This window comes from Saccoglossus kowalevskii, chromosome 7 (assembly GCF_978046115.1).
Source record: "Saccoglossus kowalevskii chromosome 7, keSacKowa6.1, whole genome shotgun sequence".
Lineage (NCBI taxonomy): Eukaryota > Metazoa > Hemichordata > Enteropneusta > Harrimaniidae > Saccoglossus > Saccoglossus kowalevskii.
In genome coordinates this window covers 8,426,567-8,498,655 of record NC_140647.1, presented here as the reverse complement: position 1 = coordinate 8,498,655, position 72,089 = coordinate 8,426,567, and the positions used below count along the sequence as shown (strand labels likewise).

General features: G+C 35.1%; 1 protein-coding gene across 1 annotated transcript; it reads right to left on the bottom strand.

The window, feature by feature from the left end:
- Positions 1 to 20,444: 20,444 nt before the first annotated feature.
- On the bottom strand, positions 20,445 to 47,869 carry LOC100366760 (G protein-coupled receptor 54-like). The gene is made up of 3 exons (XM_002735749.2): positions 47,468 to 47,869; positions 39,622 to 39,757; positions 20,445 to 21,211 (listed from the first exon to the last, which is right to left on the bottom strand). Exons 1-3 carry the CDS (start codon positions 47,867 to 47,869, stop codon positions 20,445 to 20,447), a joined length of 1,305 nt encoding a protein of 434 aa, XP_002735795.2.
- Between the last annotated feature and the right edge of the window lie 24,220 nt (positions 47,870 to 72,089).

Genomic DNA, 72,089 nt, shown 5'->3' with positions numbered 1-72,089 from the left:
GTTTCAGATAACTTTGTAATGGTTGTTACGAATAACTATCGTCATTTCAAAAGATTTCGACTGGAAAACTACTTATTTTTAACTTGCGCACCAATTACGGTGCGCTCCCGGACTTTGCCTATGGAGGTACGCAGGGCTGTGGTGGGGACATCTATCAACCGAACGCGTCCCCGTACACACAGCACTGTACGCAGGGCTACAGCTGCACCATTCTCTCTCTGACAGAACCGGATAAGCCACGGCCTTCATTCTCTGACTGAACAGCACCAGTTGTGGCATCCACTCTCTGACTGAACTGCGTCAGGCACGGCACTCACTCTCTAATTGAACAGCACCAACTGCGGCATTCACTCTATGACTTAACTGCGTCAGGCACGGCATTCACTATCTGACTGAACTGCACCAGCTGGATCATTCATTCTCTGACTGAATCACATCGACCTCCGCTCCTCATAATAATCTCATATACATACATGAACTTGTTGGAACATGGAGATAATGTTTAGAGCCTGTCGGCACATTTTGTGTTTAGCAACGTATACAGGTCAATATAAGAACCCGAACTGGCATAACATTTAACACACATTGCAAGCCTGCTTACTTTTACATACAATTGACCGTGCACAAAAAATCAGTTTAGAACGCCAATACACATACAACCTTTTTTACGAACGGTTGCCAGTGTTTTCCCTTTACGCCAGTGTAACGTGTTCTCATCTTTTTAACGCCAACGTAACTAGTGCTGATACCCCAACTAGTGCTGACACCTCATTCAAGGGACTTAAACTCCACAATTTTAAAACACCATTACGTCGACGTAACGTGATCACATCTGTTATTTTCTTACACCGACGTAAGTTACGTAATAGTTACGTAATGCAAAGAAAAATAAATCAAAAAAGCATCCTTGTGATGGAAGTATGCTCAGTATTTGTGCGTTAGCTAAAGACAAATTTGCAAGTAATTAACACAATTATGCTTACAAGTGTTCAGAGTCCATCTCGTGGAATAAAGTAATATACCCTTGGTTACAAGGTTATATTGGCTGTATATTGGTCTATATGTTATATACCAATTTACATCTCAAATGTATCCGCCCATTACCAGGGTGATTGCGGGCACGACTGCAGTGGTTGACTGCCATTGTACATACTGCCGCTGTCAGGCCGCCATTCAGGCTTGGGAATATGGAGCCAGTGACAGGCGACGTATTGCTGTCGGGTACCAGTGCTATTAGACCCAAAACACTCAGAATATAACGCTAACTATAGAGTGTTTAGAAAGACTCTGAGGCTTGAACCATATTTAGAGAAACATGACCTAAAAATACCTAAAGTGTTACTACAGCAACAGTAAAAATGAACCGTTTTTTAACTTAAAAAATATTTCTAAACTGTGTATTCAAGTGATGTCAAAGTTTTAATTTAAACAACTAACACCCTTTGATATGTATTATGTTTATTTAGTATTTACTGACTAATTATAGGTAAATACGTTTGTAAGGCTGCCAACAACCGATTAATGTTTTATGTTTAATATTAACCTGAAATGTAAATTGAGATCCGTTTAATTGAATAGAGATATAGAGATTAACATACTATCTTATATAGTACCCAATGTCATCAAGTTTTGAAAAAAATCCTTCGGCACCGCCATTCTTGTTCTAATTATATCACAAGGCAAAAAAACCTTAATTCGTGCTAAAACAGATTTAGTGTGATATTTTTGTTGGCGTTGGTTTAACCATAATTTTTATTATATAGTGTTTAATATATGTTACAACTTAATCTTTCCGCTATGAACTGGTAGATTAAGCATACTCCAACACGCGGTTTTTACAATTGCCGTTTCTAATTCTCCCAAACATATTTTAGCAGCGCACAAAATCAATTCTATCAAATGCTGCGAACTGTGTGTTACGTTACAAAATAAGAATATATCGAATTCATCATGCAGTATTCATAAATAGGGCAATCAATCTAATTTGTTTACCATTACTTCCCATGATTGATGAATAACCAAATCTAATATCTGGCTTGTACTAGCTGATATGTCAATATATGTGTGGGTCGTTGGCATAACGTAAACATAAACTATCACACAATCCTTAGTGGATTGTAGTCAAACAGGGCGTTTTTTGAGCATTATAGACTGGTTGATAAATCGCCCTAGATATTCACTTATATTAAAAAATCGAAAACGACTTGAAATCTTTAGTACCAAAGATATATATTTAAATAACATGTTACGACATTTGAAACGCATTGTAAATAGTGTCAGTAAGACTAAATCAATCACATGGCTACGTCATTCTTAAAATGAATTGCATCTATTTTACATGTTACTGATTAATTCGAAAACTGGAGTAAAGGTCTAAGGTAATTTTGGAAGAGGTCGTACCCAGTCTAAGTCATGAATTAGAAATCATCCCAGTATAACTGATCGCGTATGTAGACGAGAGGCGCCTTAATTCATTCATTTTGTTTATCGTTATTTTGTGTTTAACCATTTTATTAGGAATTCTATCGCTTTCAATGAAAAAATGATGTATGCTGCTTGTTGTGACACTTATTAGTGAGTATAACTTTCAATGGTGAGCAAATGTTTTTGTCCTTGTATGATAATTTATTTATTTATTTATTTATTTATTTATTTATTTATTTATTTATTTATTTATTTATTTATTTATTTATTTATTTATTTATTTATTTATTTATTTATTTATTTATTTATTTATTTAATTATTTATTTATTTATTTATTTATTTATTTATTTATTTATTTATTTATTTATTTATTTATTTATTTATTTATTTATTTATTTATTTATTTATTTATTTAATTATTTATTTATTTAATTATTTATTTAATTTATTTTCAGGTATAGCAAGCACATGGCATGAACGTGACTAAGATACGTGTGATATGTCTGCATAGCGCACTACTCAAAAGTTTAAATTAATCCGGTTTCCATCCCACCTGCCTAACATATGCTTTATATGACAGATCTTAAACTGACATACAACGTCAAGAGTCGACATACCATATTTGTTACCTTTATTTCAAATACAAACAGAATATTGACTTGTTAGGACCTGGCACAATGATGCAATCAGGTTATAAAACAGTGACTGAAATACGAAGATTGAAGCGGTAATCATCCACATGTCTTATGTTACCAAATTCAAAGATATCCATGAATACATACTAAATATGCACAACATTACATCAGATGTTGATCCATAATAAATGATAATAAAAACAAAAATTGTCCACTGTTATACATTTCTAATTCATTTTGGTGCAATATGAGTTTGAAGAATGAAATGTTATTAATGATGTACTCTGAGTCAGATTCAGAATAATTGACGATAATTGATTACATTTTTATTGTAATCACAGATACACAGTATAATGTCTGTTAACTACTTCCATTTGAAATACACTGATGATATATACGAATTGTGATTATAACATTTTGTCACCTGTCAAGTCTATTCACATAAGAAGAAATTCATCAATTGACAATTCAATCATTTTGACTTCTTGCTCAGATGATTAGTTCGTCTAAAGCTGCCTAATCATTTACTGTGTCGTGACTCAAAATGCGGCAACTGTTCTCATTCACACGTCTAATACCTAACACATATTGCCATTTAGTTAGTTAGTTAGTTAGATGTGTCTAGATTCTTTTATAATTTGAGAGATGCAAATACATCTGCACATTAAGCTTGACAAGATAACCGACAGTCTAATGGTATATAAACATTTCTAGAGATAGGATAACACATTGAAAGTATATTTACCAGAACTGATGTTTGTCTCAAAATCTTCAGTGAAATCTGCGCCGGAAGCATACGTTCGTGTGTTTATTTTAAGCGAGATTACAACATTGATTGGCATTGAGCTATATATTCTATATGTTAGAACACAAATATATTTAATCTATTTTAAAACGATGTATATATATATTCAGTTCTTTGTAAGTTGTCTGTGTAGTGAGCGTATGCAGAATAACGAATAATGACATCTACACTCACAACCTGTTCAGCAAAATTATATTTGATGGGAAATCGACTTTTCAAAGGTTGCCCTTGTCCTCATTCATCTGTATATCTTGCTCTACCGAGTCCTGAGCATGTATTGTTTTGACGTTTATGTTTGCGAAGGACGCATGAATCATCAAGCAAGCAAGCAAGATAAAGCATAATGTATAGATAGACAGATTTGTACATCCATCTTCATGTGATGTAAAAGGAGCCGTCACACAATTACGATGGATAAGAATACACATTTCCAGTCGGTGACAATAAGCCAGACACTGGGTCTCACCTCACATCCAAATGAAATGTTGCTATCAAGAGATTAAAGATTTGTAATGTAAAGACGATAACTAATATTAATGGAAGATTCAAACTTTGCAGCCATGGAAAAACAAATAAAATCTTATCAAGGAAGTTTCTTCGTTGGACATCATTGGAGAGACAACTATAAACATGCCCGCCGTTGTTGGCTTAAGTATTTGTTTAAAATGTACATTCGCAGTTAGTTAAACGGGAATTAATTTAAAATTGGTGTATCAGTTATTTATGAAGAAAATCTGTAATTTCTGTACTTTGTTAGTTATTAATTAATTATTTGTGCTTGTGTTTGTGATATGTTGCGTAATTCCAATATGCATACTTATTGTGTAATGAGAGTGAAGTGGTGTATAAAAAAAACGTCTAACAATATGATTCCTATTTCAGGGAAAATAAGCTGTTGTGTTCATTGATGGAAGTAGTGTAGAAATCACCGCGAGGAAGTTTATTAACAAACGATTGCCAGAAAAGGCTGCCCTTGAGTACTAAGCAATTACGTGTTCGTAGAGATGAGAACTTCCAGTGTACAGCAATTTGCGGAACAATGTGTCCTTCATATCTAAACGCTATGGATGCTGTCTCATGGAAGTCCGGTTGTCATATAAATAACAGTTGAACAAACAATTTTTCATTTATAACTTGTAAGCAAGAAATAACCGGTTTAAGAATGTTTGTTGGAATCTTGATCTCGCTGCAATGAATACTAGATTGTTTCAATAACTGTTCATAGCCAAATAGTCTAGTAAATAATGAGCAAGCGATTACACTTAGGAAAAGATATGTATCCAGTGAGTTGCTAATTTATGAAGGATTCTTCACCATCGTCAGTCAGTGTGTTTTCAAAAGAAATTAGAAGCTTGTGTCATTATGATAAATGTGTTCTGTCATAAAAAAAAACATATTAATGTAATAGGGTTGAGTGAGAACGAGTACTTTGCATCTGTAGCGGGAGGTTAAGCGATTTCTACTTACATTTGTAACTAAACTTGTCTAAAGTGTTTCATTTTGATGCAATTTTTTAGGTTTCCGTCTAGCTTTTCAATCACCTGGCGTTTCGCTACTTAAAATGGCGTCACCAAACTCAGATTGAATCTGAGTCATGTGATTCAGCTCTAGTTGGTATGGAGTTAACGTTTTAAGATTAGTATGAAGATTTGAACGAATATTCCGCTTCCCGTACAATCATATTTCACTGATTTGACTACATCAATATACATTTTCCGACATTTACATTGTAATTATCTTGGCAGCGTTGAATTTCATTAAGTAAAAATTGTGATTTGAATATTTATACATATGAAGCTCATATAAAACTATAGGCACATATGAAACAATAGACACATATGAAACAATAGACACATATGAAACAATAGACACATATGAAACAATAGACACATATGAAACAATAGACACATGTGAAACAATAGACACATATGAAACAATAGACACATATGAAACAATAGACACATATGAAACAATAGACACATATGAAACAATAGACACATATGAAACAATAGGCACATATCAAAAATATGATCTAACTGATAGTTTTAATTTACGTACCAAATTTGCCGACCAACATACATTCTCGTCGCGATGTTCTCTGTTTTCTCTGCTCACTACAGCCTCTGAAACTATACTCTTCAAATCAAAACTGCTGCTGAAAACTATCCATGTTCAAGGTCGCAGTATTTCTAAAATTATCCGGGTATATATAACTAAAAACAAATAGAAGCTGCATACAAAGGACTGCCTATTGGTATATGTTTAAATTGCACTTTTTGCTGGTTTATTCATCACATTCGCATATCAAAGGGTTTGGCAGTACATTTGAATCATAATAAAAACGGCTACCATCAGCTGCCTTCACATAAACATGAATCACTAAAACATTACTTTGAAAATTAATATTGGGCGTCATTTTGGCCATCGAGGGTTTTTCCAAAACCTTTTAACAACCTTATTGCCAATTTATCGCCGGATATACAGACAATGCATGTTCCTAAAAGAAAAAGCAATTGACTCGCCAAGCTAAATTCACATAGCGACACCCTTTAAAACGTGTCGACAATCTCATTCAAAATCAACTCAACCTCGATGGAAACAGTAACAAAACCAGCAATCTGCGTGTCAACTGCATGTGCTTCCCCAACTCAGTGTTTTATTCCAATAGGCTAGTGTAAAACCATCGATACCTACGTGTCATCTATCGAGTAGTACGTGTGTATGTGTATGAGTGTTGACCTCATGAATCATGCGCCGTGACCCAGGAACTCAAACAGCCAAATCGAGTGAGCGATTCCCTTTCATCCTCAAGCCCGGTGACTTCTGATTCTGTGGGCACTGATCGGAAAATATCTACTCTTTCCCCGTAAGAACTACAAATATAGTACTCTCTTGCAGCCAAGACGCATTCAGAACACTAAGATTGAGGTGGTCTGCTTCACACAAAAGATTTATGCGTAATTTACACAGCTGCTGTTAAAGGTTTAAAATTACATACATTCTAAATTCGAATAAAACGAGATAAAATTCTCGGCATCTTGTATAAAATCATGATTAAGAGGCATGATTAGTATAAAGTTGTAAGTTGTATATATGCAAGTGTGCAAATAGTCAGATGATTCACACAGCAGAGTACGAAAGTGTGTAAAGGTCGGTAAACAAAAAGTGCAATATCATGGGATGGGATAATATTGGAAGGTAAAACCTTTTGTAATCAGCTTTTTCATATTCAATTCCCATATTTAATTCAGTGTTGAGGTGTTTACTCAGGAATTTAAATACATTAAAAACTTTGACAATGAAATAAAAATATTTAAAAAAATATTGTAATATTAGTGTCGTATTTTTACTGTAATACTACGTCTTGCGTGTGCAGCACTGTGTACATTCGAAAACAGGTAAAGATGTGTGTTACCTTTATTCGTTATGTGAAAACTGTAACATAATTGTAATATGTTAGCTCGTCACCAATTACATATATCGCATTTACTATTCCTAAAATCATGGTTGATTTGAACGCTTTATGACGTCATAAGACGGTTATTTTAAGGATTATGCACACGAAAGATAACAAATTACTTTGGAATAGTTACTACAATTATGGTAGTTACAAATTAAAAGTTGGCAAAATAAAGTGCCAATTGTAGAATGAACAGTAACAAGTTGATAGCAGCGTTACACGCATAGTTGCTGTCGACATAGGAAGTAAAGTAAGCAAATAACACCGAATAAACGGCAAGGTAAAGACTATGTCTAATTATAGTAAACACGTACTGCGTGCGTGACTCGTGCGTCGACAGCAACTATGCGTTTAAAATTATTTCTCAGTACTTATTCACTGTTAAAATGCTGTACCATTACTTTCACCATCCTACTACAGCCAGATCTGAAGGCCTTTGCCGCATTCTGGCCACGCTGTGTGGCGCGGATCGCGTGGACGGGTTTCATGTTCTCTGCACGTAATAAGCTCGGTTATTAAGCATCCTTTATTGGGGATGCCCGGTGGCCGAGGGGAAGACGTGTAGTGGCGTGAAGCTAGGCGATTAGGTGTCGTAAGCGAGCGTCGGTTCGAGTCACGCACGCAGTATGTGTTTACTATAATTAGACGTAGTCTTTACCTTGCCGTTTATTCGGTGTTATTTGATAGCAGCGTTAGATTGGCGACGATTCAATGTCCTGATTTCAGTTAGAAATTGACGACGAGTAACTTGCAGCGAAGTACATTGCTGAATGTAAAAACGAAATATCTCTCACATAAAAGTCATGTACTAGCGTTTAACATTAGATAAACATATTGTCTAATTACAAACGCTTTCGTCTCAGTTTTTCGTCTCTTTCAAACTCGTTCGGTGATTCATGTTTGAGCGTGTTAGCAAAATTACCGACCATTCACATTCGTTGTTACAAATAATCAAATATGGCATCTTTGTGACTTGTCCCAGGTAAAATATTGGTTCTCTACACCGAGTGACCATAAGATCATGAATGAGTTACATGATAAAGTTATTAGCAGCATATAGCAATGTACAACACCCTCTATCGACCACTGTATTGCAATAATAATTATCAATAAAATAATGTTGATTTTTTTAAGCATAATGATAAAAAATAATATCAGTGACTGAAACACATGGCGTAAACGTTTAATCGGAAGTTTAATACATTCATACATCGACCAAGTGGTTTACAGCGTTTACAAAAGTGTATTTATATGTTACAAGAGTGTTTATGTGTTACAAGTGTGTATGTATGTGTCACAAGAGTGTATTTGTGTTACAAGAGTGTATGTATGTGTTACAAGAGTGTATTTATGTGTTACAAGAGTGTATTTATGTGTTACAAAAGTGTATTTATGTGTTACAAGAGTGTGTTTATGTGTTACAAGAGTGTATGTATGTGTTACAAGAGTGTATTTATGTGTTACAAGAGTGTATGTATGTGTTACAAGAGTGTGTTTATGTATCACAATATTGTATGTATGTGTTACAAGAGTGTATTTATGTGTTACAAGATTGTATTTATGTGTTACAATAGTGTATTTATGTGTCACAAGAGTGTACGTATATGTTACAAGAGTGTATTTGTGTTACAAGAGTGTATGTATGTGTCACAAGAGTGTATTTGTGTTACAAGAGTGTATGTATGTGTTACAAGAGTGTATTTATGTGTTACAAGAGTGTATGTATGTGTTACAAAAGTGTATTTATGTGTTACAAGAGTGTGTTTATGTGTTACAAGAGTGTATGTATGTGTTACAAGAGTGTATTTATGTGTTACAAGAGTGTATGTATGTATGTGTTACAAGAGTGTGTTTATGTATCACAATATTTATGTATGTGTTACAAGGGTGTATTTATGTGTTACAAGGGTGTATTTATGTGTTACAATAGTGTATTTGTGTTACAAGAGTGTATGTATGTGTCACAAGAGTGTATTTATGTGTTACAAGAGTGTATTTACGTGATACAAAAGTGTATTTATGTGTTACAAGAGTGTATGTATGTGTCACAAGAATGTATTTGTGTTACAAGAGTGTATGTAATTGTTACAAGAGTGTATTTATGTGTCACAAGTTTGTATTTATGTGTTACCAGAGTGTATGTATGTGTCATAATAGTGTATTTATGTTGTATTTTATATTGTATTTTATAAAATATGTATTTATGTGTTACAAGAGTGTATTTATGTATTAGAATAGTGTGTTTATGTGTTACAAGTGTATGTATGTGTTACAAGTGTATTTACGTGTTACAAGCGTGTATGTATGTGTTACAAGATTATATATATATGTGTGTTACATGAGGGTATTTATGTGTTACAAGAGTGTGATTATGTGTTACGAGAGTGTATGTATGTGTCATAAAAGTGTATTTATGTGTCACAAGAGTGTATGTATGTGTCACAAGAGTGTAATTATGTGTCACAAGAGTGTATTTATGTGTCACAAGAGTGTATTTATGTGTTACAAGAGTGTATGTATGTGTCACAAGAGTATATGTATGTGTCATAAGAGTGTATTTATGTGTCACAAAAGTGTATTTACGTGTTACAAGAGTGTATGTATGTGTCACAAGAGTGTATTTATGTGTTACAAGAGTGTGTTTATGTATCACAAGAGTGTATTTATGTGTCACAAAAGTGTATTTATGTGTTACAAGAGTGTATTTACATGTTACAAGAGTGTATGTATGTGTCACAAGAGTGTATGTATGTTTCATAAGAGTGTATTTATGTGTCACAAAAGTGTATTTACGTGTTACAAGAGTGTATGTATGTGTCACAAGAGTGTATGTATGTGTCATAAGAGTGTATTTATGTTACAAGAGTGTGTTTATGTATCACAAAATTGTATTTATATGTCACAAAAGAGTATTTATGTGTTACAAGAGTGTATTTATGTATTAGAAGAGTGTGTTTATGTGTTACCAGAGTGTATGTATGTGTCATAATAGTGTATTTATGTTGTATTTTATATTGTATTTTATAAAATATGTATTTATGTGTTACAAGAGTGTATTTATGTATTAGAATAGTGTGTTTATGTGTTATAAGTGTATTTACGTGTTACAAGAGTGTATGTATGTGTTACAAGATTATATGTATGTGTTACATGAGGGTATTTATGTGTTACAAAAGTGTGTTTATGTATCACAAGAGTGTATTTATGTGTTACCAGAGTGTATGTATGTGTCATAAGAGTGTATTTATGTATCACAGAGTATATGTATGTGTCACAAGAGTGTAATTATGTGTCACAAGAGTGTATTTATGTGTCACAAGAGTGTATTTATGTGTTACAAGAGTGTATTTACGTGTTACAAGAGTGTATGTATGTGTCACAAGAGTATATGTATGTGTCATAAGAGTGTATTTATGTGTCACAAGAGTGTATGTATGTGTCACAAGAGTGTATTTATGTGTCACAAAAGTGTATTTACGTGTTACAAGAGTGTACGTATGTGTCGCAAGAGTGTATTTGTGTTACAAGAGTGTATGTATGTGTTACAAGAGTGTATTTATGTGTTACATGAGTGTATGTATGTGTTACAAAAGTGTATTTATGTGTTACAAGAGTGTGTTTATGTGTTACAAGAGTGTATGTATGTGTTACAAGAGTGTATTTATGTGTTACAAGAGTGTATGTATGTATGTGTTACAAGAGTGTGTTTATGTATCACAATATTGTATGTATGTGTTACAAGGGTGTATTTATGTGTTACAAGGGTGTATTTATGTGTTACAATAGTGTATTTGTGTTACAAGAGTGTATGTATGTGTCACAAGAGTGTATTTATGTGTTACAAGAGTGTATTTACGTGATACAAAAGTGTATTTATGTGTTACAAGAGTGTATGTATGTGTCACAAGAATGTATTTGTGTTACAAGAGTGTATGTAATTGTTACAAGAGTGTATTTATGTGTCACAAGTTTGTATTTATGTGTTACCAGAGTGTATGTATGTGTCATAATAGTGTATTTATGTTGTATTTTATATTGTATTTTATAAAATATGTATTTATGTGTTACAAGAGTGTATTTATGTATTAGAATAGTGTGTTTATGTGTTACAAGTGTATGTATGTGTTACAAGTGTATTTACGTGTTACAAGAGTGTATGTATGTGTTACAAGATTATATATATATATGTGTTACATGAGGGTATTTATGTGTTACAAGAGTGTGATTATGTGTTACGAGAGTGTATGTATGTGTCATAAGAGTGTATTTATGTGTCACAAGAGTGTATGTATGTGTCACAAGAGTGTAATTATGTGTCACAAGAGTGTATTTATGTGTCACAAGAGTGTATTTATGTGTTACAAGAGTGTATGTATGTGTCACAAGAGTATATGTATGTGTCATAAGTGTATTTATGTGTCACAAAAGTGTATTTACGTGTTACAAGAGTGTATGTATGTGTCACAAGAGTGTATTTATGTGTTACAAGAGTGTGTTTATGTATCACAAGAGTGTATTTATGTGTCACAAAAGTGTATTTATGTGTTACAAGAGTGTATTTACATGTTACAAGAGTGCATGTATGTGTCACAATAGTGTATGTATGTTTCATAAGAGTGTATTTATGTGTCACAAAAGTGTATTTACGTGTTACAAGAGTGTATGTATGTGTCACAAGAGTGTATGTATGTGTCATAATAGTGTATTTATGTTACAAGAGTGTGTTTATGTATCACAATATTGTATTTATGTGTCACAAAAGAGTATTTATGTGTTACAAGAGTGTATTTATGTATTAGAAGAGTGTGTTTATGTGTTACCAGAGTGTATGTATGTGTCATAATAGTGTATTTATGTTGTATTTTATATTGTATTTTATAAAATATGTATTTATGTGTTACAAGAGTGTATTTATGTATTAGAATAGTGTGTTTATGTGTTACAAGTGTATGTATATGTTACAAGTGTATTTACGTGTTACAAGAGTGTATGTATGTGTTACAAGATTATATGTATGTGTTACATGAGGGTATTTATGTGTTACAAAAGTGTGTTTATGTATCACAAGAGTGTATTTATGTGTTACCAGAGTGTATGTATGTGTCATAAGAGTGTATTTATGTATCACAGAGTGTATGTATGTGTCACAAGAGTGTATTTATGTGTCACAAGAGTGTATTTATGTGTTACAAGAGTGTATTTACGTGTTACAAGAGTGTATGTATGTGTCACAAGAGTATATGTATGTGTCATAAGAGTGTATTTATGTGTCACAAGAGTGTATGTATGTGTCACAAGAGTGTATTTATGTGTCACAAAAGTGTATTTACGTGTTACAAGAGTGTATGTATGTGTCACAAGAGTGTATTTATGTGTTACAAGAGTGTGTTTATGTATCACAAGAGTATATTTATGTGTCACAAAAGTGTATTTATGTGTCACAAGAGTGTATTTACGTGTTACAAGAGTGTATGTATGTGTCATGAGAGTGTATTTACGTGTTACAAAAGTGTATGTATGTGTCACAAGAGTGTATTTCTGTGTCACAAGTGTGTATTTACGTGTTACAAGAGTGTATGTATGTGTCATAAGAGTGTATATATGTGTTACAAGAGTGTATTTATGTGTTACAAGAGTGTGTTCATGCATCACAAGAGTGTATTTATGTGTTACCAGAGTGTATGTATGTGTCACAAGAGTGTATTTCTGTGTCACAAGTGTGTATTTACGTGTTACAAGAGTGTATGTATGTGTCATAAGAGTGTATATATGTGTTACAAGAGTGTATTTATGTGTTACAAGAGTGTGTTCATGCATCACAAGAGTGTATTTATGTGTTACCAGAGTGTATTTATGTGTTACCAGAGTGTCATGGGAGTGTATTTTCCAAATTAATTAAACTGGAGGTTAATCTAACTGTTACTACATTATGTGTCACAAGACTGTATCTTCCAAATTAATTAAACTGGAGGTTAATCTTATTCTTACTACACTATGTGTCACATGATTATTTTACAAGTAATTAAACTGTGGAGGTTAATCGAGTTCTCACTACACTATGACTGTATTTTACAATTAATTAAACATGGGGCAATTTAATCTACACTACCTCGACTATGTGCCGTGCACCAGGATAATTGGGGTAACTGCACCAAATGTGGGTGGTATGGGGTTGTGTAATCACTGTGCTGAATATCCTATGTCGAGGTTTAATCATCTTCCACTTATGAATTACGTGTGTCTTTACAAATCACGCCAGCCAAAAGCTGGACTACGACACAGAATATACATCTTCAGGTGATTAGTTTCTACAGTAACAATATGTGCAATGAGCTGCGAGCCTAACGAGGCACGGAATGCATGTGTGCATTTATAATCTCTTGTAAACAATGTGTGATTTATTTCACGGAGTGAGTTGTATAGTCATAGTAACAACATCTGTAATACAGCGATCAGGGGCGAAATATATTAGTGAATAATTTATTACATACGCTTAGTAATTATATACTGCCACATAAACATTAAATACTCGCCACAAATGATACACATACATATCACGATAGTGTACAGTCTCACGCATATTACAATCTATATGGGGTCAATATAATCTTGTTCTGAGAGAAAGAACCATGTTCATCGCATTGACAATAACTCTTACGGTTTTCTACTGCTTTACTCGAACAAATACAGCAGCTCAGCTACATTGCATCATGAACATATACAATACGAATAAAATATAATAATCACATGTTTGGTCGTGTTATTTATATTGAAACTTATTTCTGAAACTAGGCAGAGACGGTAAAAAGGTCGTTTCCAGGTACCTGCATTTTGCAAAGCTGTGTGACCCTATTATGATGCACGAATCTCATTCATGGCACCATGTTGGTTACACAATATGTAATTTTTATATAACAATGAAGACAACCAATAGGTGATAATAAAATAATACCATTATACTGAATAATTCTAAAACACTTGAGATTGTATGTGCAAATATACAATATTGAGGAAGAGTAATTGGGCTTATTCATAATCAAATAATTTGAACTATATGTATAATATTGAATACTACGACATTACATGTAAATTGCACACTTTTCCTCTAAAACAATGTAAAATATCAGTCTGTATCATAAAAATACACAATACAATCAATAAATGTCGATCATTCTATTTTGACTTATTATGAAATGATTAAAATATATACGTAAATATATGGTTTAAAAGTTGATAAAAACTGCTATACTGGTAACAAGTACATTACATCAAATATAGAGAACAAATACGGAAAATTGCTGAACAGTACGACAATAAACTGAATGATAACTATTTTCGCACAGTACTAAATAAAAAATTAACATGCTTTGAATTAGATAATTGATTAGATCGAAAATTAAAACAAAATGACAGTATGTCATGTTCGTTACTGCAATACGTGTCATGGTGTTATAGATGATTGATAAAAACACAAACGAGACTTCACGGCCTACGAGACATACTGCGTGGTACATGACTACTCTTTTCTACCTGCCGCGTATTTTGAAAGTGAAATCAGACTCGAAGCTGATTAAAGTGGCTCTGAATGTTTCCACACAGCACGTCAATAATAACGAGGTGAAAAGAGCGTCGTGCATTACTACTTGTTTCAAAATAGCGGGTGGTTGAAAGAAGTCTGGAATCAGTCAGTCGCCAGAAGATTGATCGCTTCTAGAATATTATCCGCCTAATGAACATTCATCGATTCATAATAAGCAGAACATGCAAGATACATTTTATTCAAGTTCAAAGAGTTGTATCTCAATGAATGTTTGCATTATAGCGTGTAAAATCCCATCGTCACACTTTAAACTATCTGTACCTTAGTGAAGTGTTGGGCGCCATGTGTTCTTGTTGAGTAGACGATACGATTGATGGACATGGTGGAATTGATTTGCGCTGGTAATAGCTATTCCAATTACTGGCTAGAGACTCGGAAGTCCTCTGAGTAAATCAAGCTGCAATATGTTGCCAACATGAATTGAAGATCTGAAGTGTGACTGAAATTAAGTGAACTAGTGTGGGAGAGTGACAGTGAGAGTCGAGGTGAGTGGGGACTAACAACGGAGTGACAGTGAGGGTAGAGGTGAATGGTGTAGTGCGAGCGAGTAACAGTGAGGGTGGAGGTGGGTGATGTAGTGCGAGAGAGTAACAGTGAAAGTGGAAGTGAGTGATGTAGTGCGAGAGAGTAACAGTGAGAGTGGAAGTGAGTGATGTAGTGCGAGAGAGTAACAGTGAGAGTGGAAGTGAATGAGAAAGTGCGAGAGGGTAACAGTGAGATTGGAAGTGAATGATTTAGTGCGAGAGAGTAACAGTGAGAGTGGAAGTGAATGTGATAGTGCGAGAGGGTAACAATGAGATTGGAAGTGAGTGATTTAGTGCGAGAGAGTAACAGTGAGAGTGGAAGTGAATGAGGTAGTGCGAGAGAGTAACAGTGAGAGTGGAAGTGAGTGAGGTAGCGTGAGAGAGTAACAGTGAAAGTGGAAGTGAATGAGGTAGTTCAAGAGAGTAACAGTGAGAGTACAAGTGAGTGATGTAGTGTGAGAGAGTAACAGTGGGGTGGACGTGAATGAGGTAGTGCGAGAGAGTAAGAGTGAGAGTGGAAGTGAATGAGGTAGTGCGAGAGAGTAACAGTGAGAGTGGAAGTGAATGAGGTAGTGCGAGAGAGTATCAGTGGGGTGGAAGTGAATGAGGTAGTGCGAGAGAGTAACAGTGAGAGTGAAAGTGAATGAGGTAGTGCGAGAGAGTAACAGTGAGAGTGGAAGTGAATGAGGTAGTGAGAAAGTAACAGTGAGAGTAGAAGTGAGTGATGTAGTGCGAGAGAGTAACAGTGAGAGTGGAAGTGAATGAGGTAGTGCGAGAGAGTAACATTGGGGTGGAAGTGAATGAGGTAGTGCAAGAGAGTAACAGTGAGAGTGGAAGTGAATGAGGTAGTGCAAGAGAGTAACAGTGAGAGTGGAAGTGAATGAGGTAGTGAGAAAGTAAAAGTGAGAGTAGAAGTGAGTGATGTAGTGCAAGAGAGTAACAGTGAGAGTGGAAGTGAATGAGGTAGTGCAAGAGAGTAACAGTGAGAGTGGACGTGAATGATGTAGTGCGAGAGAGTAACATTGGGGGTGGAAGTGAATGAGGTAGTGAGAAAGTAGCAGTGAGAGTAGAAGTGAGTGATGTAGTGCTAGAGAGTAACAGTGAGAGTGGAAGTGAATGAGGTAGTGCGAGAGAGTAACATTGGGGGTGGAAGTGAATGAGGTAGTGCAAGAGAGTAACAGTGAGAGTGGAAGTGAATGAGGTAGTGAGAAAGTAAAAGTGAGAGTAGAAGTGAGTGATGTAGTGCAAGAGAGTAACAGTGAGAGTGGAAGTGAATGAGGTAGTGAGAAAGTAAAAGTGAGAGTAGAAGTGAGTGATGTAGTGCAAGAGAGTAACAGTGAGAGTGGAAGTGAATGAGGTAGTGCGAGAGAGTAACAGTGAGAGTGAAAGTGAATGAGGTAGTGCGAGAGAGTAACAGTGAAAGTCGAAGTGAATGAGGTAGTGCGAGAGAGTAACAGTGAGATTGGAAGTGAATGATTTAGTGCGAGAGAGTAACAGTGAGAGTGGAAGTGAATGTGATAGTGCGAGAGGGTAACAATGAGATTGGAAGTGAGTGATTTAGTGCGAGAGAGTAACAGTGAGAGTGGAAGTGAATGAGGTAGTGCGAGAGAGTAACAGTGAGAGTGGAAGTGAGTGAGGTAGCGTGAGAGAGTAACAGTGAAAGTGGAAGTGAATGAGGTAGTGCAAGAGAGTAACAGTGAGAGTAGAAGTGAGTGATGTAGTGTGAGAGAGTAACAGTGGGGTGGACGTGAATGAGGTAGTGCGAGAGAGTAAGAGTGAGAGTGGAAGTGGATGAGGTAGTGCGAGAGAGTAACAGTGAGAGTGGAAGTGAATGAGGTAGTGCGAGAGAGTATCAGTGGGGGTGGAAGTGAATGAGGTAGTGCGAGAGAGTAACAGTGAGAGTGAAAGTGAATGAGGTAGTGCGAGAGAGTAACAGTGAGAGTGGAAGTGAATGAGGTAGTGAGAAAGTAATAGTGAGAGTAGAAGTGAGTGATGTAGTGCGAGAGAGTAACAGTGAGAGTGGAAGTGAATGAGGTAGTGCGAGAGAGTAACATTGGGGGTGGAAGTGAATGAGGTAGTGCAAGAGAGTAACAGTGAGAGTGGAAGTGAATGAGGTAGTGCAAGAGAGTAACAGTGAGAGTGGAAGTGAATGAGGTAGTGAGAATGTAAAAGTGAGAGTAGAAGTGAGTGATGTAGTGCAAGAGAGTAACAGTGAGAGTGGAAGTGAATGAGGTAGTGCAAGAGAGTAACAGTGAGAGTGGACGTGAATGATGTAGTGCGAGAGAGTAACATTGGGGGTGGAAGTGAATGAGGTAGTGAGAAAGTAGCAGTGAGAGTAGAAGTGAGTGATGTAGTGCGAGAGAGTAACAGTGAGAGTGGAAGTGAATGAGGTAGTGCGAGAGAGTAACATTGGGGGTGGAAGTGAATGAGGTAGTGCAAGAGAGTAACAGTGAGAGTGGAAGTGAATGAGGTAGTGAGAAAGTAAAAGTGAGAGTAGAAGTGAGTGATGTAGTGCAAGAGAGTAACAGTGAGAGTGGAAGTGAATGAGGTAGTGAGAAAGTAAAAGTGAGAGTAGAAGTGAGTGATGTAGTGCAAGAGAGTAACAGTGAGAGTGGAAGTGAATGAGGTAGTGCGAGAGAGTAACAGTGAGAGTGAAAGTGAATGAGGTAGTGCGAGAGAGTAACAGTGAAAGTCGAAGTGAATGAGGTAGTGCGAGAGAGTAAGAGTGAGAGTGGAAGTGAATGAGGTAGTGAGAAAGTAGCAGTGAGAGTAGAAGTGAGTGATGTAGTGCGAGAGAGTAACAGTGAGAGTGGAAGTGAATGAGGTAGTGCGAGAGAGTAACATTGGGGGTGGAAGTGAATGAGGTAGTGCAAGAGAGTAACAGTGAGAGTGGAAGTGAATGAGGTAGTGCAAGAGAGTAACAGTGAGAGTGGAAGTGAATGAGGTAGTGAGAAAGTAAAAGTGAGAGTAGAAGTGAGTGATGTAGTGCAAGAGAGTAACAGTGAGAGTGGAAGTGACTGAGGTAGTGCGAGAGAGTAACAGTGAGAGTGGAAGTGAATGAGGTAGTGCGAGAGAGTAACAGTGAAAGTCGAAGTGAATGAGGTAGTGCGAAAGAGTAACAGTGGGGTGGATGTTAGCGAAGTAGTGCGAAAGAGTGACAATGAGTTGGAAGTCAGTTTTATAATGTGGGAGAGAGAATGGGAGTCACAAAGAGTTAGTATATTAATGTAAATGATAATGAGGGTGTGATGATGGGCGGGATAAAAAAAAATGAAAAGACATATAGAATATAGAAAAAGGAAAGAACATGGTTGACTTCTTGATATAAATCAGGGAAAGCATAAAACCTCATTGAATTATCGAGGTACATGTAGCAAAAATAGGGTATATTAAAGACTTCAAAAATTTTAATTAGCTCATTAAACAAGAAGCCTGTCGACTAATATAGCTATGTAATATTATGATCCACATTATAGACGTTTTTAATAATAACAAAAAGCTGTTACTGAAAAAAAATAAAAAAAATATTGTATTTCTATATGTCTGGTTTGATAGCATCCGTGCAAGTTTAAATCTGATGATAACTGTGAGGTATCGGAAAATTTTCTAATTTGTACAAATGTAAATAATTAACATGTATTGATTTCACTCCAAATCTTAATCACATATGTGGATCTACAAAGTCTTTTTAATATCTGTTATGCCTTGTGTTAATAGTCAAACAACTACGAGCAAATAATTTATGTAAGTTAGATAATTAGTATGATAGGTTCTGTCGTAAACCAAGCACCTCTGTGAATTACGTCATTATATCCCATTTATGTCGTCTTTCATTGCAGGTAAGCCATTACAGTTATGCGTTTTAATGACGTCACTACATTATATATATATATATATTTTTTTTTTTTCTAAATTACAAAATCAATAAACATTTTCACTTAAGGAATTTTCAGTTGTTTTCTGCATGGTCATTAGTCTTCCCCCTGCTTTCATAATTATAGAACGGTTATTGTAAAAACTACGAAGAATACATAATTCCTGGGTTAGTTGTAATTTGTGCGTACCCGAAGTAGAGTTTAAACAGCAGCGCATTACGAGATGTTTTATAATAAACAACTTATTCGAGTAACCAGTGTAACTCGTGAACTATGCAACGTTCAATTTTTTTGATTAAGTTGCTCAAAATTGAAAAGCGGACAATACAAATGAATAAAATCCATTTACCATATTTGATGATTTTGTTTGATGACACCTTCCTGACACAATAGGATAGCACTTGAGGTATTAGTTGTGCATATTAATGAGATTACACCATACCCACCACCGCTCCCAACCCAATCATAACTAATATTGTTACCTATTTTACTCAAACTGACATTTAAATCAAAAATTGTACTATAGAGTGTCCATGTACAACACGTCGTTGAATTATATTAGGCAGTTCTTGAAAAACAGGTACAAGACATAAAATAGGCTGATATAAAAATAAGGCAACAGAGTGCAACCAAAAATTATTCAAGTTTGTACAATATTATGAAACAGCTTAAAATTGGATTTTAAAAATGCGCAAATTAGGTTATTAATATGCAAAAATTTCATGCAAAACATGCATGTGAATTATCCCAGAGCATCTGTGTACAATGTGTGGTTCTTGAGATACCAGTGAAACAGCAGACATTCACATTAGTCTTCATTTCACACGCCGGAGTTTTACATATTGGAGAACAATTTAAAGGGCGACAGTCGTCGTGCAGCGTTCTGTTCGATATGGGACTCATAGCGACGTATACAACGCGTGTAAAATACATTCTTTATTTACATGAAATTCGAACACGCGCTGCGCGACGACCACCGCGCTTTAAGTAATGATAGAATATGATTAGATGCACTAGTGATGGTAAATTTACACAGAAAATTGAAAAGAGAGAGTAAATAACGGCTGGAACAAATGGTTACCACAAATCATATCTAATTCAAAGCTGAGTTGCAAACGTATTATACCTGCGCCTGGACGCCGGCTCGGGGAGATCGCAGCACGTGCTTGTGGGTTCTCTTAATATCTGGACTAGATAGGCTATCATCGGAATCACTTGCACAATTATGGTTAATTGATGATTCACATATTGTGACATTGGTGTGATTTGGAGTGTACCGATGCTGGCGTCTTCCTCTATAGGAACTATTTTTCCCGTTATTCATGGTTATTATTACTGTTCCTCTCTCTCGGTTTAGTATCTTCTTCTGAGTTTTTCTACGACAGCATGAAAACACTTCTTGGAATCGTCTTCGAAAGTTGTCACTCATGAAGGCGTAAATGATAGGATTAACACACGAGTTCGCGTAAGATATACAGTTGCCGAACAACTGAAAACCATATGCTACCATGTTGTCAGGATAATGCTTATCCACTCTTGTCCAGATGTTCATGATGTGGACGGGTAGCCAACAGATTGCGAAGATAAATATGACGACGCACACCATACGAGTTTTTCGGATTTTCTGTCGCTGCCTAGCCTGTTGCCTCTTTGACTGAGTTGTCGAAAACAGCAATGAGGAATTCCATACAAGACGCATTATCATTCCCATACACACAGAGATGATAAGCAGAGGAGCTAAGTATGCAGCAATTATCATATATACGTACCAGCCGATATCCCATACTGGGGACGGCCAAGTCTCCATGCAGAATGGTCGTATGCCGTACCAATCATGGTATACCACACTTCGATATCGGGCGACAGGGATAGATGACAGCAAGGCCACTATAACAAAACAGATACAATTTATCGTTATTAATGTAATGAGATCACGGGATAAATAAATCGATGGGTCACGATTTTTGATAGTATTCATCACGTGTATGCTAGGCGTAAAATAACATAGATATGTCAAATCACTCCTGAGAAACAAATGCCCCAAGTTGTGGTAATTTTGCAAGAAATTCAAGATGGCTTCCAAACCACGTGACTGAAATTATTTTATTTTTCTTGTAAGAAACTTTGACATACATATTATATACAAAATATCAAGTTGATTCCCACCAAATTCTCAAACTTTAATGTGCGTTACACATAGATGCTCAAAAAACAACTTTTATATCAATATGTTCAGTAGTTTTATGAAGAAGTCTTTTAAGCATGTTCTGACGTTTTTAGGAGAAAATGATAGGACAGAAAAAGTAACGTGGCCGCTGAAGTTTTTATTCGTGAAATAGGTAGCCAATATGCCAATCATAAAGCCACAACAATAAACTCATGAGACCCCCAGAAAGATTTATTAATGGCTACTTCCAATTTCAATCCAAGACGGCAACCGAACTAATTGACCAATAAAGATTTGAAGGTCAGGTAAATCTGGGGTTCTGTATGTCATTATAGAAAATTCCAAACAATTTCGTGCAGCGGTTTTCTCAATACTGCTTGAAGAAAAAAAAAACAGCGGAAGAAGAAAGAAAAACCTGAACAAAAATAAAAGAATCCAAACTGACTCGGACCCTAAAAAAGCCCAAACCGACTTCGACCCTAAACTCCGAGCCGCGACCATCTAGCCTTCGTTTTGATAGTTATTTCAGATGGCAAACGCCACAATTCCAAATTGTGTGCAAGCACTAATCACTGTTTCCGGTTAGGGTGTAATATGAAAAATATATTACATGACTTTATGTAAGTAATGATACGTGTGATAAATATATTTGATATCTTCATTCTAGTCGTAAGCGTGTTTATTGCTTTCCCTTCTGTTATTGTGTATTTTATTGTCTATTCATATTTATAGGAAAGAAGTTATATTTCTTCAATAACCATCATCGTACACTGCAATACTCTTTATACATATTATCGGTGAGATGCCGCCATACCTGTAGTGTAAATCAGATGCCCATGACTGAATTTCACATCGTATATACAATTAGTCTAGACTCACGATGTTCTTAAATGAGTGCGTATTTACGCCAATGAATACTAATAACAATACTCGGCTGAACAGAGATGAATCACGTCTTGCCATTACGCTGATATTGCTGCTGGCAAAAGCGATAACTCGTTCAACCAGAGCGACTTGGAATATCGTCGTGTCATCTCCTAAGATTCGTGCTTATTATTCGACTAAAATACCAAGCATAATTATCAATAGAAATTGTAAAAAAAAAACATCCGTAAATGTGCGGAATTCGAAATATCAATTATCAAGTTATTACAATTAAAAACTTACTATTAACACTTAACAAAGTTGCGTGTCTTTCTGTTTTTATTATTAAGTGTCTCATTCTACTTTGAATACAACTCGGCTTAAGAGTTTGATTGATGTTTAATATACCTGGTCAAGTTTGTTTGATGTTCACCTAGACACTTTACAGTCCGTTCAATGTCAGTTACCACAAATAACAGTAGTAATATCTGTGTATGTTTTATACATATGTCAATTACTCTTTTAATTACACATACATTTTACAATCGCTACAGACATTACATTGCAGTTATTTACATCCAGTGTACGTTTGTCATCTGTCGTAGGTAAATATTCACCAAAAGTCTATGTATGCAAAGTGTAATCGAAATTGAATTCAAGTATACTTATTCCATACTAACCTATCACGGTCCTATTGTTTTGTATACGTCATATACATGTCGACAAAAATCAATGAAATACGTTTAATTTGTTATTGTACGAACAATACGTCAATGCCGCTCATCAACGAAACACAAAGAACATTATTTCATTGTTTTCATCTACAGATACTTCCAAAATACAGCGACATTAATTAGATTCGGCATCGTTCAAAAAAAAATTAAAAAATTAGAACAGAATCAGCGAACTTTTTTGTGTGGAGTCCGGTCAAACCCTGGTTGCAGCCATGTTTGTTTTTATTATTAGAAGATGCTTACGCGAGTAATCATTCCATATTTGGAATTCGTATTTCCTTATATGGTAGAATAAAAATTCCCCGTAAAATACCGCAAAATTACGGCACACTGCAACTCATGGCGTTACGTTGACAGGTGTATAATAATAATCTTTAATGATATTGTTCATAACACAATAAATATAAAAGTGAAAATCTTTTCAACAAACTAATTTGAGTAGTCTGAAATATCACATCTGTTTCTAGTTTAATAAGTTGACTTTTCCTCAGGGTGAATTAATTTACACTGTCTTGTGTTTTAATTGACTTTGAGTTTCCTTCAGCGAGAGAAAATCCTTACACCGTAAGCATCGACAATCAACACACTACTAAGTAGCTGAAACATTCAATTTAATTTAATAAACATCACTCAAACCGATACCAGAAAAATAAATATCACTCGAAGTACAGTATACTCTAGTAATTTAACCATTTCGATTCTCTAATGCAAAAATAATGTTATACTTATACACCGTACAGTGCAGAAATACGTAATTTGAAATAATAGGTGCTATTTCAACGTCGACGTACAACATTTCTATTGGCTACTCATTCACGTAGCAAACCTACAATGGGAGGCAATAATCACATAGAACCTTTAACCCCGGGATTAATTCAGTTTGAATTGAGAGGCGTTTATCCTTAGGACAATTCAACGGTTACGCTATTTCGAATGTTCGGGTGAACGTAATCACGTGACCGACTGACAGGTGAACAAGTAGAATGTCATTCAGTCATATTATAAAAACAACATAGCTTGAGCTGAATTTGAACTCAACAAACGTCAGCTTGAAGACAAACATTTTCATTTTAAACTTTGGTTGGGTGTTATGTTTAATTCTACTTCCGAGAGCGAGCGATCTCCTCAAATAGCGTTGTATTAAACTAATGTAACCGTGGGTGTAGAACAGTAGACGCAAACACGGAGAAAATTAAACCTTATTTTAGTAGCATTAGCAAGTCTCGTCATTTTCTCGCTATCAGTGAGATCTCGACGGCCATTTGCGTGTACGATCTAATGTTTACTTTGTGCACAACATTATTAAATCAGCGGTGACACGGAACCATATACATTGTGAGATATGTGAAACTGGTAATTGCTCGCATGTCCAGGGGTTGGGCAGCTGAGAATGTGAATTACGATGATATATTTGGTATAATGACTATGAATAACCCGACTTATTGCACGCTTAATCTATGTATTGTAAATATGTATTTATTACTGTCATGAATGAATGAATGAATGAATGAATGAATTAATAATTATGTAACATTTATTACCTTATGAATACTATCTAGTTATATAAGTAAGAAATGCCATATGGTTTATCTATATAACAATCACATGTATTCTACATCGGTGTTAATTATGCTACGATTATATGCTGTCATCAGTTATACTGGTAGCTACCAGAGTTTACATCTAGAAATCTACGAATGACATCTAGGAATACACTGAATAATGTGTTGCCGGGGACATAAACGTCTGTTTATTCCTTCCTGTTTATTATACGATTATTTTCAAGATTTATAAGGATTCTCCCATATATTCTAAGTTAATAAGTTGTTTTTAATAAGTTACATTTTTGACGCTCATTTTATTTATTTCAAAGCCCTCTTGTTATATAAGATCCAATCTCCCAGACAATTTAAATTTCCACTAATATATCTCTGGTTCCATGCGATCTTATGCTCGTCGTTGATTGGTCGATGCGTCAAAGTGGTACTACTTTCAATGACACCGACCAAACCATTGCCATACAGGTGCTCGATTTTCTTGTGGATTTTCACCACAATATGGCGGTGTGTGGTGGCAGAGATACTTTCGGTGTTCCGGTCGCAAGGACATCTGGGAAGGAGAATTTACAACGCCGTAACTTTAGCATTAGCGTAGCACGTGGGAAACATACAGCTTGCATTTGAGTACATCCTGGATAATTATCCCAAAGGTCATTGATGTCAGTGTAACATGAAATTAACTTACAAAATATAACACAGACTTTGACAAATAAGTATAGTACTTGACTACGTGTTTTATAGCTGCTTGTGACACATCATATTCTGACTCTGTGTCTTGATTGGACAATATGTGGTCACAGAAATCATAGACAAAAAGGCATAACATTGCCACATATCACACAGTACATGTATTACTAGTATTTACACATGGCCCTGATTCCCGAAACTTTCAAAATAAGACCGTCTGACCCTTGAAAGTGTCACCACCCTTGCCCATATTAAAACATAATTTACCATTGGGTGTTTTCCATACCCGTTAATAGGTCACTACTAGTGACCTCGAAGACCCGAAATCGGTACGAATTGTCAACATAGACATAAACTGTATATTCTACAAAACCAAACAAAAGTCAGAAAAAATAAATTAAAATTTATTGAAGAAACCAACAACTTGACTTATTTTGCTCGTGATATAAATAGTATTCCCTAATAATTGTTTCAATTCAGCTGGGGAAAATACTCGAGTCGTTTAAGCCTCGCCATAGTGTTGGGTGTCCAACTACGGAATGCAGCAACAAACATCGGGGTCGTCTTCTTGAATACATATTTCAAATTTGTTTTCCCTTGCAATATGTTACTTTATTGATTCTTTTTATGGCGCGAATACGCTATATTTCACGATTTTCTAGTTTTTGTTATGGTTTGTATTATTTCTACAAATGTTGTGTATTTTCAATAATATAAAGCAATAATTGAATTTGGTTGTACACTCAATAAAATTGAATGCATCATAGTTTCCACTGTGGTTACGTCTCACTGGCGAGGATTCATCCGGGAGATCTTTTGAGAACGTAAATCCCCTCAACCACTAACATTGAACCGAGAATGTCATAAAAGATGTCAACAGATTGTAATATAATATTAAAAGACTGTACATGTGTAAACATAACAAATTTAGATAATTTTAAAAATAGATGGTCGTCAACTGTTAGAGTGTGATTTCGGCTCGAACTGAATGGGCTCAGTTACGATCTCGCATTTATCTGATTGCGACTATGATGATCGTTTTAGCGCGTCTGAATGTGATGTTAGTGGCCATGACCGTAATGTTGATGAGAGCCGAGGTTAGTTAATTTATCACATCGAATAACCATCTCCCCACGCTTAATTACACCGCACATGCGCTTTCTCTCACGTACAACAACGGCACTAATGTTATTAATTATGTAATATTTTAAATCATGTATATTGTTCATTGTGTTCTTTTTTTTGTGCGTACATTTTTGCTAAACAATAAACCTAGAAACCATGTTAGGAACCATTCGATAATTTTGAATAAGGCTTGTCAATATTGCGAACTAGGTCAATAGTGTTCTTCAGATATTTTGAAGATTTTTTCTCTATCCCCTCCTTACCGACGATGAATATCCCAGATATCACTTTTCTTCAATGTATTTTACAAAACTTGTAAATGCTCAAAACTCTGCCGACAAGTGACAAGAGTTTCTAGTGATGTTGCAAGATGATGTTTTTTTTAATGGTCTGGTTATCTTCAACAGTCACAACAAATTAAATAAATAGTACTTATTTGGATTGTCAGTCCCAACTGATTGGGTTACCTTCCTTTTGTTTTGTGGGCCATTGGTCTTCTTCACAACAGCCTGGAAATGCTGCTTAGAATTTCTCTCCGCGGTTGATATATATTTGCATATAAATATAGCACGTAACTAGTATAAATATGCTAATTTTCGAACAATAGGTAACAGTTTTTCGCGTGTAATGTATCACTGCTATTTATCACAACAAAGAAGGTGTGACCGTCCTATTCTTCGTGACGTTGGAATAAATTTACATGAACAAAATAGAGACAAGATTTCTGAAGACCCACAGAAAAATATGAAGCTAACCAGGCTATATTTTTCACCACAGTGCACTGTTTCTATTCACAACAAATTGTCGTTCAGTCCCACAGTGACTATTTCATCGATCTTTGTTTTGAAATATATGCTGAAATTTCACCATCAAACTAGACATCGGGGTTTAGGCATTAAGAAAATAATAAGTTTAATAATAGGTATTAAGAAAAATATACCGCTTTTGACTCCTGGGCGAGTTATTTGCTGTGAGCGTTTTGCGCTTTGTACAGAAAACACACATTGGGCTATTGTTTTCGTAAACATGTAGTTTTATCATGTAACTATTACTATACTATTATAATATGAGGTGCTGCCATCTCTCGCGAGAAAAACAAAATGAAAGAGGCGTCAGTAAATACGGGTCTAAAATCTACATCATTTTTGGAAATCACACTGGTGATATACGAACTTAAATGCTACAGTGTTGTTTTATTCAGATATAATCTTGAGACCCAATGACACGACTTCTATATGCATATGTTATTATTTACTAGTACGGAAATACCAATGAAATGATGATGGCCAGCTGGATATAAAATCTGCCAGGAAAGCACGGACGTTCACGTATTTTATCGCTAGGGTAAATGTACTGCCAGTTTATCGGCTCAATCCCAAGCCCAGTAAAGTCAAATAAAGCCTGCGTGCTTATTGTGCCACATATTAATTATATATATATTGATAAACGCGTGTACTGTAACAGTCAATGATTTAAATTTAGAAATTGTGTTTGCGATTAAAATTGATATTTAAGATTACTATCCTGGACGAAGAAAGGTTGAAAAGTAGTGAAAAATACTGACACACTATCTAACATATTGATATTACTCATTACCCACTACAAGATTCGATCATTATCCGGGCGCCATCAGACAAGGCACTCACTTGTTCGCGCATTAATAATAACATAGTTTAAAATTTGGATTGAAACTCGTGACAGTTTGAACGAACTGAGCTATACAAATACTTATTTTATTTGGCATGTATTACCACAAGGAGCCCAGGAACTATAATCAACTGTAATACGCAGTCTCTATGAGCGGGGGGGGGGGTATCGGCTGGTATCTAGTGTAAGAAATAGACAAGGGATGAAGGCTCCAGCCAGCTCACATTTTTTAAACTCGAAAAAACAGACGAAAAGAATGAAAAATAAAATATAAAAAAATACCAGGTTGAAGAATATTAGTTGCTTCTTCAAATTTCGCCAAAGCCCTACCTACATTTTACCGATATCTGCAGAATAAATCAAAAAAACTACACAAATTTACTCCATTTGGGAATTCCTAACGGTTTGCCCGAACGCACGGCACAGTTGGAGGCGTGGCCTGTTCAGCATTTGTCAACAACCAATCACAAGACTGGTTACGAACCACATCGAGGTCACGACTCGGTTAGCCTTGCTCAACTGGTTCGTAACCAGTCTTGTGATTGGTTGTTGACAAATGCTGAACAGGCCACGCCTCCAACGGTGTCATGCGTACGGACTTACCGTTAGGAATTCCTAAATGGAGTCAATTTGTGTAGTTTTCTTGATTTATTCTGCAGATATCGGTAAAATGTAGATAAAGCTTTGGCGAAATTCGAAGGAGCAACTAATATTCTTCAACCTGGTATTTTTTTTAGATTTTATTTTTTATTTTTTTCGTCTGTTTTTTCGAGTTTAAAAAATGTGAGCTGGCTGGAGCCTTCATCCCTTGTCTATTTCTTACACTAGATACCAGCCGATACCCCCCCCCCCCCCGCTCATAGAGACTGTGTATTACAGTTGATTATAGTTCCTGGGCTCCCTGTGGTATTACTACGTTCACGTTACTGGATCTCGGCGCGTGCCGAAATTTGTAATCCGTTGTGTTTGCAGAGGGATTACAGCAGTTGTGTTCACGTTATTCATGACCCACTTAGGACCGACTGGACTCGTGCCGAAATCACGCTCTCATTCGTCGATCTGTTGGCCCAAACATGGAAAACGATACGCATATGATGATAATAATTGTTATAGTGAAATCATATCCATTTGTTGCAATGATGTTTATTACGAGCCATCGTGCACATGAACGGCAGAGAAGACTCGAAACACAAATATTTTTTTCATGTCAATGTAAAATGTGCAAGAAATCAGAGGTTGCAGCAGCACATAAATATGCGTCGCCGACGTCTGTTTGCATTCATTACTACAGCATCTGATCATCTACTAGTATATTTGAATTTCCTGTCATCGTCATTTCATGCTAGTATCAATCAACTTATGTTTTTCTTAAATTTACCACCGAGGGCGTGAATTCGGCTCGTGCCGAGCGTTCAGGTAGCAAATCTTGGCACGTGCCGAGTTTCGGTCCCAAGCATCTATCTAGATAGATGCTTGGGACCGAGATCGAGTTCTTTTCGGCACGTGCCGACTCGGTCCCGACCGTTCACACACAATTTCCGGCACGTGCCGACTCGGCCCCGAGTCTCGGCACGTGCCGAGATCTCTAACGTGAACGCCACTTATTATTCATGTATTTAGTTGGCATACTGTGAAGCTAGTAGCCTACTGCTTCTCTGTAGATAGAAATCATCACCACCGGCTCTCAGTGGTTTAGTTGGCTGATTTTAAGAAAAGATAATATACATGGGTTATAACATAATGTGACTTGATAACAAGAAACATAGTGATATATTATTTTGCTATACACCATAAAACTGTCTAAAAAGTAGCAATTCATATAGTGTTACGACTGTACAACAACATTTTAATTTGTTTTAATCGTTGCATGGTCGTGTAAGAACCGAATAACCATAATGATGAAAGTTGTGGCATGATTTTTTAAGTCTATTATCCAAATTTGCTAGTATGTGGAGATATGAGAAACTAGTATCTAATATAAACATATGTTTTCTGTAATACTGGTAAACGTTCATCACATCACATCGTCTAAATCTAAAATTGATTTTGCCCATTATTCGTGTTATAAGGTTCTAAACCGATTATCCGAACTGTCAATATAAGTATTGATATTTAAATGTCCACTTGTATCACAAGCTTGTAAATTACAGCAACTGTGTCAAGTATGAATAAGTAACTATGTAATCACGTGTAATTACATGATTGTCAGTTGTCACGTGGCAATTTGGCGTTTCCAAAAGTTATCTACTAAAATGTGAGTTAAACGAAGAGTCACTAAACTCCACCCCCAAAGAAACAACAAGCCTATTTTCACCGTGCCTCACATTTATCGTTAAATGGCGGTGGTCGTCGCGCAGCGAGTGTTCGAAATTCATGTAAACAAGCAATGCATTTTACACACGTTGTATACGTCGCTAAGAGTCCAAGATCAAACAGGACGCGGCGCGACGACCACCGCCTTTTAAATGACTGAAGCTAGAACTGTATTCAGACTGGCGCGATGATGAATCATTCCATCGAAACACATTATGCTATCAAGTGATTAACATCTTGCAATATCGTGGCTCCCGGTCTAATATACCATTAGACTAAATATCAGGGACACGAGAGTAATGCATACCGCGATAATACATACGTTATTGGGACAATGTTTGATCAGTATTGTGAGAGTTGTAAGTTGTTGATATTTAAATTCATCGCCTAAGCAATTCTTCGTTAATTAAGGAAGTGACAGGTTTACATCGCTTTAAGCGGTAATAACAATTTTTTTCAATGTGTTTTGAAGTCAAATCGCCGTATTTGTGTCTCAATTTTGCACTAAATAAAAGTGCAGTTGGGAAAATTGACTCATCTACAGGAGGCAACAGCATGGCCGTCATTACAGCCAACCACCTTTGCCAAGACTGTGATTCTGAAATGTGGGATTATGACAATCACGACTTTGAACTGTGGAATGAGCTGTGGAGATTTCAACAATGGTTTGTATGAGGTGCTTGTACTTTTTATATGCAAGTGATGATCTCGACGATTAAACACGTGAAGATTCAATGAAGCATAAAACTTGTAATCGCTTCCAGAAATCTTAACTTAATGAGGCAATCATGAAAAATTAGAATCTGAAAACAATTGCATACCGCACCAAAACTTGACACATCATCGTTTTTTTTTGGAGCAAATCATCAAACTAAGAATTCTGACTTCAACTCGACATTGCTGTAACCAGCATTGTTTCTGAAAAGTGTTGCCTACCTATTTATAATATTTCATTGTCAGTCCGATCTTCAAAATTACAATGAAGAAATGTAGATCTTCAATGATCTCCGTGCACTAAAAAAACACTACCCATACAACCACAATCCATTTCATTTCACTAATAATGTTAAATTACGTGTGGTGGAATCCTTCACAAAGCAATGACCATCTACCGTTTGTAGATTATCTTTAACAAGCCGCTCACAATATGAAACGGACCACTGCGGGAGAGTGCGAGGTCGTTGTACAGTGTCATCTAACAAATGACATGATAAATTACAGTCATTTAAATAATATGTTGGTCCTATTGCAAACACAATGTTTTTAACAATAATGATCATGAATTGGTTATGGGGGGCAACTATACCCATCAATGGGGAGGGGGGAATTTATCATAGGCAAGGAGCAACACACAAATTTGGTTAAGCCTACAACTGCCATAAAAGGCTCATTGTACATCCCATTGCCCCGGGGTCATACCCCTGTGTATCCCGTCTAAATACATGCAAAGCCAATTGTTATTCTGATAGCTACAAACAAGTGGTTCAGTTGGAGTTCGTTGTGACCGTTGTCCTCTGTCAGAACTTGCCATCTTCAACATATATACAATCAACTTCACTGGTGACAGCTTAGTTTACCACAGTGGGAAAGTCTAGTATCTAACAAATTTGTACTGTTAGTCCTCAGGCTCTGGTACATATACTAGTACATGCCTTCATTGAAAATTCAATGTTACAGCGCCTAAATATATGGAAACTGACTTGGGTCTTGCTCTCACACCTGGTTCTAGCAAGGGTAGTACTAGATGAAGTAGCATCACTTCTAAACGTAGGGATGATATTTCTCAGCCCTGGCAATGCAGACATAATGAGGACTGGGTTTTCTAATTTATCTCATTTATCTCCGATCAGGGTTTATTTAAAGATGGAGCTGAACTCAGCATCATCCCTAATAAGTCTATCTCTAACTCACTGCATTGCCGTAGATGTAGCCACCAGATTCAGAACCAATCAGAGTACATTACTCTGGTATTATTAAATTGGTGGTGATACTCTACTCTCTGAGTAATATAGCTCTCCCGACAACGAGTTAACTCATTTGGAGAACACTACTGAACACCATAATACATTTGAGAAGATCTCAGTTAAATTACCCCCAATCAGTCAGTTCTGTTGTTGCCAATGTCCTTAGCTGGTAGGGGATTCTCAGCCATCTCAATTGCGGAGTCCCCATGATCCCAGCCCCATCAATAATATCAGTAATCACTGATGCACTGGAGACTTGGCGTGGTGTGGGTATCATGTCTCCGGCATGTGCATAACGTATAAACTGGCAAGAAATAACTGCCTATCAATTCACACTCTCAGCTACTTGAATAATGGTTAGGTCTTAATACATTGCGTCACTACAACACTACAATAAGGGGGCACCAGATTAGTAACATTAAATGACCTCATGTTCATTCTACTTTTGTTGTGTGCTTGTGGACCACTTGCTCAGACTATGACCATAGCCTTGCCTATATCTATTTGGCAACTGCTACAACCACAAGGCCCATGTGTTGAACACCGTCTTCACTGAGCCCTGACTTGAGATGCACCAGGGATGTCTCGGAACATGCAACAATGCTCAAATCACAGCAGGTGATCAACATCGCGATGTCACATATATCATCAAACTGTCTGAGCAGAATGTGGTACGCCTTGCTACTCAGTCTTCTAGTGGGCTGCCAACAGGAGTTACTGTGTACGCAATTGTTTCAGATACAAAAGTATTGCCCTGGACACCTGAAAGTGCAGTGGATAAACTTCCCGAATTGACCAATCAAATATACAACATTCACTGGGCAAAATACCGAAATGTGTGTCTCAACATCCACTCTATCCAACTTTCGCATAATGGTGGAATATTCGTGTTATTTGTATACAAATCTGAATAGATCATTCAGAACTATGTTAAACGTAAGCTCATTGATTAACTAGGTTCTTTGGGTCTCTATGGCAACGAATTTAGCACAGGACCAGACCATAAATAAGAAGCACGAAAAGTGGTTGCTAGAAATAGGTCATCACGGTATCGTTGCTATAAAGGACGTACTATTGCAAAACAGAACTAATACTTCTATTAGCCCTATCCCCAGAGACCTTGTACATCTCTTCCACCTTTAGCACCAAATGTCATATCATAATCACGATTTCTTCACTCAAGTCACCCATTGCACTAGGAAGCCATGCAGAATGTCATATCTGCCCAATACATCTTCTGAATGTATTTTTGCCAAAGACTGATATGTCGCAGAAAGATTATAAGGCTCTATTTCTTTGCTGTGCCAAAAGAAAACAGAATAGCAGCCAGCAGACACTAGCAAGGTGATCATTGGAGGTACGTTTCCAATCCATAACAAGAAGGAGGGGGCTTCTTCACTTCTGCAACATTTTCTGAAATGATCTGGTGTAAGGTTATCATTTGTTGATATTATATTGGTTCTGTTCTAATTTGGCTGTTTCATTTACCAAATGTTGCAATTCAATGGTTGATAACATTTTCAAACATGAACAGTCATTCTTTGATGCATACTAAACGTGTGAATGTATTTTGTGTTTGGTAAATTGAATTGTTTTTATGAGACAGAAACTGCTTATTGTTTCGATGATTTACAATAATCTCAATTTATATGTAAGTATATCTAATTACAAAACACAGATTTTAAATTCGTGTATATTACTCTTGTTCCAATTACTATATTACTATTTCTTTGTTGTGATTGTCGAATTCACATTTCAGTAAGCAATGACAACCAATGATATGACATATCACCTTAACTAGTCCTATGTATTTCTAAAACAACAAATAGAAACAAAATTATTAACATTACTGAAAATAATATGCTACAATCAATAATATACTACAATTAATAATCCTAATAATATTAATGTGAACTTTTAACATCATGAATGACAATCTCAACATATAAAAACTTTCAGGAAGTATAGTAAACTAAGTTATTCTGATAGCTTCGGATATTGGTTAATATACATAAAGCGCCATTTCTAATTCTTGAACCATGAACAGATACTGTTGAAAGAACTAACTACATATTCTGTCACTCTCTCTGTAAACTTCAAATCATCTAACAGCATTTTACAGCATCAATGTGCTTGTTGCATTGACTGAGCCCATGAAAACACAATAACTAAACAGTCAACACAATATAACCCACAAACGTACTTAATTATTTTTTTATTTTCACGACATCTCAGTTATACTACTATATGCACATATGTAGGTCTATTGCTGAAACGCCACATCCGGAATTCCCAATTCCCGAATTGCTAGCGTTTGCGCTCTTATCGTTTGTGCGCTTGCGCATATTGAGTGACCTGAGTTCAACAAACTGGAAAGTGGCAGTACTCCACTCACCCGAATTTCCAAATTGCAGCGTAACAAATCTCCTCAAATAAAAGGGCCATTATCTTTCAACTAATTCGTATCAGCCTCTGGAAATCTAAGCAAGGAAAACGAACACACTAATCATCTTTGGCTTTTTCAGGTTATTTTCTCTAAAAGATGCTATTATATCGCCGAGGTTTGTCCATGTTTTTTTGGTGCATCACCACTAATTTGATCAAACAATTGTAACATAATTTCTGTTTAACAAGGTATCTTGTATTATTTGGGTTGGGTTATCTCTATATAAATACTTACAGCTGGCAGCTAATCATCGATATCGGTTGGTGTGACCTTAGTCGACACATTCAGTGACTTGTACTGATTAAATTGAATTGTATTTCGCACAACATGCCAGGATTAGCTGACGTCATATAACCACGGTTAGTGTTAAATAAAGATACTTTTATGACGCTTGCTTGTCGTACATTCATGCGGGATACATTAAATTGTTTATTTAACCGGAAATGTCTGAGTGGCCCAAGTGCCCAACTGTTTTGGTTTGTGTGCGCGCGCGTCATGTGTAAATACCGCGGCTTAGACATATCAGACGTTCGCCCGTAGTCAGTTTATACATACAAAAACCTCCTACAAACAGTAATTTTGGAAAGGGTTATGAATACATAAACCGTTGGTCATGAAACAATGTTCAGGTTAACAAATCTGTATATCTGTTTCTATCTAAATAATTTAACGTGCATGACATTAATCAACCTCATCGTAATGTTAACTTCATTCTACAGAATTTTGTATTGAGGAATAATTTTAGCTCTATTTAAAGCATTCGACACGATAAACAACAGTATATAGTTTTTTGTAAAAAAGTTTAGTGATGAATTATTATATAATATATAAATGGGATGGGATGACATTAGTAATCATGTTACTAATCCATCCAGATACAGTAATGGCTCCAAACATATTCCACAATAGTAGTGAAGGAACGTTCGCAGTGATTTTAGTTTTTTTCGTATTTGAAATATTTGTTACCCTATATATTTTATTTATTAAACTCGGATGGAACAACGGACAGTTAGTCGTATTTGTATGATATTGAGTACCATCTTTGCATGTATAAAATAGAATTAAGAAATACCGTTTAATATTGTTTGTTTATTTGTACAGTTGAAGCAAAGTAAAGGCAACCTAAAGATTGATGCGGTAGAAACAGCTGTAACGGGTGGTAACCTAGAAGTTATCTGAAATGTTTGGATCTATTCGCCATTGATTTAAATGCTGCTGTAAGAAGACCTTATCGTTAAAGCGGAAATACAAAACCAAAGATGACCGAATCTTACCGAAATATTGTTTTACACGTGGCATAAAATGCGATGTGGAAACTAAGGGTCAAGAAGACGCCACTATGTTGAATCGGTTGCGTGATGGGAACCGTGGAAAAATATGACGCATAATGCATACTATTATGGGATATGAATCAGTGAGACACAGAGATAGTCTCATCCCCTCAGAATAGCGACGTAAACCCTGAGGTTTGCATGACAAAACAAGATATTAATTGTGTGTTTGTTATAGATAATTTTACGATACAATAATCTAAAATGAGTTTTGGACTTTGACTAGCGTTATCAGTGCTAAGAACTGTTCTTGTCATTTGAGAATATTTAGGCACGTGTTATTTTAAAGCACCTCCTAAAACAAACACAAATACAATGTTTCAACCTGAAACACCTGACTATATAAGTGTTCATATACATGACACTTTTGTATGCCGACTACGGCACGCGTCTAGCCACAATGCTTATTATCGACTATATGCAGCATATTTAATAGAAAAAATTCAGCAAGCATACTGCACATGCAGAGATAAAATTATTGATTTTAGTATTTTCAATATTAAACAGCTTTATATATTCATATATTTTGCGAGTGTGCATACCATGTACCTGTCAACATTTGAATAGATAAAATTAAACATGCACGGTGTTGTTATCAATGCTCGAGTTAGTAAGCTGAATGGTGCAGCGCTATACAGGCGTCAATTCCTTATAACCCGATCATTAGATTCATTTTCCTCGTTGATATTATTCTATTGCCTCAATGTTGAATTCAATCTAATATGGTGATTAACACCTACCTGTGCAAATTTGCGTATAATTTAAACGAGCTCCTCTAAGTCTCTAATAATACATAACCATTTAACTGTTATTTAGAATTCTCATCAATACAATAAATACAATATGAAAATATATATAATTGAACAATAATTTAGTTTGCTACTTCTTTGCAAACATGTTGTTGAAATTGTGAACGATGGTGTTCATGATGAACTCTATTATATGTTGCGTGTTCAAGTAACTGGTAACTTTCATTCAATGATTGAATTTTACTACCGCATAACGTCTTTGTTGACATCCCCAGAGACAATCTGAGTTACCAAATAAAATCATAGAACAACAAGAAAATGCAGTTCCATTCGTGTCAGTGGTGTGTGTTTTCACATTACATGTGCTTTACTTTATAATAACAATAATATTTTACATTGCTTGACACAATAATTATAATTAATTATCACTAGATTTTGATAATATTATATTTTTCAGATTTTAAGAGAAAAGATCGGTGTGAACAAGATGATGATAATAAACACTTTTCAATACATGTTCTTGGAATTACTTTACAAAATATATTTCTAGTAAAATCACTTAATGAGTTTTAATTTAATTAATGTGATTTTTAAAGTGGGGGAAAATATTTTAAAACACTTTTAAGAATGTTTGTATGATTGATCGCAAGGGAGGGTAATAGCGAAAATGACGGGACAAAAGTGAAATCAAATTAAAAATTTAAACAATTCAATGTCACTCAAAAATATTAGAGATAATCAATCTTGATTTCAAACTAGAGGTTTGAAAATAACTTACATTTCCATGTGAGAACTTCAATCTATTTGACAACATGTTAAAAAACGTTTGCTTCAAAAGGAACCTTCCCTGATCCCTGACCCTGGACTTCACATTATTTATTTTTTAAAATATTTATTCAATTATTAATTTTTTATTAATTTTATTTTATTATTCATTTTCTAGTCGTTGTTAAATTGTGGGTGATCACAAATACATAACTACATCGTGAACAAATAATGGAATAAAATATATAAAAATGACAAAAATATATTATATTTCAATCAGATTCTGATTTGTGAAAACAAGTTTCTACACCCACTTGCCTCAAGGATGTAATATAATACTGAGATGTTGAATTCATATGTAAATATGTTCATTGCACAGGTTATGCAGCTTTATGGCGTCAAACACACATAAAAAGATAAAACTAAATTAACGTTTTCATGGCATTATTGTGTTGCTAACGACTCATTTTCTGTCGTCTGCTCAATTCGGCGTGATGCTAGTGCTATACTGCGATCAGCATTTTTAAAAGTAAGACGGTAACACACCTTATCTCATGTAACGTACATTCATCTGTTTATTTAAAGAAAATTTTGAGTTTGAGTATTTGAAAAATATAAATAATTTCAACCTTCGAAAATTGTTAAATTTTGACTCAGTGATCACAATATAGAGATTGAATTAAGGAGACGACAAAACATGTAAAAATGTATTATAAATTGTCTTGATGATGAGAAGATTTTAATCCATAAATGTCCTTCATTTAAAAGTGAAAGGAAAAGACTTTTTGAAGTCTAATTTACCAGATGATAATTTAGCAAAATAATAATGATGCAAAAGCTCTTTCACTATACCTTAATGATACTATCTATAAATCCCCTGATCAAAAGTAGTTGAGAGAATATTGAATTTATTATTTCTTTAGTCTTTATTTTTTAGTTTTACTGTTACATTTGTTTATTTATGTCTTGTTATTCTCGTTACCTTACTAAACCCTCTGATGATTTAGTTGTTATTATGTTATTATTATGTTATTATTATACTGAATTCATTACTTTTTAAAAAATAAAATGCATATTACTGTTGAAGTTCAAATGCCCTTACTGTATGGATGTTCAATCAAACACCAGATGGTGCATGACATATTTACAATCACGTCACATATTATTGGTAATTATTAACTTGACCTAAAATATCAAATGTATTTTAAAATATTGCATTTAGATTGTAAAATTGCTATTGTAGCATGTTGAACATTTTGAGCAAAGTTTCTGGCAAACGACGTCTTTGTAATCGCACGGCCTTCAAATGCACATGTAATCATTACATCATTATTATTAACCGTGCTTGTATATTGATACATTCATTAGGGTTACCAATAACCCGGAAATAGGCACAAGCTGTTACTGGAATTGGTTACCTCCTATCCCTTATTTATAGTTATAATTCAATCAGAAATAAAATATAAAAAAACACACAATTCCATTTGAATACATATTGCTTTCAGCATACGCGTAGCAAACGCCGAATGTAAATTATATTGTTGGGGAACTCCAAAATGCAAAAATGATATTACAAAATTTGACCTAATAGATATATATATATCCCAAAGCATGTATGCGTTCACGCGTACTATAACATTTATGGTGTATAAGAGATAAACACGTGGCAAAAGGTGAATAAGCAGCCTATAAGTGGAATTAGGTGGATTAAAACGGGAACGCCTAAAGGGAACTTGGCACAGGACAATAGAGAGGGAGCTCATAAATAAAGGAATGACCCTCGACACAGCCCTTGAGCAACGTCAGACAGAGCCAGATTGAGATCTCTCGATATCGCCTCAAGCGTCAGCAGGCACGGAGAGGACTGAATGAATGAATAAATGAATGAAGTGGAATTATAATATACTTGAAGTACACATTAGTTGATGAGAAAAAAAAACACCTACCCGTCCATACTCCAGCACTGACCATCACGGCTACTTTCGGAGTTCTTGTTTTCAGTGATTTCAAGGGATGCGCAATAGCGTAGTAACGATCAACCATCATCGCAGTTAGTGTAATGCAGGTGGCTTGTACTGTTACCTACAGGTAGTAAAAGATATGGTCGTATATTTAAGGGAAAACAAAGTCATGTAATAGGATCTCGTCATACATTGATATATTTATTTATTTATTTATTGATTGATTTATTTATTTATTTATTTATTTATTTATTTATTTATTTATTTATTTATTTATTTATTTATTTATTTATTTATTTATTTATTTATTTATTTATTTATTTATTTATTTATTTATTTATTTATTTATTTATTTGGTACATATATGCGCAAGTATAGGCACAATCAGCTATGATCGGTTTAAGCAATAGGTTTTTGAGCCCACGTTGACATAAATATATGTAGTGTACCCAACGACAAACTTGTAGTAAAAACAATATCAATCGAAGTATGAACTGTACAGGTGAATAACCTATGGCTATGTTTTTTTTTTATTTTTAATTGGTTGTTATGGGTTGTTATGGGTATGGGTTATGGGTATGGGTGCAAACATGTTCATTTCCCTCCGAATAATGGTAATTATAGCGGGGGAGTCGTCACCTGCGCATGCGTCAATTGGGCATAGTCATTGATTACAAATAAGCATCCATCCATGATCCCTTACGTTTTAATCACGCGTTGTTATCGTCTGCTGGGACTCAATTTAGCCTTCCGGGGAATCCACCTCACGGAACTGAGGAACAATTTCCCTAAAACTCAACTGAGCAGATTTTGCGGGTACCTGACACCAATCTTCAATATATGTTCATCCTATAAAACACATGTTACAATCATGGTATTTATCATCTTGTGGGGCGACTGTAAGCAGCGAATATTAAATTACACATATAGGATTCGTCTATGAAGAGCACGATAATCACTCACAACTATCACAACTTAAAATTCAAAATCCAAATGACAATAATATATAAGTGCCTTTAATCGACGAGCTGTATTCTCGTTCACGGACGTGAACATTATCTACACAAAGTTTAATGTAATTACTCAATTTTAATTGAATCAATGGGCCGTATGTATAAACTGGTTGTTAGCATATGTTCCAATGTGACAACTATTGACATGTGGTAATACATAACACTCAACCCTGTAGTCCATGCATGGAATTAGCAGCCTAAAAATAAACATAGTAAATATTATTCTCGGATTAGATTAAATTGAACAATGCGTTAGACATACACATCATAAGGACCACTCGCTGCGAACTTTAATGAAAAGCTGACTCGGAGTTATATTGTTTCACTTGGCTGGGTGTATCGACTAGACATGTATGTGTGTGTATTTGATATACAATTGTCTGTATTAGACTTGGTTGCACGTAGATTCAATCTCCGTGCTATTTTACATCACATAGAAATAAAAAAATATCGATACTAACACCTGACAATTAAGAATGTGGTGGTGAATGTCTTATGGTGGCGCGTCTACGCTTATGGTAATAGTATGGAATAACGAATCCATTCAATTATTATACCATATCCTAATAATACATAAAGAGAGAGGGAGTTTTCAATTTTACCTTCTAGTCTACTCTGCAGTACACTTATTACTTAGTGCCACATTGTTGAATCGGCTATTAAACTTCGGTATTGTCAAATAGCAGTGTCCATCATAACTTTTTTTCTGTTACCGAATCATTTTTCTATAGTTAAGCTGTAGATTCCCGTTTGCTATTAGTAACCACATCGTCATTATTGTAAAATCTTCAGCCCAGACATCGGTAATCCATGGCTTCCAGGGATCAATAACATGTTGTGCTTTGAATTTGACCGATGGAAAATATAAATAGTTTGAAGGACGTTCCGAACGTGGCGCTTTTGTGTTGAAAATCGCCTGCAACGTGATTTGCATTTACTGCTTGCGTTACTTAGGTTACATGTATTACGTCATGTATAATGCGTCGTTTAGCAATGGACATAATGATGATGTGTTATGAATTGAAATGATGTTTTCATAAATCATAACGTTCAGCTGAGGTGACACATCAACATCAGATAACTCCCTAAAGTCAGCCAAGTGAAGTCTATTGTTTAGGGTCTCAAGAGTATTCATTTTATTCGATGTCTGCCGTCTGCTAAAAGAGTTTTTAGAAAAGCCGAACAATATAAACATGATAGTTTCGGATAATTTCGGTTTTCGAATTCCTAGTTGAAAAAGTATGAATAATGGTTGCAGGAGAGATCTCACAAGAGACTTGCTCGAAATGATAACGAGTTTTTGAGGATGTATGAACTCGTCCCGCAAGAATATCAACGGAAGTGCTGAAGTCTGCGAACTAAACCTCAACAATAAAGCAGCTAGTTAAATTGTAATCTGGAAAACATGCCGAATGAAAGATGGTTTCGGAATAATTTTCTACGTTGACTTTCCGTAGTTATTAGATTTTAAGAACAACATGATTGCTACCAAATACTATACAGTAAGTGATGTGCATCGCGTTTTATCACAGATATGCTACGTGAGTCATACCCTTTTAGCAATTACGTAATACACCGTGATATTACATTTGCTCAATCTCAGGTTTTTGGATCGCGAGGAAAATAAGGTTGGATGAACTGTTGAGCTATTGCTGGCATTCACAATTTTGCTTATCAAATAGTCCTCACCATTTATCCCACACCATTTATATTTTTTTATTCAAACAACAAGTACAACAAAAATAATTAAATATTTTTCAATTTGATAATTCTATTGCGAAAATGATGTGAATGTAAATGACGCCACTCATTCTCGTAATCCAAATGTTCAACTATGATACTCTTATAGGATAAGGTAAGTAGTCTTTCTAATAACATTTTAAAATTCTCATTACGCCGCGGCTTGGTTGCAACTGTTACCTGTTCAGTAGACTAATTCATCTGGAAATATTGAAATACCTAATCAAGACACAGTATCCGTAGTTAGAATTTGCATTTGGTGTCACCTGGGTCAATTCAAATACATGTGTGCGAATATTACACGGTATATATGAGACAGTTATTACGACCCTTCTTTCAGTGGTGAATAAGAAATTAGTTAAATTGGCAAACAGTTAAATGAATACATTTAGACCAATTGAAAATGCACATAATCAGGAAATAGACATACACTGTTATAACAGACTTTATATATTATACATATTGGTACGTATGGTATTCAATGCATGGTAAGTTTTGTAAGTCATTGTGGGTCCGCATGTAAAACCGAATATGCAAACCGAACGTTTAATTAACAGTGACAGCGGTGCCAAACGAGCATATATTATGACTATGCATCTACAATGCTATACTTTGGTCAATACGTAAAAGAAAATCCAATTTTTATATTTATATTATATTATGATTTGTTTTGTAATTATAATTTATATATTCCTATTTATTTATTTTAATATTTTTTTCTTTTGCATTCATTTGCGTTTATTTTTCATGAGGCTATAATATCATGAGGCTATAATATCATTTGACTATCTTGAATTCAAAAACGAATATCAATAATTTTTATTATTATTATTTATTTATCTACTTATTTATTGATTTCATGTTATTTCAAACCGTTTGGCGAGGATTGTGTGGCGTAGTTGCGAGGCGCTTAGACGTCCTTAAGTCAATTCAAATCTTGTGGTTTGCGTGTTTATGTATCAGTTGAATCGTAGTTATGTCATGTGAGACACGATTTATAAGCTCTGGCCATGAATTAACTAATTTGTACCATCACTGCTAAGAAAATACGGAAAATTGGCCAATCGAATTATTCCTGAAATTCGTATTGTAATAACTCCCCACACACTCGATGCGTAGTGCGAGCAGCAGAGCCTGTCAGTTTGGTATGAAGTAAACTGAGATATAAAAAATGCTCTGCCGGGATGTGTCATGTATTACATCAGTGCGACGTGACGGCACGCACGAGTCATGGGCTCAATGTATGATACTCACATCTGCGCCAAGATAAAAACAAATACTGCAGTTGATATTTAATTTGTGCATCGATTTGTTCCCATGCTGCCATTACGGTTCACATGAAGAGAAGTGATGTACACCTGGTTTATATAACAGACTATTGAGTGAAAAGCTGCGCGGCTATGACTGCCCTGAATGTCTTAATATTTTTCGATACTGAACTGTTTGTTTATGCCATTGTTTGCCATCTTTCCCTGCATATGCTTGACTTCTTTCTTTATCATACTAGTAGTTTTGGGGTTATTTAAAACTGTAATCTATTGATATAACTTTTGCCATTATTTTTTAATTTCCCATTGACCTCTGACCAACTTTACTGGAAGTGGCAGCTGTTAATGACAAATGGAACTTACTTCATAGTGGATTTTGCGTGGTTTTTTTTAACTTCATCGTCATGATATTGGCATGAATAATTAACATAACGTTTTATGCAGTGGCACGTTCTTAAATAGCAGACGACAATAAAAAAAACATTTTCTGATTATAGTTTCTGCCAATAAACACATATGTAAATACGCAAATAAAGTATTACATTCACCCAATTGTGTCTTCCCAATACAGTGCAGATTCACGGTGGTTATTATCACGTAATTATAAAAAGGAATTCAAACATCGTTTGTATCCGACGAGCCTCAGGATGTACATGTATGTCATTATGTGTATGTACCATCGAAATCAAGTCAGCTGATATGTGCAGACGCCCACTATACAATGTGTCTTACACAAAACGTGTGCATTATTGAATAGGTTGAACGTTACAAACGTGACATGCGGCCAAAACAAGTAAAATTTTTTCCATGAATACATTAGCAACACCATGATATTGGCACGTTCACAGGATGTGATGTCACAGTTATCGTAATACATTTGAACCTAATACCTAATTTAGCGTGTAATTAATCGTGTTTATAGTCAGCAGATTTCACCCGTTTCTTCCACTGGAAAATTATAGTTGAGAAAATAATTAATTACGATTTTCACAAATTATATAATGATGAGCACCTGTTTTTTTTTTATTACAAAAATTAATAATACATGCTAATATTCTATACCTAACCTATTTGTTAGTAGGTTATCAGCAATGACCGGAGACCACTTTCAAATCTGATAAACCTATTACTTGCGTAAGCCCGAGGTGTTCAATTTAAAAATTATGATTTTCATGTGTTCTAACACTCACTTATATGAATATATTATGCCCCTTGTTTATTTAAACGTTCAGATCAACTTTTATTCGTGTATTATATGACATCGCACATAACTGCCACAATTATTACAAATATGAGGGCTCTTGGTATGACATATAGGAAGGTATTCACAATACAGAAAAACATATGTATAAATAAGGCGCTTTCTAATGCACTGTTCAAAACTGTATGTCTATGTTATCTTGTGGGCCAGTAGCAAAAAATATTTTCTTATTCATAAATAGAACATTGTATTCAAGTATTCAGCATTAGTAAATTCAATACACGTATGGATATGCAATAATAGCGACTGGACATCAATGACTAACTTTCTAACGGCGTTGTTTCTGATTTTTTGTTTTAAATTAAATCTTAAACATTTCACGTGACTGCAGACGATGTATGTTTTTAAAAAGTTTAATATTTTACGGGGATATAAAAAGAACATTGAGGTTAATATGCCTTATTGCCACATGGGCCAGTTCATATAACCACATCCCCAAATGCCACCTAATTTTCAAACTGTACTTTTTACATACACGCTACATGGTGAATTGAAGACTAACATGATTAATGGTTTTGAAAAAAAAAACCTTGTTCTTTGAAATGTGACATATAACGTGTGCATTTCAGGTTGAATCTTCATCATATTGTAGTAAAACCTAGCTATCATGTGTGTTGCATTCTTCGTGGTCTAATTAATTATGATTAATCTTTAACGAAATGTTTTTATTTTGTAATCGATTTCGTGATCTGTGCATATATTTATGTTCATATTTATATGATTCTATGATAATTGTATTTAAAAGTAAAAATTGTGTGCATTTATTTTTCACGAGTGTTTTATCTGATCAAATTGACATTTAACATGTAGCATGTAGGTCCTTGCAACAAAAATATAATAATTTTGATCACGTGGTTTGGCTGCCATCTCGGTTTGTCGGCAACAAAGGAATGTGTTTCTCTTGAATGCTTCAACTGATCAATGTAGTATACCTGGCCAACGTTTTATATCAAATAATGTATAGTGTTTCCTTAATTGTAATGACTTTCCATTAACTACATGCAATTATAGTTTATTGATGGCACTACACAACCTGTCACGTGACCTTAAATGCATACCATCTACATACACCTTATCAGCTGATACAATAATCCGCTTCCGTTTAAATCTGCTGATACACTGCTTGTGACTGTAATTGTCAATAAAATCATCAAGGGCATTATAGAAGAAAACCTCACTTTAATCCATAAGTGTTGCATTATACTTAATTGTAGCGACATTAAAATATTTTGAAATACGTTCACCTAATTCCAATAAAAACTTGGAAAAGTTTGCCATTTTTAGAAAACAGAAATGCATTAGTGATAAATACAGGTGTATTACAAAGTGATGAGAGGGATGTTTCATCACGACACCATCAATTAAAGCACACGTGTCATAGGAGTATTAAACATGTAACCAACAGCAACGCAAGAAATAAAAAACCAAATACATACAAAAACATTACCTGTCACGTATTAGAACGTTAATACAATAGGCAAGGTAGCTTTAACCTTACTGAAATTGCCTTGAACCCGAGGTTTGGTTCTAAAACGTTATACTTCAAGACAAGCATATATGTGTGGTTGGATATTAATCACCACTGCACATAAATTATTCAATTCTGCCTGTGGTTGTCATTTTGTTGCGGAGTTTACATTTCCCATTAAATATTGAATAAGTTTTAATTGGAGTGTGTTTCGTCTTTGATTTTATACAGTGAGTGCAAGTAATGGACATGCATTATAAGCAATTTGTCAGAGTGAGAACAGAATGATTCATTAGAGTGAAAATTTACACATAATATAATGTGGGTTGTTTAGTGCCTAAAGGTTATAAACGTATCACACATTTTAGCAAGATAAATCCACTTATAGTGTAAATTAGATTATTATAGCTTTTAAAGTGATATTATTACCATCTTTCAATATAACATTTGGTGGTCTTTGGGTTACTGTTGTAATAGTTATATGATATGATATGATATGATATGATATTGTTTTGTTTTATTAAATGGGGTTTCTTCGAAGTTTTTAATAGAGTAAAACAAATTATTCCTAAATAACGTGAGTGATGATGCTAATATGATCACATTATGTAACAACGTTGTGCTATCGCAGTGAAATGTACAGCAGCCTTTGTTCAACTGTGAAGATAATCGAACATCTAATTATCTTCTTCATACCACTAGAATGAAATTTCCAAATATTAAACCATTGAGAATAGTATATGGAAGCACGTTTTGTGAAATTTAGGATAATCAGATTAATCAGTTCTATCTAAGACACATGCTACCGTTGTGAATCAACTTTATAAACTCACTAACTAGAAAACGACCAAATGTACCCTTCCCAAAATCAATGTGAATTAAATTTAAATGTCACAACATTTTTCAATAGTGGACTAAATCATAGGTTTCGGTGAGTTGCGTTGCGTTTCGTTGCGTTGCGTTTCGTTGCCTTGCGTCGCGTTGTATTATACCCTGTCGCTCAAGAATTGTTTGTTGTTTTTTTCGTTATTTTCCTAAAAGAGGACTGTCGTGATTGTATATACATTCTTCACATACTTACACTCATCAGATAGAACGTGAACTTGCACATGAAATTCCCAGCTAGCCAGTGCGTGGCATGTGTAGTAGCGGTGAACGGCACACAGAAAAACAGAAAAGCAAAGTCTGAGACTGCCAAGCTGAGAATATAGAAATTGGTGGTTGTCCGCATTCGTTTGTGTTTCAGTATGACAAAGATAACCAGAAAGTTGCCGGTTACTCCGATAAGAAATATCAGAGCAAAGATGACGGGCATAAGCCATGTCTCAATAAATACCGGTGGATCCCCGTAGGTGATGTTCTCGTAATCTGTAATGTTATCTTCAACAGTTATATTGAGCAATAAGTACATTTGATTGATCGTGACGTTGAAAAATGACCCTGTCGCACCATTGTCCTGGGCTTTCGTTCCATTTACTTCCATGGTGGATGAATAGACACTTAAAGTGCCGAACGATGGTAGTAATTACTCGATGTTATTGTAGTTTCCATGCAGTCACGTTTAAGTGGACTTGGTTCCAGCTATCCAGCACAGGGTTAATCGAGTACGTGGTATCTCTAATTAACTGTGAAGTTCCTTAATTTGTAACGAGGTATTTCTGTTAGATGCGATGTTTTTCTAACTCCTTAGTCCGTCAGTGTGGTATTTTCACTAGTATACCCCAGTGAAAAGCTATGCCAGAAGCCTGTGTAGAGAAAAATGGGTTTTACAGAGTAAGTCAGCTGTTGCGCACGCTCAAATAAAATCAATATAAAACTGATGAGGGTATTACACCCACGCCATCAGTTTGATTCATACATTTTAAAATAAAAGAATAATGACAACAGAAATGATGAAGTGCACAAATTTTCAGCTGGCTGCTGAGACAATTGGCATTGTATTCACGTAACATTGCAAGACCTCAATGAAATTTAGTAATGTGAGAGATCCCAAAATACACCCATGAATATTGCATTGCGTTTTGAAATCGTCACTGCCCGGTATGAGTTTACCTTCGATACCCTTACTTTACGTAGAAAGAAATATCTACGGCTCGTCTTCCATGTAATACGCAGACATGTGTGCCACGCTTTGCATCCTACCTGCCAGTTCGAAAGCGTAATAACTAAATAATCGTGTGCATGACGTCGGCAGCCGACATCCGGGGGCCTTTGCGAGTAGTATGATCGACGCATTTTGCATTCGCACATTAAAGAAGCAATGTTCTGTAACGTTCACTGGATGATGTAATTTATTTGCCTTTCGCTATATATTTCTGTTTCGAGATCTTTGAATAACGTTTGACTATGGTGTAATCACGGAACATGCCACCATGATACCAACTGACAGAAACCCCATCACAATTTAAGGGAGATACTGCGATCGATATTTTAGCTGTTATTCCAAATTAAAATTACAGTTGAATTTATAGTACATGCGGTATCCTTTGTGTATGTCGTGTATAACAATGTGAGCATAAGGTTATTTATGTTAATGTATTCATACTCATCGTTATTCTGCAATAATACACAGCTTCACAAATAAACATACGAGTTGCAGTTCTAATTTAATATTCCACACATATATTGAATTGTTTACGATATATGGCGGTACCCACTCAAAATTGATGAAACTATTTATTTTCATTTGTTTTATTATATTTATATTCATCTTAGTTTAATGATTTGTGAATAACGCGTCGGTTCTTGTTATATTATGCTTATCTTAGTGAGATGTGAATGGCAATACAATATCCGTCAGGTCATCCTAGTGACCCGTAAACACTGTGGGAGAGCAAGAATAACATTGGTTGTTATCATTAGTGATGTATTATTGAATTAAAATAAAGTAAATAAAAAAAAGATTTATGCCAGATTGTATTGAGGGCGCACACACGCGTACGATCGTTGTATATAATATATTCTCAACGTAACAGGGAATTTTGCTATTTGGCAATGTTTGTTGTGTGAATGAAATTAAAATTCAATAATGATTGGCGTATCAAAGAAGGGGTCTTACAAATGTATACAATGCTACTAATTACATCTCATCATTAGTCGTACTGATTCCTTTTTCTCTTATTACTTTCATTCCTCATTTTTGTTCCCATTACCTATTACCGGATTTTGACAAGCTGTTTGTATTTGTCAGCTTGTCATAACAGGATTGCAGACTTTCAAGCTAAGTAGTTATCAATGATACTTGTGAACTTTGCCTTCTTCTAAATCTACGTTTAGTGTTTATTCGGGAACAACTGAAATTAGCGGCGAGTTACATACTCACGACGTGAATGTAGGCGTATTTGCAATTCCTGATTGCGGGGATTGGAATTACCTCTCAGTAATGGTGGACACAATGATTCTATCATACGGGCAAATATAATTACCAAACTATCTCTGTTTTAAAAGTAGAATTTCGATTACAAATATATTCGAATTTATCTTCTACATGCGCATTCATCGAGGAAACCTATTAAGCTTGTAATACAACCCCTATTCGCATAATCTCGTCAATGTAACCTTACACTGAAAGGAAAGTTCAATTGTTTAAACTTGACGTAGAAGTTGTCTCACATTGACTTTGTGCACAATTGTCAAATGTGTTAAACGTTGACTCTATCACCATTTCAATATCTATAACGAGTTTGCATGTTATTTTAACACGCGACATTCACAAATAAACACATACTTTTGCTAGCTTGTCTGCACTATGAATGCGTTGGACATTTACAAAGCTCAAACTAATAATAATAAAATATTACAACCGCGTTTGTATTCTTTCGGTGTGTTGTTTTTTTCTACTAGACTGGACAAAATAAATACAAAGTCAATGAATCAATGATTGACTTTATCGCAATGCATGCTATGAAATCATTTTTGTCAATAAAGTGTACTACGAATAACACAGCTGACAGTCTGTGCAGGTTAAAATGCATCCCATCTATCTTACATACTTCCTATCAACATTTATTTCCCCACTATGTTGATCGTATAGGTATGACCGCAATGGAAAGAGTGGACACTATCATCTTTATTTTAAACATATTTATTACTTTCAAATTATTTCATGGCGTACTATAACCCAAACCAGGTCTGAAACAATTGGCTTTAGTACTAAGTTGATAGGACCAGCTGGGTCTGACATAATTATATTTAAGGGCATTATGTTTCAGCATGATGGACCTGTATTATCGATAGGTTTCCCCCATTACAGCTAGATTATAAAATAATTATAAAATTATTAAGTGACATGTATTGCAGCTGTACTATTGTTTTGTGATAGGTACATGTTTCGAATCATTATGATTGAGAAATTTCACTGTACTGTTGTCTGGCGGTCATTTTGTAATTTAAAAATGGCCGACACCTGTTCAACCTAAATTCGATCACTCAATTGTGACACTTTTCTGGTGATGAGTGCAAATTACACATTTTAGGACTAACTTTATATTTACTACCATTCTTTATTTATATTTACCTATATTTTGTTCAAGACACCAACTAACCAATGGTCATATTACTAGCTATAATGCAACATTTCATCATTCAACTGGCACAATGTTGTGATATACTAATTAATTATATATATATATATTGGAACAGGAGACAAAACAATCTTTGTAGTTCACGTAATGAACGCGGTGCCACACCCATTCTTCCTTATGAATGCATTTTTGTCAAAGAACTGTAAGGGAAGACTAACAAGAGAAAGACTAAAAGACTGTTTGGAGTTTAGAGAAAATGAAAATTGTTATTCAGAGTAAAGATATTGCAGAGGGTTCATTAGAGAGAACTCTTACATAGAATAACTATAATAGAGCTATACATGTTCACAAAATAACTTATGAAGCTCAGTTTGTTCTGATGTTGCTGCATGTCGTATACTTGAGCAGCATAAACCTTATAGCGGAATTGAATCTAAATATGTACCAGGAGCAGTCTTGTGTTGAAAGCAAGGATCAGGAAACTAATGGCCATTGAACAAACTGGTGGGGATCTTGTCAGGTTTTGGATTTTATATCTGAGCTGACACTCAACCTAATATTTGCAATACGGACTGGTGATTGGAAACTGTACTTATCATGCTTTACTTATGTTCTACCCTGGGTGTTTGCATATGACAGAATGACAGACATAATTATGCCAGGGATATGATCCCATTTTTGAATGATATGCAGGAATTGTCAGTTTTGAATTTGCTGTCAAAATGAGTGAGACAAACACATTTGGTGGAAATGGGGCTGGCAAAAACAATCGAGACTGCAAGTGATGGATGTATTGGTTTTGGCATAAATTTCTCTGCAACACAGTGATGGGTGCTCAATGCAACTCGGAGAAGAAAATATAATATAAGTTGATAGAGAACGTCTAGCTATTACACCTAAGTTCATAAGGAACTTGTTTCTTCACATATCCAGCAAATAGACTGGAGAGTGTGTTATCAAATCCATGGATAGACAGAGAATAGGCGATGTTCTTGACCATTTGTTCAATGCAAGGAAGTATGAAAACGGAAGTATGCAAAACATTGGTAAATACCAGGCGTACATCTGATCCTCAAGTAGATTTTTTTGACCAAATTTGAAACTGAAGAACATCATGCTGGGCTATCCAACAAAACTTTCCACTCCACTCTTCAAATAAGACAGAAGTGGTAAAGTTAATACACGAAGAGGCGGACACCAGAATGATCCTCCATGCCAATCATGTATCTCGAAAGAAGTATCTAGTATTCATACTTTTAAAAGAGTTGGGACGGAACTGCAATGTTTCAAGACATACATTTGATGTCATCGAAGAGATGGTGCATGACTAATATGGAAAGATTGTGGCTGAAGTGAATACCACGATATATTATATCAAAATAAACCGGAAGCTTTACCACCCTGCCAGTCTTCATTGAAACATAATGAGTCAATTGCAAGGGTGCTATATGGAAGAGATAATTAGTTGAAAGTCCAGATATTCCAACATGGAGGAGGTGTATAGTTGATGCATGTTGCTGCGTCAAGTCTACAGAAATGTGTAAGATAGAATGTGATGATGTGTTCTATGAAGAAGATTATATTGAAAGCAATGATACAGATACTCATGTAGAGGACATAAATGACGAATTCGCTTCATCAACTTGATACGCGATCATCTCGTTTGTAACTCAACAATGATGCATCTCGTAGTTATCATTACTTTTTATGTAAACCTACAATGACAGGACTATTCCAAATATAATTTCATATTGTAATATTACAACTGTATCGAAAAGTTCTGATGATAGCATCATAGTGCAATAATATATAACCTTGTCAATGTGTAATAATTTCATTATTAATGCAATAACATTTGACAATAAAGCTTTTCAAAAGTTCAAAGGCAAGATTTTGTGAAACTAAATAATACATTGTTTGTTTTTTTCATTTGCAATGACCGGTTGTGAACTGAATAAACTTTTCCATCTCTCTTTACTCAATTTACCAAATTTATGTAAATGAAGGCGCATTCAATATCAACATACCAACACATACGTTGAAATTTGTGTTTTATTTGTTGCTATGTCAACTATTTCGATCGCCAGCCTCTTTCAAAAGGTACGGAAGTGTCCCTAAACACAGTGAAACACTAACTAGTGAAATAACACAAAATGTGTTTTATTGTTAGTAGGTGCTAAAAGAATGTTTTAGAAGTGGTTTCAGTTAGCCCCCAACTATTATCCCGGTCTCTCGTGTACTGATCATGAATGTTGCATTACTGTCTCATCTACCCGTGCTCAACAAAAAATAATCTTGAGCTGGAATGAGTCGTTGGCATACATAATACAATTTAGTTTCATCTCCACTGCATCAAAAGCCTATAACACATATGGGATTATCACATTATGGCGTGCCGTGAAAGCAGTGTTAAATAGGTAATACCTTATAATGACCAATGTAAACGCATTCATACGTATACAATTATTGAACTGGATTCTGTCTGTTTTCAACTAATCTCGAATTTGGCTGCTTGTGGATGAATCAAAAGCATATACCACATACAGAGAGAATCCTTTACAGAATAATCTGTAATCTATTTATTTCGGGTCGATGATTTCAATCTCGAGTGAAAGTAGTTTACGTTTGCAAACAGCGAATGGCGCATACTACATCACCTATATTTATCCGTAGATTAGAATCATGTGAAGCAATGGTGTACGGACTGCATATGGTGATAGTTGTATCGTACTGAATGACAAGTGCACATCATAAGGACATATCATAAGACATTCTGCTATGTCGGTAAAACGTAGTTTAAATATTGATAATTGATTTGATACAATATAGTAACATACTGGATAGGCAAACCTCGTTCCTTGGATTGCAATTGTTATATTGTTATTAAACAATTTAGATCTGATTATGCTAAGTATTATGGGTTACTTGGAGGTCACATGATGATATGAAGGAGTTCATATTCACGTAATATTCACTGTTGTGTACTTAAATGCTGTACTGAAACAAATTATATATCTGCATGTGTGTGTTTTCATCATTAAAAGCAATAACAATATACATAATTTACAAGTTAGGGAGCATACGACCATGGATAATAAACAGGCGCACAAACATATTGGTCGTGGCCCAATTGGTGAATAAACCAACACGTGACAAGTGGCATACTGCATATATATCTGTATTAGTATATATAATTTTAATGACATCCTAAAACATACTTAAACAGTGAAATACAACTTACAATATGTACCTCTACTATCTAAGCGCATTTTAACAAAAATGAATTTATGTTAACAATAGTGACTGATGAACAAACTAGCTTCATGTGTTTCAGTATCAATGTCATCATGGTGACTTTATGACATTGAACTTTTGATACAATCAACTAACCGGTAATTTCATAGATTCTATATGCTATTTAGAAGCATCGCATCGATAGAGAAACTGCACGTATTTCACGCCTTGTTCATTAACTGACACTGGTAACTAAAGTGAGGTAATTGAAAAGGGAATTGGTATATTTTTGTAAAGGTCGTTGAAATGAAATTCCGCTTTCTTTCTAGTAGCGTGCAGCTCATTTAATTTGATGCCTCATTATACCTGACTTGTGTGACTACAGCGTGCTGTGTAGCCGACGGTGGTTTTATCTTGCGTCTTAAAGTTCTTGTATGTTTGAGTACTAGAATACGTGTCTGAATATTTGGACGCCTTTATTCTCATATCAACAGTATAGTGACATGTCTTTCGAATTCATGTAACACATCGTATATCATTGTATACTACACATAGGCAAAAATAAGTGTCTAAGGACATAATGGTTAATTACAATCGTGATGTTTCCTACTTAAACTGATCATTGCACCCATACATTATATGTCTATAATAGTATTTTCTGTCGACATAAGACCAGATATGGTCATCAACGTGATTATACGTCATATTTAATTATCACCTGATTCGTGAGCATAGTTCCAGAAAATTACTTTTTGTTATTTGCATCTGTTATACGTCACGAGTCTCAATCAAATCTACGGGTACGAAATGTCGAATGATGACCTCATCGTACCCTAAAACATTTTGCAATTTGCTGGGAACTTTTTCAGTTGATAATATCCAATAAAGCTCGGTTTACAACTTGAGAAGACAATTATTCAAATAATAGACCATTTTCCGTTCACTTCAACACTCTTTTTTATTCGTAAAATTTTATGTAAAATCAGAACTAACGTTAAAACATCACTTGGGATTCAACAACGCTAAAGTTCTACAGAGATGGCACTTCGATAAATTAAATGTGCTGGAAAAACAAATTCAAAATCAAATCGTTCGATATTTGCGGCATACTTTCGGTCCGCGCCTTTCACGCGAGATCTCACAGTGAATCACATATTGCTTGAAATTATTCACATTGTATCTGAATACCATTAGTAGTTTCAGAAATCGATTGTAATTTACGTTTTAAATTGCAAATACCGATTATTGCTGCTTAATTCTTTCGTCAACTTGGTATCATCGGTCGTGCGGAAATGTAAATTGACTACACGCATCAATGTTATAGATTTTCAAGAGGTTTTTAATATATAAAAGATCGTATGCTATCGCTAAACACTGAATCGATCAATGATATTAAACATCTTGTATGTTTCCTAAACGTTTTCACAATAGATTCTATAGGTGTCCAATAGTTAAAAGATGTATATGAAAGAAAACCATCGCATTAATATTGTCAATATTTCTGTTTATACCAAGATTTCTACTAGCAAACTAAATTATGATTTTTTATGTATAATGAAAAAAAATATTAGCCCCGTGAAGTGTAAATCACAGCTTACGATGGTAGAATACAACTCAGGTTTTCGTTTTCATTCAATAGAACCACAGTCACCTTGTGACCTACAAGTAAATCGATACTCATGTGAACAAGACCTTCTTCAATGGTCCGGGAAATCATCGTAAACATGTAGAAAGTGGATTACTGTAGTACACATAATACGATGTGGTCATCACAGCAACTGTTGAATTGTGCGAACAAATCGACGCATGCGTCATACCGAGGTCATACATTTTTTAATCCTATTTTAACTAAAACAAACAAATGCCCTGTCATGTTTACGAACGTGTACAGCATCTAATACAATAACAACAAAGCGTCGTGAACAAGTAATATACAAAATGGCGTTCATTACAATAAATAGTGACCATCACGGTGTTGTACCATCATCGTGGTTGTAAGTATCACAGTTCCTACAATTCTGACTTAATAATGCTTAGTAATATCTTCACAATTTGTACTGATATGATTTGGTGCTAGATTTTGTATATGTGTCTTTCTTTTCAATAGACCACTGCCTGTTCACTGCGAGATCCCGCCTTATGCGTGAAATTGAATGTAAATGTAAACGTAGATTTCCACGTTTAATGATTTCTATACACATTTAATGATGGCCAATTCTGATACAGTAAGCAAAAATGAACGGCTTATTCTCATTAGAAAAATCGGCATTTCAACATTGAACAATGGAAAAAAAAGTTCAGAAGTAAATCATTCGATTTTTGCGGCAGACGTACGCGTCCGCCTTATTCACCATATCTCGCGGCGAAAAAATGTTACCTATTTCTATATATATATATATTCCTATATCTAAGTCAAGCGTATTGTTGTTTTATTTTTACATATTTGTTTCTATGCTGTATTGTAAACGATAGTTTGTCTCAAAACTGGTCACGAACAGTCACAGTGTAGTTTATCCACACACATATTGAATTGCACTCAGTGTTAACATTTATTGTAATCAGTTAATACTAGCATTTCATTGTAGCTTGAATCTTTTTTAATTTTTTTTCAAATACTCATTCACTAAGCTAAGGCTAAAAGAAGTTGTCCGTTATTTACTAATAATATGGAATATTAGTTATATAAAAGTGTAGTTAAACTCAATATGCCACAAATTAAGCATTAACAAATTTTCGATTAATAATGAAAAATCCGGGTCAGTATGAGAAGTATATAGATACATTCACATACACAGAACTTTGATTAGACAATTCTTTTGTAATCAAAGACATGGAAGCCATGCATGGATTCCAGATGTCTTCGGAAGTCGGCGACTCTCTCTATCTCTGTTATTGGATCATCGGTTTACTTTTGTTTTTGGTTTACGTTACTTATAATGCGTCTACATTTATATGCTTTCAGTCAGGTAAATGTCTAGTATACTGTCATTTATATCGACTTAGATTGTGCTTTCATCATCGTACTGAGTTTGGAAGTAAACACTTAGTGACAGAGGTATTTGTTTAAAATATACATTCCACTTTGATTAATAAAATAACTTGGACATATTCCAGTGATTCACATTATGTTATTTACGTCAATACGTAGACAAGAAACCCCATGTACTGCACAGTATATTATTCTGGTATAACGATGGACGCGATGTAGTATCTTGCTGTCAAGATGTGGCGTCCACAAAAACAGGACACAACCTACATAATGGACAATATTCACGCAATGCGAAAATATAAGCTTCAGCAATTACATTGTTAAAGTTATCTCCCCCATCTGTGAATCATGTGTGCGTCTAGTGTGCCGCTCTTTCTTTGTATATTTACATAAAAATAATATTTCAAGATCATGTTTATTTGATGCTAGCATAACATATCTAGTTCTATTTAGACTTAGACCTGTATATGCTACGAATCTGTCATTCCCTACAAAAAGACAACATAACGACAGGAAATCGCCAGAAGAACAGTGGCAATTGAAATACATTAGGTAAGAAATAAATTAGGTAATCAACCCGAGGCTTAATAGAAGCACATCGAATCAACGTCTGACATTTAGGTAGAATGAGTTCCCCTATTTCATCAGATTACTGTATCTTCAAACGTTTAAATTTTCTTATGTATACAGCTAGGGGTAGTCCTGCAACTATACGCAGGAAATAAGTGAATGCCTCAACTAAGCGAAAAAATATACCTTCTTTGTTTGCCTCATAGCTTGCGTTATTATTGGTTAAATTAACAACTTAGCAATGCAATGTAAAATAAAAGTCTTTATTTTTAAATTTGTTTATCCTGCTATGGAAAATGTGTAGATAATTGGGTTAGTTTGACGACTGTCCGCACACTGGACATGTTCGATACAAACACGGATAAGTGAAACAGAGAATGAGAGCAGGTAACAAAAAACGGGCTTAATTAGTGATACAAAATTTCTTTGAATTGGTAGCTAACATATTTTTCGACACTTTTCAGTGAATTTCTATGAATTTTCGCTGAATAAAGTGAAATACGCAAAAATACGACAAAGCTTAACATTGAATTCGTACAACAAAACTATCACTGACGAGTAATGATGCGTGCTGGCGTCGCTAGTAAACATCACACACAAATATACCGGACATCTAGTGTCATAGTATTTTGACAGCTTACTGATTTATTTATTTATTTATTTATTTATTTATTTATTTATTTATTTATTTATTTATTTATTTATTTATTTATTTATTTATTTATTTATTTATTTATTTATTTATTTATTTATTTATTTATTTATTTATTTATTTATTTATTTATTTATTTATTTATTTATTTATTTATTTATTTATTTATTTATTTATTTATTTATTTATTTATTTATTTATTTATTTATTTATTTATTTATTTATTTATTTATTTATTTATTTATTTATTTATTTATTTATTTATTTATTTATTTATTTATTTATTGTTTATTTATTTATTCATTTATGTGTTTATTTATTTATTTACAAAATTGGTGCACCCGCTACAACGTCTCTTTAATAGAACGAGTCAAGCGACTTATAGTGCATTGCGGAGACTATCAATCTGATCAGCAATAGACCACAACGAAATAATGCGTGTGTACCTCCTAGACATATCGTTTTGAGCATCTTTTGTTTGGATGGTAGTTTTCTAATCTATCTCATCATGGTGAAACTATGCGACGAATTTCTTTTCACTTTGATTGAAATTATTCTCACTTTTCACGGTGCAACGTATGATAGCAGACAGCGTAATATTATTTGGAATATCTTTGAATGGAATATTGTATTAAACTTGGCCTGAACCCTTCAAGTGTACGACAATGTATGTACCCCGTGTTACCAAATTGTTAACATGAAGGATATCTTTTCTTCTTCCTATTGTATGTCTAACGCTATACAAAAATCATTGCAAAGAGTTTGTTAAGATTACGCTTCACGACTCGATAGTTCTATTTGCAATGTCTCATTTCAATCAAGTAAATTAACTTCTTTTAACAACGGGTGCCAATATTGGTTTGCTAATTTCCCTCGGTCAGCGATGTTACTATCCCGAATGAAATTACCCAGAACACCATTGAATGAGATACAATAATTAATAGGTACAAATCTTTGCAGTTGATCGGGCGAAACTCATTCATGCAACCCTTAGTACTGGCACTATATATATCAGCACTTTCAGAAGGCCATTGCGATGGGTATGTTGTCAGGGGTCTTATATTGTCTATATTGCAAACTGAAATAGTACTGTCATAATATGTTTATTAATAATTATAATATTATGAATTTTACTGGTAAACCACATTTCTAATAATGTTTACTAGTAAGACGTAGTACTGATAAAACATAGCGTTAGTAATTCAAGTTACTTGTAACACTGATTACTAGAAAACTTAGTACTGGTAACACATAGCGCTAGTATTGTATATTTATGGTAACACTCACTATTAACAAGCACTGGTAACACATAGCGCTAGCATTGTACATTACTGGTAACACTCATACTAGTAAGAGGTAGCACTGGTAACACATAGCGCTAGTATTGTATATTACTGGTAACACTCACTACTAGTAAAACGTAGTACTGGTGACACATAGCGCTAGTATTGTATATTACTGGTAACACTCACTACTAGTAAAACGTAGTACTGGTGACACATAGCGCTAGTATTGTATATTACTGGTAACACTCACTACTAGTAAAATGTAGTACTGGCAACACATAGCGCTAGTATTGTATATTACTGGTAACACTCACTATTAACAAGCACTGGTAACACATAGCGCTAGTATTGTATATTACTGGTAACACTCATTACTAGTAAGAGGTAGCACTGGTAACACATAGCGCTAGTATTGTATATTACTGGTAACACTCATTACTAGTAAGAGGTAGCACTGGTAACACATATAGCGCTAGTATTGTATATTACTGGTAACACTCACTACTATTAAAACGTTGTGCTGATAACACATACCGCTTGTATTGTATATTACTGGTAACACTCATTACTAGTAAGATGTAGCACTGGTAACACATAGCGCTAGTATTGTATATTACTGGTACCACACATTACTAGTAAATTGTAGTACTGGCAACACATAGCGCTAGTATTGTATATTACTGGTAACACTCACTACTAGTAAATTGTAGTACTGGCAACACATAGCGCTAGTATTGTATATTACTGGTACCACACATTACTAGTAAATTATAGTACTGGTAACACATAGCGCTAGCATTGTATATTACTGGTAACACTCATTACTAGTAAGAGGTAGCACTGGTAACACATAGCGCTAGTATTGTATATTATTGGTACCACGCATTACTAGTAAATTGTAGTACTGGCAACACATAGCGCTAGTATTGTATATTACTGGTAACACTCACTACTAGTAAGAGGTAGCACTGGTAACACATAGCGCTGATATTGTATATTACTGGTAACACTACTAGTAAAACGTAGTACTGGTAACACATAGCGCTAGTATTGTATATTACTGGTAACACTCATTACTAGTAAGATGTAGCACTGGTAACACATAGCGCTAGTATTGTATATTACTGGTACCACACATTACTAGTAAATTGTAGTACTGGCAACACATAGCGCTAGTATTGTATATTACTGGTAACACTCACTACTAGTAAATTGTAGTACTGGCAACACATAGCGCTAGTATTGTATATTACTGGTACCACACATTACTAGTAAATTATAGTACTGGTAACACATAGCGCTAGCATTGTATATTACTGGTAACACTCATTACTAGTAAGAGGTAGCACTGGTAACACATAGCGCTAGTATTGTATATTACTGGTACCACACATTACTAGTAAATTGTAGTACTGGTAACACAGCGCTAATATTGTATATTTATGGTAACACTCAATACTAGTAAAACGTTGTGCTGATGACACATAGCGCTAGTATTATATATTACTGATAACAGTCACTACTAGTAAAACGTAGTACTGGTAACACATAGCGCTAGTATTGTATATTACTGGTAACACTCACTACTAGTAAAACGTAGTACTGGTGACACATAGCGCTAGTATTGTATATTGGTGGTCACACTACTAGTAAAACGTTGTGCTGATGACACATAGCGCTAGTATTGTATATTACTGATAACAGTCACTACTAGTAAAACGTAGTACTGGTAACACATAGCGCTAATATTGTATATTTATGGTAACACTCAATACTAGTAAAACGTTGTGCTGATGACACATAGCGCTAGTATTGTATATTACTGATAACAGTCACTACTAGTAAAACGTAGTACTGGTAACACATAGCGCTAGTATTGTATATTACTGGTAACACTCACTACTATTAAAACGTTGTGCTGATAACACATAGCGCTAGTATTGTATATTACTGGTAACACTCAATAATAGTAAAACAATGTGCTGATGACACATAGCGCTAGTATTGTATATTACTGGTAACACTCACTATTAGTAAAACGTAGTACTGGTGAAAGATAGCGCTAATATTGTATATTTATGGTAACACTCAATACTAGTAAAACGTTGTGCTGATGACACATAGCGCTAGTATTGTATATTACTGGTAACACTCACTACTAGTAAGAGGTAGCACTGGTAACACATAGCGCTGATATTGTATATTACTGGTAACACTACTAGTAAAACGTAGTACTGGTGACACATAGCGCTAGTATTGTATATTTATGGTAACACTCAATACTAGTAAAACGTTGTGCTGATGACACATAGCGCTAGTATTGTATATTACTGATAACAGTCACTACTAGTAAAACGTAGTACTGGTAACACATAGCGCTAATATTGTATATTTATGGTAACACTCAATACTAGTAAAATGTTGTGCTGATGACACATAGCGCTAGTATTGTATATTACTGATAACAGTCACTACTAGTAAAACGTAGTACTGGTAACACATAGCGCTAGTATTGTATATTACTGGTAACACTCACTACTATTAAAACGTTGTGCTGATAACACATAGCGCTAGTATTGTATATTACTGGTAACACTCAATAATAGTAAAACAATGTGCTGATGACACATAGCGCTAGTATTGTATATTACTGGTAACACTCACTATTAGTAAAACGTAGTACTGGTGAAAGATAGCGCTAGTATTGTATATTTATGGTAACACTCAATACTAGTAAAACGTTGTGCTGATGACACATAGCGCTAGTATTGTATATTACTGGTAACACTCACTACTAGTAAGAGGTAGCACTGGTAACACATAGCGCTGATATTGTATATTACTGGTAACACTACTAGTTAAACGTAGTACTGGTAACACATAGCGCTAGTATTGTATATTACTGGTAACACTCACTACTAGTAAAACGTAGTACTGGTGACACATAGCGCTAGTATTGTATATTTATGGTAACACTCAATACTAGTAAAACGTTGTGCTGATGACACATAGCGCTAGTATTGTATATTACTGATAACAGTCACTACTAGTAAAACGTAGTACTGGTAACACATAGCGCTAATATTGTATATTACTGGTAACACTCACTACTATTAAAACGTAGTACTGGCAACACCTAGCGCTAGTATTGTATATTACTAATAACATTCACTACTAGTAAAACGTAGTACTGGTAACACATAGCGCTAATATTGTATATTACTGGTAACACTCACTATTAACAAGCACTGGTAACACATAGCGCTAGTATTGTATATTACTGGTAACACTCAGTACTAGTAAAAGGTAGCACTGGTAACACATAGCGCTAGTATTGTATATTACTGGTAACACTCATTACTAGTAAGAGGTAGCACTGGTAACACATATAGCGCTAGTATTGTATATTACTGGTAACACTCACTACTATTAAAACGTTGTGCTAATAACACATAGCGCTAGTATTGTATATTACTGGTAACACTCATTACTAGTAAGATGTAGCACTGGTAACACATAGCGCTAGTATTGTATATTACTGGTACCACACATTACTAGTAAATTGTATTACTGGCAACACATAGCGCTAGTATTGTATATTACTGGTAACACTCACTACTAGTAAATTGTAGTACTGGCAACACATAGCGCTAGTATTGTATATTACTGGTACCACACATTACTAGTAAATTATAGTACTGGTAACACATAGCGCTAGCATTGTATATTACTGGTAACACTCATTACTAGTAAGAGGTAGCACTGGTAACACATAGCGCTAGTATTGTATATTACTGGTACCACACATTACTAGTAAATTGTAGTACTGGCAACACATAGCGCTAGTATTGTATATTACTGGTAACACTCACTACTAGTAAATTGTAGTACTGGCAACACATAGCGCTAGTATTGTATATTACTGGTACCACACATTACTAGTAAAACGTAGCTCTGGTAACACATAGCGCTAATATTGTATATTACTGGTAACACTAACTACTAGTAAAACGTAGTACTGGTGACATATAGCGCTAATATTGTATATTTATGGTAACACTCACTACTAGTAAAACGTAGTACTGGTGACACATAGCGCTAGTATTGTATATTACTGATAACAGTCACTACTAGTAAAACGTAGTACTGGTAACACATAGCGCTAGTATTGTATATTACTGGTAACACTCACTACTATTAAAACGTTGTGCTCATAACACATAGCGCTAGTATTGTATATTACTGGTAACACTCAATACTAGTAAAACGTTGTGCTGATGACACATAGCGCTAGTATTGTATATTACTGGTAACACTCACTATTAGTAAAACGTAGTACTGATGAAAGATAGCGCTAGTATTGTATATTTATGGTAACACTCAATATAGTAAAACGTTGTGCTGATGACACATAGCGCTAGTATTGTATATTACTGGTAACACTCACTACTAGTAAGAGGTAGCACTGGTAACACATAGCGCTGATATTGTATATTACTGGTAACACTACTAGTAAAACGTAGTACTGGTAACACATAGCGCTAGTATTGTATATTACTGGTAACACTCACTACTAGTAAAACGTAGTACTGGTGACACATAGCGCTAGTATTGTATATTTATGGTAACACTCAATACTAGTAAAACGTTGTGCTGATGACACATAGCGCTAGTATTGTATATTACTGATAACAGTCACTACTAGTAAAACGTAGTACTGGTAACACATAGCGCTAATATTGTATATTACTGGTAACACTCACTAGTAGTAAAACGTAGTACTGGTGACACATAGCGCTAATATTGTATATTTATGGTAACACTCACTACTAGTAAAACGTAGTACTGATGACACATAGCGCTAGTATTGTATATTACTGAGAACAGTCACTACTAGTAAAACGTAGTACAGGTGGCACATAGCGCTAGTATTGTATATTACTGATAACAGTCACTACTAGTAAAACGTAGTACTGGTGACAGATAGCGCTAGTATTGTATATTTATGGTAACACTCAATACTAGTAAAACGTAGTACTGGTGACAGATAGCGCTAGTATTGTATATTTATGGTAACACTCAATACTAGTAAAACGTAGTACTGGTGACACATAGCGCTAGTATTGTATATGTATGGTAACACTCAATACTAGTAAAACGTAGTACTGGTGACAGATAGCGCTAGTATTGTATATTTATGGTAACACTCAATACTAGTAAAACGTAGTACTGGTGGCACATAGCACTAGTATTATACATTGGTGGTAACACTCACTACTAGTAAAACGTAGTACTGGTGACACATAGCGCTAGTATTGTTTATTGGTGGTAACACTACTAGTAAAACGTAGTACTGGTGACACATAGCGCTAGTATTGTTTATTGGTGGTAACACTACTAGTAAAACGTAGTACTGGTAACACATAGCGCTAATATTGTATATTACTGGTAACACTACTAGTAAAACGTAATACTGGTGACATATAGCGCTAGTATTGTATATTACTGGTAACACTACTAGTAAAACGTAGTACTGGTAACACATAGCGCTAATATTGTATATTACTGGTAACACTACTAGTAAAACGTAGTACTGGTGACACATAGCGCTAATATTGTATATTACTGGTAACACTACTAGTAAAACGTAGTACTGGTGACACATAGCGCTAATATTGTATATTACTGGTAACACTACTAGTAAAACGTAGTACTGGTGACACATGGCGCTAATATTGTATATTACTGGTAACACTACTAGTAAAACGTAGTACTGGTGACACATAGCGCTAGTATTGTATATTGAGGGTAACACTACTAGTAAAACGTAGTACTGGTAACACATAGCGCTAGTATTGTATATTACTGAGAACAGTCACTACTAGTAAAACGTAGTACTGGTGACACATAGCGCTAGTATTATATATTACTGAGAACAGTCACTACTAGTAAAACGTAGTACTGGTGACACATAGCGCTAGTATTGTTTATTGGTGGTAACACTACTAGTAAAACGTAGTACTGGTAACACATAGCGCTAATATTGTATATTGAGGGTAACACTACTAGTAAAACGTAGTACTGGTGACACGTAGCGCTAGTATTGTTTATTGGTGGTAACACTACTAGTAAAACGTAGTACTGGTGACACATAGCGCTAGTATTGTATATTTATGGTAACACTCAATACTAGTAAAACGTAGTACTGGTAACACATAGCGCTAATATTGTATATTGAGGGTAACACTACTAGTAAAACGTAGTACTGGTGACACATAGCGCTAGTATTGTATATTGAGGGTAACACTACTAGTAAAACGTAGTACTGGTGACACATAGCGCTAATATTGTATATTGAGGGTAACACTACTAGTAAAACGTAGTACTGGTGACACATAGCGCTAATATTGTATATTGAGGGTAACACTACTAGTAAAACGTAGTACTGGTGACACGTAGCGCTAGTATTGTTTATTGGTGGTAACACTACTAGTAAAACGTAGTACTGGTGACACATAGCGCTAGTATTGTTTATTGGTGGTAACACTACTAGTAAAACGTAGTACTGGTGACACATAGCGCTAGTATTGTATATTTATGGTAACACTCAATACTAGTAAAACGTAGTACTGGTAACACATAGCGCTAATATTGTATATTGAGGGTAACACTACTAGTAAAACGTAGTACTGGTGACACATAGCGCTAGTATTGTATATTGAGGGTAACACTACTAGTAAAACGTAGTACTGGTGACACATAGCGCTAATATTGTATATTGAGGGTAACACTACTAGTAAAACGTAGTACTGGTGACACATAGCGCTAATATTGTATATTGAAGGTAACACTACTAGTAAAACGTAGTACTGGTGACACATAGCGCTAGTATTGTATATTACTGAGAACAGTCACTACTAGTAAAACGTAGTACTGGTAACACATAGCGCTAGTATTGTTTATTGGTGGTAACACTACTAGTAAAACGTAGTACTGGTAACACATAGCGCTAGTATTGTTTATTGGTGGTAACACTACTAGTAAAACGTAGTACTGGTGACACATAGCGCTAGTATTGTTTATTGGTGGTAACACTACTAGTAAAACGTAGTACTGGTGACACATAGCGCTAATATTGTATATTGAGGGTAACACTACTAGTAAAACGTAGTACTGGTGACACATAGCGCTAGTATTGTTTATTGGTGGTAACACTCACTACTAGTAAAACGTAGTACTGGTAACACATAGCGCTAATATTGTATATTGAGGGTAACACTACTAGTAAAACGTAGTACTGGTGACACATAGCGCTAGTATTGTATGTTACTGCTGTTATTAACTATATCTGATCGTGTTAAGTATGTACAGAGGCACAATTTGGATAGTGTACATATACGATAATTAAATGTTTTCTTGATAGATAACAAAACAAAAACATAAGTCTAATCTTCGGACTGGTAGATTGAATATCAACGTTTTTTACCGTGATAGACACGTGTCCTAAAAACACTGAAAGCACTATCATTCACATGCACACCAACCCTATTGCTTCATTTACATTCATGATATAACTTTTGAGCTTCTGATATCAGAGGCGGTTGCACGAAATTATGCTCGGGGCCAGATATGCGACCTTACTAAGGGGTCCGAGGGCAGGCTTCCCTTTAACAATTTTGAAATATAGACCCACTGAAATGCTATTTCCTGCATTTTGAGGGGCAAATTTTGCTGACACAAAAGGTTTCAGCTTGTTTTGGAGGGGCGACTGTACCGCCCCCCCCCGTACTGCCGCCACTGGTTATTTGTTTTCAAATAAGACGATTTCAAATGCTTCCGCTATGTAATTATAGTGAATTAAGCCTCACCTTTACGAGCAAATGTCCTTTCCCCGGTTGATGCTGCATAACATGACACAAGTTACTGATCAATTGTCCTATATCCCAGCGATACACTTCGTATATATACATACATATATGTATGTATAAATGTACACGCAATGTTGACACAATAGACTCTGCGTCGATCGTGTATACAAGTAATACTAGTATGCTTACAGCGCGGTAATATACACAGCACGTTTGCCGGGGAGCTCTAATCGGATGCTGACGTCAGTGAAAGCTGTTGCTATTATTCCAGCCTCTACGGTGTGTGTGTATATAACGTGAGCAATATGACAAGGGTCACACGTCATTGGCACCATCATTCAGAGTAAAAACAAACAATTATCAATTGTTCCCACTAAACATGTGAAATACTGATATTGTAAATCATTTTAAATCTTTATTTTTATTTAATATGGCTGTTTTAACAGTATCATTGTAATTTATAACGCACATGAATACACATGTCCATCAAAATGAACCTAGCACATCGACAACAGCTACAAGAACATTTTTACACTCACCATAACATCTTGCTACCATCCATACTTGTACGAGAATTCATTTTGATTGACAAGGTCGGTAGTCCTAATTATTTTCAGATGGCGTGTACAACTTGTCTTGTTCGCAACATATGTCAAATTCAATATTGTATTAGTTTCTAGTATGACAATTGTTGAATGTATTGTTAGGACATTAGGGAATTGCATATTAAGTGTTAATATAATAGAAAGCATGTACCTTCCATGGCAATTATATTTTTCAAATAAGAGAACTTGCGTCTATTAATAAAAAGAAAATTTAACGGGGTTATTTTCGCTGGAAGGATTGGGTTAATTACAAACAGAAGGCAATGCCTCCACGCAATACATGAACTTGCATGTGCCCGTGGCAAAAATACCGTTTATCCACATATACGTACACATGTATATTTAATGGACTGTAAAGTATAACAAACATGCTATACGTGGAATTGCTTTAATTTGGCTTCATATCTCCCCTTTCATGCATTTTATTATAGTAAAATCCAGGTCCAACAAAAGAAAAAATCTACCCCCATCTCATTAAGTATTTGGATGTAATTACGTTTTTTTCCAACAATTGGGTGTTTTGTTTGTTTGTGTATGTATGTATCATATTTCAGATAATTCGGTGAAAGCTTTGTTTAGGCGATCAGTGGTACTGCTGTGTGGGAGCGATTTGCTGGAAACTGTTCATAAGGGACTTTTTTATCAATAGACTGGTGGTGCGGTGTGAAAGCGATATAAAGTTAGGCTGATAGGGCTGGAAGCGGTTGAGATCCTAATGCTGGAAACTGTTATCATGGGGATGTTATTGTGATAAAACCGGTGAATGAAGGCGAGAGCAATATCTAGGAAATGTTTGTGAGAGACGTCGTGTCAATAGAACCGCTGGGTGAGAGTAAAACGCTGAAAACGTTTCGCAAGAGACATATGTGCCAATAAAGCAGATGGTGGTGTTGTTGAGAGCAATACGCTGAATACTGCTTGTAAGTTAAGTGCAAAACACAACTAAACATGACAAACAACAGTTACTTCTCATGAACCTTGTCCAAATCGTTCATTAAAAGGTGATTGAATTTTTAATGTCTATTTTTGTGAAAAAAACTTCTCATATATAGATATATTTCGATTGTTTCATCACGGTATGTTATGCGTTCAACTATGCGATTATTTTTACTACTTTTGTTATTATATTGTAATCTAATAACAATGAAAGTCTTCATTCTACGTGTGCTAGTTATTCCAACCAACAGTATTAGTATTATGTGCACGGAAAATAACATAAACAATGTTTACAGGAAAGCGGCAATAGCTGTGATTTTATACATTTCTTTTCTTAAATATAACAATGTATAAATGACCAAACCTTAACGAAATATTGTTTTAGATTGGATTGGCAAAGTAGCACAATACATGGCTAATGTCACATAAAATGCGACGTGAAAACGAAGGGTCGAATAGTCGCATTTCGTTAAAATCGGTCACGTAGAAGACATAAAATCATCAGTGAAAGACCTTCTTGGAGAAGCTTAGCTTTTCAAAATGGCGACGTATTTGACATTTCGCTCGGAGTCACAGGTAAGATGCCACCGGTAAGTTGTACCGTAATCTCTAAGGCTCGCTTGACCAACTACAATAACTGACAATTCTGCCCACGAGGCATTTGTCGGAGAAATCAATAGTTTTTTTCAGCGGTAGGTAAATTGTGTATCGTGAACATCCGTGCACACCATCAACCAGTTACTCATTCGAGCGAGTGTTAATCATCTCCGCAATACAAATGATAATATGATGGAAGGATAATCACACTACTTAAACAGGTAATCATGTTTTCACTGTGTCAAATGTGTTCTTTGAATTACAAAAATCCATTTACTCTATCGAAATTCTTAGCATCACACCCCCAACCAGCTACTCGACACAGAGCAGGTCATGACGAAACAGCCGACATGTCAGTAAGAAAAAAAGCAATCTATATTCTAGTCCGGTATTTATAATTCAACTAGATCGTTAGTTGTCAGCGTGAATGTACAATGCATAGATGTAGTACTGCGGTGTTGAAAGGACAAAGCAAACAGCTTTCCATTTCCACATGAGACTTTTCAAACACATTATTTTTAGTTGCTTGCAGTGTAACCATTGCAATACTGCGTGTGGTATTTCAAATAGATAAATACTCCCAGACTATATAAGGAGCAATTCCTAATTCTAATAGTCGATCAAATGTTTAACTGTAGCCAGTTTGTTCTAGTATCTCTAATTTAATGCATTCATTGTGCTTATTCAAAGGAAAATGTAAAGCTGTTACTTAGAGGTTCGATATTGCCCATAAAAGCATGATTGTTAAACGTCACATGGTAATTACTAAATAATATAAAACCACTCTAGCCAGGAACACACGGTTTGGAAACGCGATGAGAACTGAAATCGAAATAGTCATATGTGCACATATATAAACATGCCAAATGCTCCTCACCACTGTAAGTAGATACGCTCTCAGTTATGCCACAACGAACTGTATCATATCCTGACAGTTGATTTGGGTAATATTGTCCTGCAGCAGCAATAAGTCCCAGCAGTATACATAAATCTGTGCTATTTAAATTGCTTTTGAACTTCAGCCGCTAATACTCACACTGGGGCCAGGGTGAGAAATTTCTCTTAAATACAACTTAATACTCACTCCAAAATGAACGTAAAAGAAGTAATATGATTATGTCGCCTGTATTCAGGGCATACCACACCGGGCGCTGATGCAAATACTAGTAGTTGACTTTGCAATGAATATATGAATTTCATTATGTGAACAGAATTACGAATGAACACGTCTTTGAAAGAGCAGGGACAACGATGTTTCTCGTCAATGAAATAAGGAAGAGGCAGGCAACGTTTTTTGGGGGGCACGTGATAAAAAGAAAAGAAATGGAACATTTAGTAACGCCAGAGAATTCAAAATTGATGGGAAACGAAGCAGGGGTAGACAGAAAGAGAAGATGCTTGAGAGTATTACATCATGTTTACAGAAGGAAAAGTCAACACAAACGATATCGTGCAATTGGAACCGTGATAAATGGATATCCATGATAGCCAATGCAGCATAGTGCAGAATTAATGTGATGCATGAAATGTAGAACAACATTTTGAGATTTATTTTCTTTATTTTGAGTTGTTTGTGGTGATACATCGTTTACATCTCGACTTGGTTACAGTGCGTTTGTGACTATATACTACGTATTCAATGCTTAAGAAATACTGTACATAAGCACAGTTGGTAATTGAGATATTTATTTTTTAATCATATATGCCTAATCTATTTATCTATATATTAATGGCCATCATGATTATCCTAGTTATCACTTCTGCACTATAAAAAGACGTAGTTCATAAACACGTAGCGAGTCCTATTTTCATTAAGTAATCGGATCCGGCCACGCTGCACTTCATTGACCTTAGGTGATGTGGAACATGTCGTGAGGGAAATGTATACTTAGCTTCGAGGGCTAATTATAGTTCAATATTCCACCTATTTATACCCACTGTACTGTTTAAATTCCTTCATTTGATTCTCAACATGCAATATAAATTGAAAAAGAAAACCACTAATAGTAAATTTACGTGACTGTAAGTCTATATATGTATTACTTGTTAGTCATCGCATCGACTTTTAACGCGAACTGTCGCAGAAATACAAAAAAGCTGAAGTTGTCATGTACCTTAATCCTTAAATACAATACAATTTAAATCCACTTTCAATCGTAGACCTATTAGATGGAAATTCGGAATACGTTGGTCAATATTGACGGTTTATTCTCATTTACCCAAACCAGAAGACTGTTCTTTTTGAAATTTAATCCTCAATTAAATAATGAACATTAAGGAACCCACTTACATATTGTGTGCGTCAATGCGTCCAGTGCGTAAAAGATATGACCGAGGACGAACTCAGAACAGTTCGATACGCGTTACTTATCATCACTGCACAAAGCAGCTTTGCATAGAACTCATTTGCATATTCGAATATGTTCGAATTACTACGTTTTTT

What these genes read in the sequence shown, in the direction of transcription:
- LOC100366760 (XM_002735749.2), bottom strand. Translation starts at nt 47,869, where the DNA reads ATGGAAGTAAATGGAACGAAAGCCCAGGACAATGGTGCGACAGGGTCA. An exon ending in TCACGTTCTATCTGATGAGT is followed by an intron (nt 39,758 to 47,467) that starts GTAAGTATGTGA and finishes TACTACCTGTAG; the next exon opens with GTAACAGTACAAGCCACCTG. An exon ending in CAGTGCTGGAGTATGGACGG is followed by an intron (nt 21,212 to 39,621) that starts GTAGGTGTTTTT and finishes GTTTTGTTATAG; the next exon opens with TGGCCTTGCTGTCATCTATC.